The following is a 68,495-nucleotide window of genomic DNA, read 5'->3' on the forward strand; positions in this document are numbered from 1 at the left end:
GAGAACTGCTTGAAGCCAGGAGGCGGAGGCTGCAGTGAGCTGAGATCGAGTGACTGCACTTGAGCCTGGGTGACAGAGCAAGACTCCGTCTCAAAAAATAAATTAGGCCAGGCTCAGTGGCTCATGCCTGTAATCCCAGCACTTTGGGAAGCCGAGGCAGGTGGATCATGAGGTCAGGAGTTCGAGATCAGCCTGGCCAACGTGGTGAAACCCTGTCTCTCCAAAAAAAAAATACAGAAATTACCCAGGCGTGGTAGCGTGCACCTGTAATCCCAGCTACTTGGGAGGTTAAGGCAGGAGAATCACTTGAAACCAGAAGGCAGAAGTTGCTTGCAGTGAGCCGAGATTGCGCCATTGCACTCCAGCCTGGGCGAAAGAGTGAAATTCTGTATCAAAAATAATAATAATTAATTAAATAAAATAAAAGATCCTGAAACCCAGTTAATCATAAGAGCCATCCCCACGGGTCCAGAAAGCCAAAAGTGGCTGGACCTTGGGCTCGGCAGAGGCTGCTGACTCCTGGGAGACTCCACTGACATCTTCCTCCCACAGAGACGGAGGAGTCAGCAACTTGCTGGCAGAATTGCTAAAAAAGAGAACCCAAAGGACAGGTTCCTGACAGGCCAGCAGGAAATAAGAACAGCTTCATAATACATGGAAAAAGTCAGTCAGGGGATGTGGGATGACAGCCCTGATAAGCTGACCCCAGCTGTGTGTGGAAAGACAAGAAAATGACTGACTGATGGGGATGAGATAGCAAGCAATCAGTGTGGGATTGTGAAGAATTAATAATGCTGGGCAAACTTAATTTAGTTCTGACGCTTGGTTCGATGTAGAAGTCAAGAATAAAGACAACTCAATCCAAGCCCACTGGTTATTTGTAACACTCATACAGAAAATACTAGATATGTTGGCTGGGCACGGTGGCTCACACCCACAATCCCAGCACTTTGGGAGGCTGAGGCAGGCAGATCACAAAGTCAGGAGTTTGAGACCAGCCTGGCCAATGTGGTGAAACCCCATCCCTACTAAAGATACAAAAATTAGCCGGGCGTGGTGGCGGGCACCTGTAGTCCCAGCTACTCAGGAGGCAGAGGCAGGAGAATGACTTGAACCCAGGAGGCGGAGGTTGCAGTGAGCCGAGATTGCAGTGTACTCCTGCCTGGGCGACAGAGTGAGACTCTGTCTCAAAAAAAAAAAAAAAATACTAGATTATGTTAACAGCAGTTAAGAGAGGCAAGAACTAAAGTCTGAAAATTTATTTCCTCAGTGCTTAAGAGCATTTCAAGAATTTTGGCCGGGCGCAGTGGCTCACGCCTGTAATCCAAGCACTTGGGGAGGCCAAGGTGGGTGGATCACCTGAGGTCTGGAGTTTGAGACCAGCCTGACCAACATGGTGAAACCCTGTTTTGTATTTTGTCTCTACTAAAATACAAAACTAGCCAGGCGTGGTGGTGGGTGCCTGTAATCCCAGCTACTCGGGAGGCTGAGGCAAGAGAATCGCCTGAACCCGGGAGGTGGAGGTGTAGTGAGCCGAGATCACACTCCAGCCTGAGCAACAAGAGCAAAACTCCATCTCAAAAAACAAAATAACAAAAAGAGCATTCCAAAAATGTAAATGTGAAGCAAAATCTAGCAGTCTAGGCTATTCTTCTACAACGGGAATCACACCCTTGCCCAAGGCCCCTGACTGCCCACTGTACTTAAGCACAGCTGCTGCCTTTCTCACAGCACCCTCCCCTGACCCTATCCCTCTCCCCTGCTCCAGCAGTCAGATCACTACAGTCCACCCTCTGGCCACAACTCATTTACAATCCTCCAAAACCAAGATATGCTCATCCCCTGCCAAGGCCTCCAAGTTTCACCCCACCACAGCATCAACCCAAAGCCCAGAATCTCATCTGAATCCGCTCCCTTGTGGAGGAGGCTCCTGACAGCTCCTGTGTTGAGCCCTTTTCCATGTAAAGACTGTCCCTGGTCCCCACCACACACACACACACACACACACCCCCACCCACCCAATGAACAGTGGGGACAGACCTAGGACACCTGCTGCAGATGCTCCCAGGAGTCCCTGGCCCACAGCAAGTCTGAAATCCCGCTAGGCACACATCACCTGGCAGTCCCCTGACGAGAGGCCTCGGTCCTCCAGGCTCCTGGCTCCACCCACTTCCTTTTCACGAAACGCAGCCTGTTTGCGCAGCTGGAGAGTTTGATCCTCCTACTTCCCACTGGCAGAACTAGAGGGTTCAAGGCCTCTTGTATTGCCTGGCCCTTTCAGTCCAGCCTGGCAGCAGCTTCCGCCCATGTAATTCTGTCACTCTAGAGTTCATTCCATTAGAAGCCACACCCACAGGGCTTTTCAGAATAGCACCATCTTGGGCTCCTGCAGAGGAGCAAGAAGCCTTATTGCGAGAAAGAAAGGTTCTAACAGCTGGGCACAGTGGCTCACACCTGTAAGCCTAGCACCTTGGGAGGCGGAGGAGGGCAGATCACCCGAGGTCAGTTCAAGACCAGCCTGGCCAACGTGGCAAAACCCCGTCTCTACTAAAACTACAATTAGCCAGGTGTGGTGGCTCACGCCTGTAATCCCAGTTACTCAAGAGGCGGAGGCAGAACTGCTTGAGCCGAGGAGGTGGAGGTTGCAGTGAGCTGATACTGCGCCACTGCACTCGTGTGAGAGACAAAGCAAGACTCTGTCTCAAAAAAAAGGAAAGGTTCCACTTTCTAAGGTTTTAACAGAGGATTTCATGCCACACCCTCAGCTTTAGCTTAGATCACCTTTCCGGCTGTCTTCTGGATGTCCTATTTGCTTGGAAGTCACTGAATTTTAGCCGTTAAGAGCACCGAGTGCCGCTCGTCGCTAAGGACCTGCTCACAGCTTAGGGGAAGCAGCTCCTTAGTGACAAATCCGGGAGAGTTTCTCTCCATTGCAGTCATGATGGAGGCCACAGTGCCACTGAACTGTCACAACGAGAACCTTCACCTTTGCCTCCTCTAGGCTGAGGCTTGCAGTCATGCTGGCTCCTCCCACATTTTAGGACTCTCAAAAGTCAATGCCGAGTGCTCCCACTTCGGGGCCTCTGCTTGCTGCCCTCCCCAAATGCCACCTAATCAGGCACCTCCTACCACCCTGAAAAAGCTGGGTCTCCTCACCAGGGCACATGCTACAACCCGTGTCTACCACCCTCCACCTGACACTGCTTGAGGTCTCCATAAACAAGCTAAGTAAACAAGGGCTTCTGCCCTCTTCAACCTCCTAGAACAAAGTTACCTGAGCCCACCCCTGGCTTGAGACCAGCCCAGAATCACTTGGAGGGATCTCTGGGACATGTGGCTGTGGTCATGGGCCAGTGGTCTGCAGGCAGCAGCCAGGGTCCAAGGGTGAAGACAGTGGGGGAGGGGCACCCTCAGACTGATGCTTGTCCTGCCACAGGGTCTGTCCCAGGAGACAGGGAAGGCTGCCATACCAGTGCTGATAAGCATCAGACCAAGTATGACATGACACCTATGAAAGGCAGCCCCCGGACATGCGCGGTGGCTCAAACCTGTAATCCCAGCACTCTGGGAGGCTGACGCAGGCAGATCACCTGAGGTCGGGAGTTCCAGACCAGCCTGACCAACCTAGAGAAATCCTATCTCTACTAAAAATACAAAATCAGCTGGGCGTGGTGGCACATGCCTGTAATCCCAGCTACTTAGGAGGCTGAGGCAGGAGAACTGCTTGAACCCAGAAGGCCGAGGTTGCAGCGGGCCAAGATCGCACCACTGCACTCCAGCATGGGCAACAAGAGCAAAACTCTATCAAAAACTAACATTAAAAAAATAAAGAAGGCCCTTTACCCAGTGCCACTCGCTTCAGACACAACAAGGGCAGACACAACTCTGACCCTCGCTCTCATGGCAGCTGGGCCACCTGGCAACACCCTCAGTCACTTAAAGAAGGTTCTTTTCTTTTTATTTTTGCAATATCCCATACAAAAGCAATAGAAACAAAACAGTCTTAAGAAGTTTACAATTGAATATTTGAACAGAAAATCTGTACACATTATCATTTACAGCAATTTTACATGGTAAATTAACTGATTGTTTTAAAATGTTCTTTCTAAATCGCTCTGCTCTGCTGCCCTAACTCTTGGAGTATTCTAAAGAATCTAACTAGTGCTATTTACAAGTACCAAATTAAGACCATATAACTTACATAAAACCCATTAGTTTAATAGCTCAATTTAACAATGTCTGACTTCAGAGTGCTGTTATGACATACTGGTAAAAGGCCAAAAACTAAGTTTCCATAAAGATATTAAAGGTGTCTGAGAATACTTTGATGCCTATAAAAGTAGCTGACTCTCAATTGGTCCCATGGATTACATGGTTAAATCCAAAACAGTCCATCTGACAAGCAGCAACTGAAGTGCCTGTGGAAAACCAGTTAAGTAGACCTGTCAGCTTACCCTGGAGGACAACAGGGATTATGCAATTAAGCTTGCTGGAAGATTGCTTCAAGTACACTTTCTTGGATTTAGCGCCATTTACAATTTAAAACATGCAAAATACACTCACTATACATAAAATTAATGTTTCTTATTAATGTTTCTTAAGAAAGTAAGGCAAAAATAATTCATCATGAGATAATGGACTACTAACAGAGAAACCACCAGGTATAAGTGCACACACATGCTTGGTGCCTGGCCAGCCTTCCACCTAGTCAGGCAGGAGCTGTTTCTCTTCCTGGCCGCCAGGTGGCAGTTAGCTCATGGCCGAGAAGTCTCTCAAGGGTTCAGTTAAACAAGCTTCCAAATCAAACTCGTCCTCCACTTGACTGTCCATATGTCTAACCTTGGTGGGTGTGCCAGAGTACACATCCTGGAAAACAGAAGCATGGGTCAGCTGACATTCATCTCACCCTGAAAACAGGGACCACTTCCTACACCCCCACAGCTTATGTGGTAAATCATGTGACGTAATGCACAGCAAAGTGTACACTTCACGTGCAACTGAGATTTTAATAGCGACACTGCAAAGAGAAACCACATGTACTATTTACAAGACACTGAAGTTTAGATGTACACACATTTTATTTTTATTTTGTAGAGATGGAGTATATGTTGGCCAGGCTGGTCTCGAACTCCTGGGCTCAAGCAATCCTCCTGCCTTGGTTGGCCTCCCATTGTGCTGGGATTATAGGAAGGAGTCACTAGTTACTGCACCTGGCCATGTACATAGTTTATAAGCACAGAAAGAATTCTAAAAGCCTAGACAACACCACAAATAGTGGCTGTCTCAGGACAGGAGACAGCATTTAAATTGATACATTTTAAAACTTTTTTTTTTTGAGACAGAGTCTCACCTCTGTCACTCAGGCTGGAGGGCAGTGGTGCAATCTCGGCTCATTGCCACCTCTGCCTCCCAGGTTCAAGTGATTCTCCTGCCTCAGCCTCCTGAGTAGCTGGGATTACAGGCCTGCACGACCACACCCGGCTAGTTTTTGTATTTTTAGTAGAGACGGGGTTTCACCATTGTTGGCCAGGTTGGTCTTGAACTCCTGACTTCAGGTGATCTGCTGGCCTCAGCCTCCCAAAGTGCTGGGATCACAGGCGTGAGCCACTGTGCCCAGCAGACGTTTTTCTTTTTTTTTCTTTTGAGTCAGTCTTGCTCTGTTGCCCAGGCTGGAGTGCAGTGGTACGATCTCGGCTCACTGAAACATCCACCTCCTGGGTTTGAGCTACTCTCCCGCCTCAGCCTCCTGAGTAGCAGAGACTACAGGCACCCACCATCATGCCCGGCTAATATTTGTATTTTGAAGAAACAGGGTTTCACCATGTTGGCCAGGTCTTGAATTCCTGACCTCAGAGGATCTGCCCGCCTTGGCCTCCCAAAGTGCTGGGATTACAGGTGTGAGCCACCGTGCCCAGCCCAGACTTCAGTTTGTAAGGCAGCACGTGTTAACAATCCACCTGCGACCCCCAAGCTGAAAGACTCATCCAAAGAAAGTACTTACAAAGTCGTCCTGAGAGCTGGTCTGGGGCTCGGAGCTGCTTTCTGCAGATTCAAGGTCTACAGGGTGTCTGTTAAACGAAATCCAATAGGTGCATCAGGCACTAACTTAACAAACCCAGGAGATGGGGCGCAGCTGAATTCAAGTCTGTTCGCTACAGACAAACCCCACCCATATGGTACAGCCACAACTGTTGTGTGAGCCTATGGGACACGCCACTGACAGTGTCCCCTAGGCTCCCTGAGAGATCAGCTTTCAGTGACTATTTGACAGACTTAACCCTAGCCCAATCAATCCAGCAGAGAGAAAGCTGGTGGCAATGAGAAGCAGCAAAAAGATCTGCTGGGCTCACCACACAAGCATCCTTGGAAACAGAAGCACTCATAAGCCCAATTTTTGAGGGGGAGAAACAAGCACTGTGAACATACTATGCATCATCACTAATTTTTTCCAAGTTTGTACTCAGAGAATGGGACACTAGTGTCACACTGGGGAAAAAAACCCGAATGACATCTGTCAGGATAAACTGGTTAAGTCACTTACAAATCGTTTCAAAGATGCCAGTCTCTAACATAAATTTCCCAGCACAGAGGAGAAACTCAATTGTTTGTTTAAAACATGTGTCTGAGAAAGGGAGAGGCTCAGGACCAGAGGGGAGCTGAGAAGAAACCCCACATAGAAGGAGAGAGGTACAAGATCATTCTCTCTACCTTCCTGGTCAGCAGGTATTCCCATGATGCAGCAAAAGTTCAGGCCTGAGACATTTCAACTAGGCACAAGTTTAAAAGCCAACAGGGCTGGGAGCAGTGGCTCACGCCTGTAATCCCAGCACTTTGGGAGGCTGAGGCGGGCAGATCACAAGGTCAGGAGTTTGAGACCAGCCTGACCAACATGGTGAAACCCTGTCTCTACTAAAAATACAAAAAATAGCCCGGCGTGGTGGTGCGTGCCTATAATCCCAGCTACTCAGGAGGCTGAGACAGGAGAACCACTTGAACCCAGGAGGTGGAGGTTGCAGTGAGCTGAGATCACACCACTGCACTCCAGCCTGGGTGACAGAGCATCTCAAAAAAAAAAAAAAAAAGCCGACAGGGAAAGAAAGCCTTCTTCCTTAATTAAGAACTTTTATTTTCATGGTTGGACAGAAATGACACAAATACTTTTCAGGATATTTATATTTAAAAAACAAATTCCAGAGATTGCTGTACTGTAGGGGAAAAAGAACTCCAACAATAAAAACAGCAAAACAACAAACAAAACCTGTATTCCCAGATTGACTGTGCTTGAAAAAATAAATTCAATCCAGGAAGCAAACTCTTCCTTCCAGCTGCCTCCCACCCAGTACAGAAGAACTCGGCACCAAGCTGCAGCAGCAGCTGCTCTGCTCGCCAACAGCTGCTGGGGAACTTGGCACCAGAACCTCCTGTCTCAGTGATGCACAGCTGCTCCAGTCACTGGACCAATCAGAGAATCACAGAACAAGAATGCAATAAAGACATACATTTCTTGCAAATCACATCCTTCTTCAGCTGGAGGATCCCAAAAATGCAGAGCCACCTTCCAGAGTTTGATTTGCTGGTCCCACGAACGTCGACTATACTTCTTAAATTTATTAGGGGTCTTGGGATGAATGCCAGGTTGTCGAAGGTGTCTACAGGAGAAAGATTATTCTAGCACATGCCCACATGCCACTCACCTTTCCACATTAGCTTGAAGATTAACCAAACTATGAGATTAGTATTATTTTTAAAATTATAGATCACCAGGCGTGGTGGCTTACGCCTGTAATCCTAGCATTTTGGGAGGTCGTGCCAAGATAACTTAAGCTCAGGAATTCAAAAAAGGCCTGGGCAACACAGTGAGACCTCATCTCTATTAAAAAAAAAAAAAAAAGGCCAGGCGCCAGTGGCTCACACCTGTAATCCCAGCACTTTGGGAAGCTGAGGCGGGCGGATCACGAGGTCAAGAGATCGAGACCATCCAGGACAACATTGTGAAACCCCGTCTCTACTAAAAATACAAAAATTAGCTGGCCCTGGTGGTGCGCGCCTGTAGTCCCAGCTACTTGGGAGGCTGAGGCAGGAGAATTGCTTAGAACCCGGGAGATGGAGGTAGCAGTGAGCTGAGATTATGCCACTGCACTCCAGCCTGGGTGACAGTGCGAGACCCCGTCATGAAAAAAAAAAGAAAGAAAACAAAAAACAGCTACGGGCTGGGCGCAGTGGCTCACACCTATAATCCTAGCACTTTGGGAGGCCGAGGCGGGTGGATCACCTGAGGTCAGCAGTTCAAGACCAGCTTGGCCAACGTGGCAACACCCCGTCTCTACTAATACAAAAATCAGCCGCTCGTGGTGCCTATAATCCTAGCTACTGGGGGGCTGAGGTAGGAGGATCACCTGAACCAGTGAGGTGGAGTCTGCAGTGAGCCGAGTTCGTGTTGCTCCAGCCTGGGCAACAGAGCGATACTTCGTCTCAAAAATAAAACACCCTGCTGGACACGGCAAATCACTTGAACTCAGGAGTCTGAGATCAGGCTGGCCAACATGATGAAACCCCATATCTACTAAAAATAACAAAAATTAGCCAGGCATAGTGGCTCATGCCTGGAGTCCCAGCTACTGCAGAGGCTGAGGCAGAAGAATCACTTGAACCTGGGAGGCGATGGTTGCAGTGAGCCTAGATCATGCCACTGCAACTCCAGCCTGGTCAACAGAGCAAGACTCCACCTTTAAAAAAAAAAAAAAAAAAAAAAAAACAGGCCGGGCGCGGTGGCTCAAGCCTGTAATCCCAGCACTTTGGGAGGCCGAGGCGGGTGGATCACGAGGTCAGGAGATTGAGACCATCCTGGCTAACATGGTGAAACCCCGTCTCTACTAAAAATACAAAAAAAACTAGCCGGGCGAGGTGGTGGGCGCCTGTAGTCCCAGCTACTCGGAGGCTGAGGCGGGAGAATGGCGTGAACCCGGGAGGCGGAGCTTGCAGTGAGCAGAGACTCCGTCTCAAAAAAAAAAAAACAGCGAGACTCTATCTCAAAAAAAAACAAAAACAAAAACAAAAAAACAAAAGTCGGGCACAGTGGTCCACGCTGTAATCCCAGCACTTTGGGAGGCTGAGGCAGACAGATCACCTGAGATCAGAAGTTCAAGACCAGCCTGGCCAACATGGTGAAACCCCGTCTCTACTAAAAATACAAAAACTTAGCCAGGCATGGTGGTGCACACCTGTTATCCCAGCTACTCAGGAGGCTGAGGCAGGAGAATCTCTTGAACCCAGAAGGCGGAGGTTGCAGTGAGCTGAGATCGCGCCACTGCACTCCAGCCTGGCGAGAGCGAGACTCCGTCTCAAAATTAAATAAATAAAAAATCAACTGAGATTCTACAAAACAAACAAATATGTAAACAAAAAAAAAACCACTATCTGGGCCGGGCACGGTGGCTCACGCCTGTAACCCCAGCACTTTGGGAGGCGGAAGCAGGTGGATCACCTGAGGTCGGGAGTTCAAGACCAGCTTGACCAACATGGAGAAACCTCATCTGTACTAAAAATACAAAAAAATTAGCCGGGCATAGTGGCGCATGCCTGCAATCCTAGCTACTCTGGAGGCTAAGGCAGGAGAATCACTTGAACCTGGGAGGTGGAGGTTGCGGTGAGCCAAGACTGCACCATTGCACTCCAGCCTGGACAACTAGAACAAAATTTCGTCTCAAAAAAAAAGCACTATCCACCTGGCACAGTGGCTCACGCTTGTAATCCCAGTACTTTGGGAGGACTACTTGAGGCCAGGAGTTCAAGACCAACCTGGGCAACACAGGGAGACTCCCATCTCTACAAAATTTTTACAATTTAGCCAGGTGTGGTGGCATGCACTGCTAGTCCCAGCTACTCAGGAGGTTGAGGTGGGAGGATTGCTTGAGGCCAGGAGTTCAAGACTACAGTGAGCCATGATGGCCAGGCACGCTGGCTCACGTCTGTAATACCAGCACTGTGGGAGGCGGAGACAGACAGATCATGAGGTCAGCAGTGCAAGACCAGCCTGGCCAATATGGTGAAACCCCATCTCTACTGAAAATATAAAAATTAGCCGGGTGTGGTGGCATGCGCCTGTGGTCCAAGCTACTCAGGAGGCTGAGGCAAGATAATCACTTGAACCCAGGAGGCGGAGGTTGCAGTGAGCCGAAACTGCGCCACTGCACTCCAGCCTGGGCAACAGAGCAAGACTCCATCTCAAAAAAATAAAATAAACACATAGTGAGACATGATCATGCCACTGCACTTCAGCCTGGGTAACACAGCAAGACTCAGGAGGAAACAAAAAAGCACCATCACATTGAATCTTACTATTCCTTTGCTATCTATGTTCCAAAAAATTAAAAAAAAAAAAAAATTTTTTTTTTTTGAGATGGAGTCTTGCTCTGTCACCCAGGCTGGAGTGCAGTGGTGCACTCTTGGCTCACTGAAACCTGCTCCTCCCAGGTTCAAGCGATTCTCCTGCCTCAGCCTCCCGAGTAGCTGGGACTACAGGCACCCACCACCACCCCCAGCAAATTGTTTGTAGTTTTAGTAGAGACGGGGTTTCACCGTGTTAGCCAGGACGGTCTCGATCTCCCAACCTCGTGATCCGCCTGCCTCAGCCTCCCAAAGTGCTGGGATTACAGGTGTGAGCCACTGCACTCGGCCAAAAGTAAAAATTTTTTTTTTAGAGACAAAGTCTCACACTCTGCAGCCCAGGCTGGAGTGCAGTGGCATGATCTCAGCTCACTGCAAGCTCTGCCTCCCGGGTTCACACCATTCTCCTGCCTCAGCCTGAGTAGCTGGCACTACAGGCAACCGCCACTACGCCCAGCTAATTTTTTGTATTTTTAGTAGAGACGGGGTTTCACCGTGTTAGCCAGGATGGTCTCAATCTCCTGACCTCGTGATCCACCCGCCTCGGCCTCCCAAAGTGCTGGGATTACAGGCATAAGCCACCACGCCCGGCCCACGCCTGGCTAATTTTAAAATTTTTTGTAGAGATGAGGTCTCCCTGTATTGCCCAGGCTAGTCTCCTGGCCTCAAGTGGTCCTCTTGGCCTCCCAAAGCGCTGGAATTACAAGCATGAACCATTGCACCTGGCCCAGAAAACTAAATTTCAACCCCAATCCTGCCAAAAATTCAGGAAAACACTAAAGCTTTCTTTATATCCTTTTGTGTCTGTGTGTTTGATGGAGCAAGATAGGCAAGAACATGCTGCTTAAAGGAAATAGGGCAATGCCAATTATTTTTCTCCAATTAGAATTTTACAGTATTTAACTTGAACTTCATTTTTTCCCCATCATGTATTTTAATAAGTTTACATCTATATAATTGCTGACTCCTAAGAAATAAAATGTTATCTAACATTCAAAATTCTGAAAATGATTTTTAAAATCTTCACGTCTTTAGTTTTTTAGTTGCCAATCCATTCTTTATTTACGTCATAAGTCCCAGTAAGTCTCTATTAAATAGCTCTTAGTAGGAGTGAACTATCCCCAGCATCATCTGTACTACACAATCTAAGCAACTCTTTAGAAATGCAATGCTACAGGGCTTGTTCAAGACATGCCACTGAGACAAGACTACCTTGGGACTTCTTTAATATAACGATCGTAGGCAATTGTGTTCTTCCCATAGTTGATCTGTTTCTGTCTCCTCATTAGGACACTTTCATCTGTCTCAAAGTCAGCCGGCACAGTGGACACAGACTCCTTTGAATCAGAACTGAAAAAACAACAGATTAACAGAATAAGCCCTGCAATTAAGATCACCATGTAAGGTAAGCCAAGAAAATGTCAAAACACAATAATGGAGGATTCACTCCAGATTCCCAACCATATTAATCCTCAACAGTCCAGAGACAGCATGTATGGGAATTTAGTACACAACAGATATAGTATTTCAAATCAGTGAAGAAAGTATTAATAAAATGCTACTGTGACAATCAGCATTTCTGACAGTCACAATTTTTTTCTTTTTAAAATTACAGGTCTATCAAATTAGAAAATAATCATTTACACAGCCTTTACCTTCCTGATGATGATTTTCTCTCTCTTCCAAAGTCATTGATGAGAAGTTTCCTTTTATATCTGAGGGCAAAATAAATATTGCTGTTTTTAAAAAAAGGTATAAAAATAAAGCAGCCAGGTCTGAGGAAGCTCCACCCTGATACCCTCAGGCACACCATCCTATGAAATCCAGAAGCTCCCTGGGCCAAAAGAAATCCTTGTCAGGTTCAGTTTAAGTAGTGAGATCCACACAACAAAAATGTACATCCCCAAAAACTTAGCAGCCTTAAAAAAAGAAAAAGAAAACACAAATTGAAATATATTTTTATTTTAAAAACACCACACTTACTAATGGGTCCCGTATGCCTACTGGGCACTGCATACCTTCTCCAATCTTGGAGACCAAACATGCCCCCTTGTCTTGTTCCTCATGAACTTCCTGAGGCATCTGCTTTCTATTGCAGTCATTACCAGAACATGGCTTTGCAAAAAAACAGAAATATGACATCTCCAAAAGGAGTCTAGCGCAATCTAACGTTGAAACCACGAACTACCTTGAGCTCCAAGTTCATGTGGGTATCTTTTTTTGAGATGGAGTCTCACTCTGTCACCCAGGCTAGAGTACAGCAGCACGATCATGACAGCTCACCACAGCCTCATACTGCTGGGCTGAAGCAATCATTCCACCTCAGCCTTCCAAGCAGCTAGGACTCCAGGCAAGTGACATCACACCCATCTCCAAAAATTTTTTTTTTTTTGGAGAGATGGAGGTCTATATGGCCCAGGCTGCTCTTGCACTCCTGAGCTCAAGCGATCCTCCCACCTCGGTCTCTCAAAAGTACTGAGATCAGGAGTGAGCCACCACGCCTGGCCTGTCATGCAGGCATCTAAATTATGCCATGTATCACTGTGCCTCCTCTTAAAATCTAAAATCCACCCAAGTTTGCTGAGGTGTTCAGTGCAGCTTGGACGCCAGAAGGTAATGAAGTAATTATCTCCTGTGCTATCTCCTATCTAGAGTAGCACTAGCTATATAACACCATCTTTGTATGATTCAGAGATTAGTCCTGCAAATCATGTGCTACAGGGCCTCATTCTCTCCAGTACCACAGATGACAAAGACTGGTTTCAGGTATGATGAAAATCCATTTTCTTTTTTTTTGAGACGGAGTTCCCTCTTGTTGCCTAGGCTGGAGTGCAATGGTGAGATCCTGGCTCACTGCAACCTCCGCCTCCCAGGTCCAAGTGATTCTCCTGCCTCAGCCTCCCAAGTAGCTGAGATTACAGGCATGAGCCACCACGCCCAGCTAATTTTTTTTTTTTTTTTTTTTTTTGAGACGGAGTCTGGCTCTGTCGCCCAGGCTGGAGTGCAGTGGCCGGATCTCAGCTCACTGCAAGCTCCACCTCCCGGGTTTACGCCATTCTCCTGCCTCAGCCTCCGGAGTAGCTGGGACTACAGGCGCCCGCCACCTCGCCCGGCTAGTTTTTTGTATTTTTTAGTAGAGACGGGGTTTCACCATGTTAGCCAGGATGGTCTCGATCTCCTGACCTCGTGATCCGCCCGTCTCGGCCTCCCAAAGTGCTGGGATTACAAGCTTGAGCCACCGCGCCCGGCCCTAATTTTGTATTTTTAATAGAGATGGGGTTTTTCCGTGTTGGTCAGGCTGGTCTCGAACTCCTGATCTCAGGTGATCCACCAGCCTTGGCCTCCAAAAGTACTGGGATTACAGGCGTGAGCCACCGTGCCATGCCAAAAATCCATTTTCATACTCTTATACTGCTAGTTTGTAGTCTGTTAGTCTCCTTAAAGCACAGTAAGCTGACATTTCGTGCCCCTTACTGCTGGGAAGTAAGCTGGCCTGCCAGTAACGGCTCACTAAAGGGCCAGGAGGTTTTAAATCACACAGGTCGCACTAAAAGCTGCAGCTTTGGCCGGGCACGGTGGATCACGCCTATAATCCCAACATTTTAGGAGGCCAAGGTGAACGAACCACCTGAGGTCAGAAGTTTGAGACAAGCCTGGCCAACATGGTGAAACCCAGCCTCTACTAAAAATACAAAAATTAGCCAGATATGGTGGCACATGGCTATAATCCCAGCTACTCAGGAGGCTGCGGCAGTAAATTGCTTGAACCTGGGAGGCAGAGGTTGCAGTGAGCCGAGATTGCACCACTGCACTCCAGCCTGGGCAACAGAGCAAGACTCCATCTCAAAAAATAACAATAATAAATAAAAGCCATAGCTTTCCTTCACAAAGGGTATAATCAACAGAGTAGTCCAAACAGTGCTGTTTTCCAAAACAAGACAATTTTCAGGCACAGACCCATGAGATATCTGAAGAATAAATAGGGATCCACTCACAGGACAATCTAGACAGGTAGAATATGCCTGAATATGAGCTGCAGATAATCCCTGGCAAGGGGTGACTTGAGGGAGCAACTAGGCTATAGGTATGCAAGAACTGTTCTAAGACTTGTGAATGCAACACAAACTATACGGGTTAAGTCAACATTCTTTTTTTTTTTTTTTTGAGACGGAGTCTCGCTCTGTCGCCCAGGCTGGAGTGCAGTGGCACGATATTGGCTCACCGCAAGCTCCGCCTCCCGGGTTCACGCCATTCTCCTGCCTCACCCTCCTGAGTAGCTGGGACTACAGGCGCCTGCCACAACGCCTGGCTAATTTTTTGTATTTTTAGTAGAGACGGGGTTTCATCGTATTAGCCAGGATGGTCTTGATCTCCTGACCTCGTGATCCACTTGCCTCGGCCTCCCAAAGTGCTGGGATTACAGGCGTGAGCCACTGCACCCGGCTAACATTCTAATTTTATAGTTGAGAAAGTGAAGACCTATATAAATACAGTAATTCACGAAAAACATTGATACTCACATCTGTGAACTCCTACTTCATTTCTTTTACCAAGGCATACTATCCACCCAAACATTTTGATACCAGAAGAAATTACAAATAACTCCCCCAAATGTTCAATAACCAATGCCCACATATTCCTGTCCCTTTTCAAATGAGGCAGCTATAAATACCATCACTGGCTGCCAAAATGAGAACAGGTAGTCTAGGTATGATTCCGTGGCTGACACGCAAGACACTTTTTTCTCAAGACCCTGTTTATCAGCCAGCTGTTGGCTAAAATTATCTTGTAAAATACTTCAACTAATTATAAGCCACATTTTAACTCGGTTTGAATAAACCCAGTCCATGCAACTGGGTTTGAGTTAGGCAACTCACCAAAAGATAAAGGACCAACACACTGATAATCAAGGGAGATTAAACAGTGGTTAAGGATGCATTAGGTAATGAGTCAACGAAGAGGAAGTAGCTTAGTTTGCGGTAACTTGGATACACACACAATCTTGTGTACAACTGCAAGAGGTTCACAGAATCCAAGTTTGAGACCTTTCCTTGTATGTTGGCATTTCTGAGCTGTGTTTGTTGCCCGAGCCGGTGTCAACGTATTCCTTCATCTGGAGAGAGCACTCCATCTAGTGTGCTGGGTTGTGTGAGCACCGCACACAGAAGGTCGGTGGTAACAAATGACTGTAGTAAGTTCCTGACAGTTAGGCCGGGCACACAGGCTCATGCCTGTAATCCCAGCACTTTGGGAGGCCAACGTGGGCGGATCAGGAATTCGAGACCAGCCTGACCAACATGGTGAAACCCCATCTCTACAAAAAATACAAAAATTAGCCAGGCATGGTGGCCTGTGCCCGTAATCCCAGCTACTCAGGAGGCTAAGGCAGGAGACTCTTGAACCCGCGAGGCAGAGCTTGCAGTGAGCCGAGATCTTGCCACTGTACTCCAGCCTGGGCAACAGAGCAAGACTCTATCTCCAAAAAAAAGAGAAAGTTTCTGATAGTCCTCCAGCCTGCAATCAGCAGTAACACCACTGTGCACCTACTTCCACTCTCAGAAGGATTACCACCAGGAACACAGTGGTCTCCAAGCTTGAAAGAGTGGGACTCACCTGCAGGACTTTTCACAGGATGGCCAGGCCCCACCCCATTCGCAGGCCCAGGGAAGGGTCTGAGAATCTGTATTTCCAACAAGTCCCCAGTAAATGTTGATGCCTTTGGTCTGGAGCCCAGACCTTTGAGAACCACTGTTCTAAGACATATACCAAATTTAATGTGTTACCGAAAATGCCACAGATTAACACTTCAAAGTGGTCCAAAATGTGTACCTTGCCATTTCTTTGTTAACTCTGGTCCTCATTTCATCTTCTTCAACTGCACTTGCCCAGTCAGAGCATCTGGAACGGGGTTTAGGGCCTTCAGGAGTGGTAAAGCTGCAATAAAACAAAAATGCTGCTGAACCATGATACGTACTTTGTTTCCTTTCAAACTGTATGTCAAGAAATATTCAAAGGCTGGTGGGGCACAGTGGCTCACGCCTGTAATACCAGCACTTGGGAAACCAAGATAGGAGGATCACCTGAACCTAGGAGTTCAAGACCAGCATGGGCAAGATAGTGAGACTTCATCTCTACCCCCCACCCAAAAAAATACAAGCATTAAATCAGTGAACTATCTGTATCAAGCCATACTAAACTGGAGTTTAGCAGGACAAAAGCAAACATGATGTAGAACAGAACCTATCAGTTGAATCTACCCAGGGCTGTCACTAGGGCAGAAGTCACGGAGCTCCTTGGCAGCGTGCCCACTGTGTTTGGGAGGTCTAATAAAACCAACTAGAATGTAAGACTTCAAACTAAAGTATGATTCCTTTTGGGTGTCCACACTTCAGTAGTCCAGAGCTATCATATGGCTAAAATCAAGTTATTTGGTTCATCTCTGGTATGTGTTTATAAAGCCACCGTATCAGACATTAAGATGGAGATTTGCTTCAAATTTTTGCAGTGTGTGTGGTAGTCAGAAAAACCCATATCTAGTTTTCAGCTTCAGTTCTGGCATTTCTATGGGTTAGCCTCATCTCACTGATCCAACATCCAGCCTAATGCTGGAGCTCATGAAGCTGACTCTGAGAAGTTCAGAGAGTGTAGAGTTTCCCATTTAGTATTTAATTTGTCCCTATGCCATTAGTCCCCAGCTTGCAGTCACTGCCAATGTCAATGTTGACAGGATTGTGACAATATTGCCTTTCATAAAACCGAAGACCAAAGAATTCCATTATTCTAACAAAGCCCAAGTTTCATAGATTGTGGGCACATCTAGACAGATATGTGCATGCTTGATGGTGCAGAGCAACTACTCACTTCCACCAACCTCGTGCCCCCTGGCTGGCCATACAGAGGGATGTGTTGTCAAACTGAGAAGGATCTGCAAGGTAAGTCTCTAACTGAGGCCCTCTCAGGTGGGTGTTTCCACTGTGTAGTCCCAAGCCTGTATCCGTATCATAAATAAGTGCAGGTCGGGCATTCCTCCAGGTTATCTGGCCAGTGTAGACTCCTTCATCTGAATATGAACCTCCAGGATAAGAATTTTTCAGACACGTCTATACTAAACAGTAGGATCCTGCACTTGCCAAATGTCTGCCTCCTTCTGTTCTGCATTGACCCATTTTTTTTTTTTTTGAGATGGAGTCTCGCTCATGTTGCCCAAACTGCAGTGCAATGGCGTGATCTCAGCTCACTGTAACCTCCACCTCCCAAGTTCAAGCGATTCTCCTGCCTCAGCCTCCCGAGTAGCTGAAATTACAAGCATGAGCCACCACGCCCAGCTAATTTTTTATTTTTAGCAGAGGCTGGGTTTCTCCATGTTGGCCAGGCTGGTCTCGAACTCCCAACCTCAGGTGATCCACCCGCCTCAGCCTCCCAAAGTGCTGGGATTACAGCTGTGAGCCACCACACCCGGACTGCATTGACCCATCCTAATTCCTGTTAAGTGTGAGAAGAATTGTCTTCAGTTCTCTCTCCATTTTCATTCATGATGAGATCATTGATCCATTAACCAGCTGAGAAATGACTGATGCTGAAGAAATGGTATTCTATTGGTAAGGCTTATTACCAAACTTCTGATAATGAAGCAGGCTACCAAAAACTTATCCAGCCCACCCCAGGAGTGTTTGGATTTGATCATGGAAGTAGCACACACCAAAATCACCGAGACTTTAGACTACTTGTTTTATTTTGCCAGATTATCATGGGAGAGTCTTTAGTTCTGAATTATCTGTAAGTCTGAGTACTTCATAGAATTAGAAAGCAGGTACAGCTGACACCTTCTCACCATGTTGTAAATATTTACTGAGACTGCGTACAGTACTGAGGGATGATAATCTTCTGATTTATCCAATGCTGACTGTCTAGAGCAAATTGTCCACTCTGTAACCTGTATGAACACATTTCTGGGTACCTTAGAAGTTGTCTTTTTCATGTGTGCTAATATGCAGCATTTATACATTGTGAGAAGTTGATTTTAATAAAAAGGTTGAAACTTCATCTCCAAAATAAATAAACAGCCGAGCACAGTGGGGCGTGCCTGTAGTCCCAGCTACGTAGGAGGCCCAGGCAGGAGGATCACTCTAGCCCAGGAGGTCAAGGCTGGATAAGCCTTGATCCTGGCACTGCACTCCAGTCTGGGCAACAGGGCAAGACACTATCTCAAAAAAATATATATGGTGGCAGGCTGCGGTGGCTCATACTTGTAATCCCAGCACTTTGGGGAGGCCGAGGCATGTGGATGACCCGAGATAAGGAGTTCGACACCAGCCTGGCTAACATGGGGGCGAAACCCCGCCATGTTAAAATAAAATACAAAAATAACATAAAAATACAAAAGGTAGCCAGGTGCAGTGGTGCACACCAGTAGTCTCACCTACTAGGGAGGCTGAGGCAGGAGAACTGCTTAAACCCCAGAGGCGGAGGCTACAGTGAGCCGAAATTGCACCACTGCACTCCAGCCTCAGCAACAGACTCCGTCTCAAAAAATAAATAAATAGTAATGTAGAATAGCTAACACAGCCGTTTACCTCTCAGGTGCATATGATTAATAATTCAGAATGTTACATACACTATGATTACAATGTGTACGGAGGAGTATAAGTCAGAGTCCCTGCTGTATCAGGACTCCATCTACTGGCAAAGTACCCCCTACATTTGAGTCAAACCAAATCCAGGAGCTCAGTTCCATCTCAAGCTCAAGGTAGTCTTCAGTCAATATCGGGAAATTTATGGCCAGGCAGTGGCTCACTCCTGTAATCCTAGCACCTTGGGAGGCCAAGGCCAGCTGCCTGGGCTCAGGAGTTCCACACTAGCCAGGGAACATGGTGAAACCTCATCTCTACTAAAATACAAAAACTTAGCTGGGCGTGGTAGCTCACATCTGTAATCCCAGCTACTCGGGAAGCTGAGGCAGGAGAATCCCTTGGGCCCAGGAGGTGGAAGTTGCAGTGATCCACCAGCGGAGTTGCAGTGAGCCGAAATCACACACTGCACTCCAGCCTGGGAGACAGAGACCCCATCTCAAAAAATAAATGAATAAATAAATAATAGTCCAGGCATGGTGGCTCACGCCTGTAATCCCAGCACTTTGGGAGGTTGAGGCAGGCGGATCACCTGAGGTCAGGAGTTCAAGACCAGACTGGCCAACATGGTGAAGCCCCATCTCTACTAAAAATACAAAAATCAGCTGGGTGTGGTGGCAGGTGCCTGTAATCCCAGCTACTCGGGAGGCTGAGGCAAGAGAATCACTTGAACCTGGGAGGTGGAGGTTGCACTCCAGCCTGGGCAACAGAGCGACAATGCCGCCTCAAAAAAATAATAATTAAAATTAAAAAAAAAAAAAATCAGGAAATTTGAAAGCTTAAGGCTTGATGCCCCAAATTCTGGCAATTCAAATTGATGTATCTTATTTATACATCAAACATAAACTCACATTTTTATTTTTCTACCCCGTTTTTCTGTTGGTCATTACTGATATTAAAACTAGACACTGGGTCGGGTGCATAAGCTCATGCCTGTGATCCCAGCACTTTAGGAGGCCGAGGCAGGCAAATCACAAGGTCAGGAGTTTGAGACCAGCCTGGACAACATGATGAAACCCCGCCTCAACCCAGGCCGGGCGCTGTGGTTCATGCCTGCGATCCCAGCACTTTGGGAGGCCAAGGCGGGCGGATCACAAGGTCAGGAGATCGAGACCACGGTGAAACCCCGTCTCTACTAAAAATACAAAAAATTAGCCAGACGCAGTGGCGGGCGCCTGTAGTCCCAGCTACTCGGGAGGCTGAGGCGGGAGGCTGAGGCAGGAGAATGGCATGAACCTGGGAGGTGGAGCTTGCAGTGAGCAAGCTCTGTCACCAGCATGGGTGACAGAGCGAGACTCCATCTCACACACACACAAAAAAAACCCTGCTTCTACTAAAAATACAAAAATTAGGCTGGGTATGGTGGCTCACGCCTGTAATCCCAGCACTTTGGGAGGCTAAGGCGGGTGGATCGCTATGTCAGGAGTTTGAGACTAGCCTGACAAACATGGTGAAACTTCATTTCTACTAAAAATACAAAAATTAGCCAGGCGTGGTGGTGTGCACCTGTAATCTCAGCTACTCAGGAGGCTGAGGCAGAATTGCTTGAACCCGGGAGGCAGAGGTTGCAGTAAGCTGAGATCGTGCCATTGCACTCCAGCCTGGGCAACAGAGCAAGACTATCTCAAAAAGAAAAAAAAAAAAATAGCCGGGTGTGGTGGCACATGCCTGTAGTCCCAGCTACTCTGAGGCTAAAGCAGGAGAACTGCTTGAACTTGGAAGGCAGAGGTTGCAGTGAGGTGAGATCATGCCACTGCACTCCAGCCGGGATGACAGTGAGACTCCGTCACAAAAAAATAAGCTGGATAACTAACTTTAATTACAACAAATAAGCAACCTATTTTAGCTGTAAACCAAATGCTGTGCTTGGAAAATACAATTGCAATAACTAATGAATAATACTTATGTAATTATCATTTCTTCCCTTACAGTCACACAACTCAAGAGAAACTTAAATTGGATTTCTAAAAGTAAATTTCCAGATTCTAAAAACAGTAGAAAGGCATGAAATCAAATTAGGTAATTAACTGAAAATTAAGTTGACTCAATAGAGGCCTGTCCAGGATTGGATACAAGCATCCTCACTAGTGTATCAAGAGGTTCAAGTCTGGGTCTCCCAGTGTAACAAGTTCCTGAACTACAAGAATAATTTAAAGCCTGTGTATGTGAATGACCATATACTACATACCGTATTTTGGTACCTTTAAGTCCATTTCTTAGATTAAGTAGGTTACATTCACAATCTACCCTATCTTAGGACAACAAAGCCTAATTTTACACACTAAGCTAACAACCTTCCAAAGGGAGTACTTCTAGATCTTATCCATCAAGGAGCTGGCTCTATTTGTCAGATGCCTCCAGGCCTTACCCACAACGTGCAAACACCAAGTGCAAAGGCCCTAGCACAGAAGCATTCCTATAGTTGGAGGAATGAGGATACCAAAAACTTCTGTAACTCCTAAAGCACTGTAAGGATTTAATATTTTTATCTTCAGCTAAATGAGACCACTGGAGAGTTCAGAGTTTGATCTCAATAAGGTTTGATAACCTTCCCTTCATATCTGGACCTAAGGCCTCTTCTGTACCCACCCCTAGACCCAAGTTTTTGTTTTGTTTTGTTTTGTCTTTTTGAGACAAAGTCTCACTCTTGTTGCCCAGACTTGAGTGCAATGGCTCAATCTAGGCTCACTGCAACCTCCCCTTCCTGGGCTCAAGGGATTCTCCTGCCTCAGCCTCCCGAGTATTTTGTATTTAGTAGAGATGGGGGTGTTGGGAAAAAGGCTTTTTGGGTGCCTGTATAAACTGGCCATAAAAATATGGGACAGTAAGTTGTGAAAAGCCACAAGAGGCCTCTGAGGAGGAAAGCCGCCTAAAATTGCCATCATGGTCCCATGCTCAGATCAAGACCTGCTCTCTTATCTTTTAAACACTGTGTTCAAGGAGAAAAACACTCCTTTAAAGCACTGGAATGTGGACAGACATGCAGGGTCCTAGTTAAGCCCGCTCCCACTAGCTACTCATCGGTAAGTTACAGATATGCTGTTTGAGCACAAACGAGATTCATTTAAACCGCTACTGCTATAAATTATGCCTATGATACACTGCTTCTCTTTCACTGTTTCGCCCTGAACGTCTACTTCTTAGATTTAAGTGATTGTACTCAATAAATAGTGTGGAGACCAGAACTCTGGACCTTTTGCAGCCTCCATTTTCCAACTGGGCCCCTGGCTCCCACCTTTATGAACTCCTAACCTGTCTCTTCTCATTCCTTTGTTGCCACCGGACTTCGCGTACCCTACGGGTGGTGTTGAGGCTGGTCCCCAACAATGGGGTTTCTCCATGTAGTCAGGCTGGTCTCGAACTCCTGACCTCAGGTGATCAGCCGGCCTTGGCCTCCCAAAGTGCTGGGATTACAGACAGGAGCCGCTGCACCCAGCCCCCTAGACCCAAGTCTTTAAATATCATCTCTATGCCCTGGTAACTCATTGTGCCTGAAGATGCCTCCCATGTAGACTCCTACACTCCATTACCTTTCTTGACATCTCCTTTGCTTCTCTAAGCAGTTTCTCAAGCCTCACAACTTCCCATAACTAGCTGCTCCAGCCCATCTTCTCTATCTTGGCAAATGGCCCCACAATCAAGTGTTCAGACCTAAAAGGCTTGAGTCATTCTTGATGCCTCTTTCCTCTGTAAACCAAAAAGTGTCTGAGACAGGTCTCAATTACTTTAGGAATTTAGCTAACTTGTTAAGGACATGACTAAAAGAACACGAAATTACAGAAAGAGTCTGTGATTTGTGCCTTTCTCCAAAGATGATTGTGAGGACTTCAATATTTAAAAGAGAAGAGTAGGTTGAAGGAGAAAGGATCCACATGTTCCAAGAGAAAACGAGCAGCTAGGGGAATAGTCAATTATGTATTCCTCGTGCGCTCGGTAAGTCGGCACTTAAGGTGAACAAAGTTCACCCGTGGAGACACTTCATCTTTCATCTGTAGCTATCTGCTTAGAAACAAAAGGAAACGCAAAGGTAGTTTCTTGCATGACTCCGCCTTCAGCTTAATTTCTTCCTTTTGGCATAGTGGTTTTGGGTCCGAGTTTTTATTTTCTTTTCACGCTTCCCATCCCCAACCCATCAGCAAGTCTCACAGGTCCTGCCTTCGGAAGTCTATCCTGAACCACGCATTTCCTCCCGCCTTCACTGCTGCATCTCGGCCAAGTCACCATGCCTTTCAGGAAACTTAGGAGCAACAAGCCCCCAATGCGGGACGGACCACCCCACACAAAGCCCCTCGAGTTTTCTCTAACCATAGCCCCTTAAAGCCCCGCCACTATGACCACTGGCACCCCTGCTTACTTCCTCCAAACCCTCCTCGGCTGTCCCACCCCTATCAAGCCCTCCTTTCGCTCGCATCTCGACCCTCCCCCTGCACACCGCCTAACCTAGAAAATGGCCAAGCAGGTGAACCCGGTAAACTCACTTCTCGTCGGGACTCGGGTGTCCCCTGACTTCCACGTGTTCACGAGAAGCCCGTCGGAGACCCTGACCTCTCCCGGGAGCACCACACAGACTCTAACTGGCCAACTCGGGCTGACACCAGTTCAGCAGACTCCCGCCCCGCGAAGAGGCTTCCGGAGTGTTCCGGCGCCTGCCAGGCCCGGTGCGGGCGCCCCAGTGCAGGGGCCGCGCGGAGACAAAGGTAAAAGGACGCAGGACGCCGACCTGGCCGATCCCGGCACCGAGAGAGCGCGACAAGGTCCCTGGAGCCCGCGGCCCCGTCAAGGGCTCCACCGCGCCCCGACCCCCGGGTCCCGTGCCCACCTCTCGGGTCTGCGCTCGGCGCCGCGGTGCTCGGCCTCCTCGGCGTCTTCGGGCCTCCAGCGCCTGCCGTCGGCTCTGCGCTTCCGTCCCAGGCTCCATCTCGCGGGGGACGGCGGGCTGCGGGGAGGAACGCGGTCGGCGGGGCTCGGGAGGTCGGGGACCGCCGTACGACCCCCGTCCCGCAACATCCGGCCCCGCACGACCCCCGCCCCACGGAGCACGCGCTCCCTCGCCCGCCGCGCAGCCCGGCCTCACCTGGCGTCACCGTCGCAGCGGCTCTGATACCTCGGCGGGCTTCGCGGGCGGCAGGCCATGGCAGCACGCGTCGGGCGCGCAGGGCGGGCCGGGGCCGGGGCCGGGGCCGGGGCTGAGGCGGCGGGGGCGCGGGCCGGGCGCGCAGAGCAGGGCAGGGAAGAACCGGACCTGAGGGAGCGAGCTGCGTCCCCGCGCCGGCGCTCACAGCCTCTGCGCGCCCCGCCCCCAACCGCCTTTATATCGGCGCCGGGCCCCGCCCCTCGGCCTCCCGCGCGCGCCGGGTCGGGCGAAACCATCGGGCCACGCCGTGGGGGTCCACTCGGCTGCGCGCGCCTCGCCAGCCGACTGGGGCTGGGGCGAGACCTCAGAACCGCGGGCAGCCGCGAAGCCCGACTGCCTGGCGCTCGGCCCGGGAGCCGGAACGACGCCGTGGGCTGAGGAGAGGCCTAAGGAAAAGGTTGAGCTCCACCCGCGGGATTGAGACGGCCGGGCCGCCGCGGGCCGCTGCGACGCTGATAGGTCGCGCCTTGGCGGGCGGGGGCAGCTTTGGCGGGAGATTCGGCCGCGCGCGACGCGGCGCAGGTTGTGGGGGAAGGGCAAGCGGCGCGTTTCTCAGCCTGGGTCGTGGCGCATCTCCCATTGGTCCCGGCCTGGGTGGAGCGCGGCTCTGCTTGGTCCCTGCCCAGGTGGGGGCGTGTCTCCTCCCTGGCGGGAACCCGGAACCCGGAACCCGGAACCCGGAAGGCGTGGCTATGGCCAGTACTGACTGCTCCCCACGGTCCCGTGGCCGCTGCAGGCGCGTAGCCGCGGTCTGCTGTTTTGAGCCGCTTAAAGTTTTGGAGTAACCTTTTAGGTAGCGATAGTTGACCACTACGCTGAGTCTTTCCGGTCCCACTGCCCTGGCCGTTAGCCGCACACCGGCCACCCACTGAGCCGCTAGTCTCCGCCGCTAGTCTCGGATGCCGCTGCCTCCCTGCCCGCCCGTGACGTCCTCCGCTGTGTCGCCGGTACCTGACGCTCCCACTCTCTGCCTGGAGTTGACTGGACTTGAAGTATCCTGAAGAATCCCTGGCTCAGCAGGGAGGCCCCACCTGGAGGCGAGGTCCTGTAGATCCGCACCATCCGTCCCGCTTCCCCGCCGCCGTCACAGTTGCAGCTGATGGCCCCGCGGATCCAGCCAAATAGATCCCCAACAGGGGTACACATACACCTGGGAACAGGTTCCCACAGCTTCCTGTTGGAGACAACGTGAGGGATGCAGGGGAGAGTGGAACCAGCCAAAAGAGTGGGCAGTGGGGTCAGGTCCAGGAGGCTGAGCCCCAGGGATGCTTGGGATCCCTCTCAGGCCCTACACCTTTCGGAGGGCCTGGCTTTTGCACCTGCTGTCCTCAGGACTGTGCCTTGGTGCGCCCACCGCCCCCTTTTGAACTTGAAAAGGTCATCCTAAGACTAGGACAGACACATCCTGTCCCTTCCCTCCCCAGGCCCTGGGCATCCCATAACCCTCAATACTGTAAACTAAAAATCCTTGCAGGGTGCGGTGGCTCACGCTGGTAATCCCAACACTTTGGGAGACCGAGGTGGGAGGATCATCTGAGGTCGGGAGTTCGAGACCAGCCTGACCAACATGGAGAAACCCCGTGTCTACTAAAAATACAAAATTAGCCTGGCGTGGTGGCACATGCCTGTAATCCCAGCTACTCGGGAGGCTGAGGCAGGAGAATCGTTTGAACCCGGGAGGTGGTGGGTCAAGATCATGCCACTGCACTCTAACCTGGGCAACAAGAGCGAAACTCTTGTCTCAAAAAAAATTAAAATCCTAAGCCCCAACAACTGAATGGACCCCCTTGTGGTCAGTGGGACACCAGTGGCAATAAGATACCAAATTATGAATAAGACCTAAGGTCATGCCAGGCAAGGGTTAAGTCACACACCCTACATTTAAACTATATTCTTACTGTCACACTGCTTTTCTTTTCCTCTTAGTAGCCCAACAAGCACTGGCCTTGAGATAAGCAGTATTGAAACAGTGCAGTGGCTGAGATGATGGCTCATGCCTGTGATCCCAACTCTTTGGGAGGCTGAAGCCAGAGGATTGCTTCAGGTCCAGAGTTTAAGACCAGCCTGGGCAACAGCGAGACCCTGTCTTACAAAAAACTTAAACAAAAAGGCTAGGCACTGTGGCTCACACCTGTAATCCCAGCACTTTGGGAAGCTAAGGTGAGAGGATCGCTTGAGCTCAGGAATTCAAGACCAGCCTGGGCAACATAGCAAGACTTCTTTACTAAAAACCAAAAAAAAGTAGCCGGCTGTGGTGGTGTGTGCCTGTGATCCCAGCTACTAGGAGGCTGAAGTAGGATTGCTTGAACCTGGGAGGTCAAGGCTGCAGTGAGCCCAGATGGTGCCACTGCACTCCAGCCTGGGCAACAGAGTGAGACCCTGTCTCAAAACAATAAAAACCAATTTGCAGTTCCACCAGATGCCAACTGATCCCCCAGCCCCCATTCCACTAGCCATAACTACAGGTTTCATTGGAACTACAGGTTTCATTGAGCAAGCGACTGATTTCAGTAACTTGGTCCAGATAAGAGCCCACAGTGATGGACCACTTCTGGCCTGTGTAGAACCTCATTATAATACATTGAAATGTTAAGTCTCCACCCCAAAGTGAATGTGGATTATGTTTGCTCAGGATGCAAGCGTCAGGACTGCCTTCATGAATATTCATAGATCCTGTCACCTGCTGAATATGCATGTTTAGCCAACCCATTCAGCATAAAGCTCCTGCCCCAACCCCTCCTCCTCCTCTGAAGTGCCCGTCTCTGGTCTTGGCCGGAGGCTGTGCTTTCCAGTCTGAGGGATGGCCACCTTGCAGGCTGTACCTTTTTTATTTTTTTGAGACAGTCTCACTCTGTCGCCCAGGCTGGAGTGGAGTGGAGTCTCGGCTCACTGCAACCTCTGCTATCCGGGTTCAAGCGATTCTCATCATCAGGCTGTAACTTTTCAGAAGAAATAAAGTCTCCTCTAAGTTAACAGCACAGAGCCAAAGTCCAAGTGCCTGGGAGCCCTAGGGCCTGGCACACAGTCAGGGTCTGTAACAGCCCCTCAGTAGATGCTCACTAGTCTCTGTCATTGGTTAAAGCAGTGCCTGGTTGTGTATGCAAAAGAATGCTAGTGAAAGCACCACACTGGAAAGAATCTGAAGACACTCGGAGCGCAGGAAACTAGAGCCCACTGTCATATCTTTCAACAGGATTACGTGTACCATTTCCCCAAGAACCGTCCTGTGAGTCGAGAAGCAGAATGGGGAAAACGGCAGCAAGCACTCACTGTCCAGTTGCTGGGGTGATCACCTGAGGTCCCAGTGCTGTGGGGAACCCCGGGTGCCACCTTGTCTGCCCTAGGTGCTCAGCTGGCAATTGCTGGGCCACCCTGACCCACAGTGAGGTCAGTAGAGACAGCCTCGTGTCCTCACAGGAGGCAGCTCCAAACATAAGTGAACCGGAAAGGCTGCTCGCTCCTTGGCTACTCACGTGTCCACACATCAGTTCCTGAATCTGGAAGGAGCCACAGTGGTGACCACACAGTGACTTCCCCCAGGATGTGTCTCTGCCCCTCCTGCCCTGCTCCTGCAGATGGCCCTGGGTTGGGGGTTGTCAAGACCCCAGAGTCCTCAAACTAGAAATCAGCGAAGGTTCCTACTGTACCCGCCTCCCAACCAAAGGGTTTTTTCCTCCTTATTCTGAGCAAAGCACGCCATGCGCACAATTCCACCTCTAAGGTGGCTCCTCCAATACCCCCAGGCCATTCTCCAACTATGACCAAAGTTTGGTTTTAATATCAGGCCACACAAAACACAGTACATCACTTCAGAGTACATTTTATTAAATATGGTGTCATTTGGCTACAATAGGTTTGTCTTTATAAAACTAAGTTACTTCTTTTGTAGTAAAAACAACCCCAACCCACTGCCCCTCTTTGGCAGCCCTTAAAACTCAGGATCGGCCGGGCACGGTGGTTCACACCTGTAATCCCAGCACTTTGGGAGGCCGAGGCGGGCAGATCACGAGGTCAGGAGATCGAGACCATCCTGGCTAACACGGTGAAACCCCGTCTCTACTAAAAATGCAAAAAATTAGCCGGGCGCAGTGGCAGGCACCTGTAGTCCCAGCTACTCAGGAGGCTGAGGCAGAATGGGGTGAACCTGGGAGGCGGAGCTTGCAGTGAGCTGAGATGGCGCCACTGCACTCCAGCCTGGGCAACAGAGCGAGACTCCATCTTAAAAAAAAAAAACAAATAAACAAAAAACTCAGGATCAAGGCTAGGTCTGGCTCCCAGCCACGGCCCTTGCTGCCTTCACCTGCTGAGTGTTCCAGGAAGCCTCCCAAATCCCAAGGGTCAGGCCACCTGAGTCCATCACCTCTGCGTGAAACAGCCAAGCCCAGGGGCTTTGGGGCCGCAGGTGTCAGGCCCCTCCAGTAGCCACGGCTGTGTCAGGGCTGTGCCTGGGGCCTGGCCAACGTCTCCCCTCCCCTTGAACCAACAGAAATTGGGCAAGACACTCACCCGAGCCTTGACCACATGGGGCGTGCACCCCCTTCTGAGCCTGGGAGACCCTGGGGGAGTGGGCAGCCTGTGCTGGACCCTGGTGGGCTTGTGTTCTGGATGTCACTATGGCACTTTGGTCCTCAACCCCCACCCCTACCCAGGAGTCTGAGGCCTCGGCCTTCCCTGGACTTGTTGGGCAGCAGAAGGCACCAAGGACAGGATGAGAACCCCTGAGGGGCAGCCCCACAAATGAGGGCACTCTGACCTGTCCTTCCATTGCCACCCCACCCAGGAATGGCCCTCAACTGGCCACAGCCACCAGGAAGCCCCAGGACTGCTCCCACACCACAGCGGTGCCCTCTTCTCTATCCCACCCTTGGGACCTACCCAGGGTTCTCCAGGCAGCCAGGGGCCAGCTCCAGGACAGGGCAGGAGAATGCAGATCTGGGTCTGGCATGTAACTGAGGGGGGTGTGCTCCAGGGAAGTAAGGCAAATGGCCCAGGTGACGACCACCTGGGGTAGACCCAGGGTCTCCAGGGAATGGCTCGGGGGCAAACGCTGTGTTCTGTGTGTGCAGGATCTGCCCCCAGCAGCAGGAAGGGGGCAGAAGGGAGGCGAAGAGGAGGTACCCAGGACTTGTACCCTGGCTGCCAAGCAGGGTGGGGTGTTTTCATGAGGATTGTTTTTTTTTTTTTTTTTTTTTTTTTGAGACGGAGTCTCGCTCTGTCGCCCAGGCTGGAGTGCAGTGGCCGGATCTCAGCTCACTGCAAGCTCCGCCTCCTGGGTTCACGCCATTCTCCCGCCTCAGCCTCCCAAGTAGCTGGGACCACAGGCGCCCGCCACGTCGCCCGGCTAATTTTTTGTATTTTTTAGTAGAGACGGGGTTTCACCGTGTTAGCCATCATGGTCTCGATCTCCTGACCTCGTGATCCGCCCGTCTCGGCCTCCCAAAGTGCTGGGATTACAGGCTTGAGCCACCGCGCCCGGCCGAGGATTGCTTTTAACCAAAAGTCCTCAGCCTTCTGCAGACCCAGGGCAGAGGTGAGTTGCTCCAGATCATGTGCTTTAAGTAGAGCCCTTTACCAGCCAGGAGACCCAGCCACCCCCTTCCCCGCCCCGTGGCTGGGGGGACACAGAGTCACCTCAAGGCCCCAGCCCACTCAGCGCACAGTGCACACATCCAGGATGCAGAAGCGTGCGCGGCAGGTGGGGCAGGGCACGCGGCTGGCCAGCCAGGTGTCAGGGCGCAGGGGGTCCTGGCGGCTGGCGAACCACTTGCCCATGCAGGTTAGGCACCACATGGGGCGGCAGTAACACTGCTGGCACTCGCCTGCGGCTGCCTCCTGACAGGTCTTCACCAGCTTCACGCTGGCACGCGTCTGCATGCAGCCTATGCAGGCCTCCAGCTCCTGCGGGCAGGTGGAGCGTCACCAGGAGCCCAGGCAGACACCTGTGGGCACCCACCCATCCACCTGGCCCAGGCCCCCACCTGGCTGCTGGGCACTGAGTAGGCCGGGTTGACCTCTACCAGGGAGGCAAATGTCTCCAGGAACAGGTCGCCCAGGCTCTGGTGGATGACCACGTGGGCTGCCCTGCGGATGGGTGCCCGGAGTTTCTCGCAGAGCTCCCCGTACTCAGTGGAGTTCAGCCTGCAGGGAGGAGAGCTGCTGGGGCCCTCTGCAGGGCAAAGGGAGGGGGAGATGGAGGCCATACCCCAAGGAGTGACAGGGCAGCTGTCGCACCAGGACCAACCAGGAGAGATGGCCCTAAGGCCAGAGCCCAGGGACCCAGTGCCAGACGGCCCAACCTGGGCATGGGGCAGACCTAGGAGCAAGGCAGCTGTCCAGCCTGAGGGCTGCACTGTCCTGAGTGCTCCCCAAGAATCTGGGGGAGACGGCTCCAGGGAGAGTGGAAGGGGAGGCCAAGAGTGCAGGGGGGCCCGAAGGAGGGCTATGCGGGAGGGCTCAGTGACGGGTGTCTCGTGGATACCTTGCCTGGTGTCACACAAGTCCATGAGTGCTGGAGTCCACACCTGCTACGCCTAGCACCTCCCAGGGGTCATGGCGCCAGAGCCTGGCTCTGGCCTGCCGCGTGCCCTCTGCACCCCCGCAGGCACCACACTCTTACCGGATGTCAAAGGCCTGCACGGCAGGGTTGGCGCTGGCCACACGGATGGTGAGGAGCTGCACGGGCAGGTTCGAGTCTGGCGAGAGCTCGTGCTGCCGAGACTCCGTCACAGTCAGGTGCACGTCCTGCTGCTGGGCCACATGCACTCGGTAGGTGGTCACCTTCATCACCCACACGTCTGTCACAATCACACGGGCACCTGGTGCGCCGGTGGCAAACTTGTCAATCCGCCGGAACTCAGTGTTGATGGAGGAGGCAACAGCCTGCCAGCCCGACTGTGGGAGGGCATAGAGTGCCAGGGTGCGTGCCAGTGGGTGGCGGGCCCACCGGTCACGGGACCAGTAGTAGATCAGGATGCAGGCGACGGCGGGGAGGGTCACGGCCAGCAGCAGGAAGAGCCACCAGGTGGGGGAGTGGAACCGCTTTTCTGAAGCCGCAAGGCACATGCCCACATAGTAGCCTGCAAAGGACAGGGTGAGCCTCAGGAGAAAGTGGGTGCCAGGCCGCTGTCCACCCCCACACAACCCTGGGCCCGGCCCTCTGCCCGGGTTCCAGGGTCAGCTCCCAGGGTAAGTGGGTTTTACCCACTCTGCACTTCCCTAGCCAGCCCACTCTGTCCCTGCCTGTGGCAATGGCAGGATATATTAGGGGAAAAGGTTTTTAATTTGCTGCTTTAGTTTCATACAATATGTAAATATTGAAAAAACTACAAAAGCCTAGAAAGAGAAAAATAAACACAATGAAGTGTCCCCTCAGGCAGAGCTGACCCCTGGCCTGCCCAGGGCAGCTGCCTGGACAGGATCTCAGTCTCTCAATCTCACCAGCTCTGAGAAGGCTGGTCAAACGTGGCCCATCCCAGAGCTGAGAAGTTGTGTGTGAGAAAGGAAGCAAGTGTCAAAGAATGATGGGACACGTCCAGAGGACACAGGCCAGCTTCAGGGCCCTGCTGGCCAGATCGGGGACAATTTGAAGGTCCAAATAAGCAATGGAGACGGTGAGGAGTTGCACTAGCAGCTTCCAGTTGGCAAAAAGTAATAGTCCACATTTGGAGTTGGCCCAGTCACTGCATTTCAAGGTAATGTGACATATAACAATAGGTTACTGGGGCTGGGTGGCTCACGCCTGTAATCCCAGCACTTTGGGAGGCCCAGGCGGGCGGATCACAAGGTCAGGAGATTGACACCATCCTGGCTAACACGGTGAAACCCCGTCTCTACTAAAAAATACAAAAAAATTAGCCGGGCCTGGTGGCGGCGCCTGTAGTCCCAGCTACTCGGGAGGCTGAGGCAGGAGAATGGTGTGAACCCAGGAGAGGAAGTTGCAGTGAGCCAAGATCGTGCCACTGCACTCCAGCCTGGGCGACAGAGTAAGACTCCGTCTCAAAAAAATAAATAAATAGGCCGGACGCTGTGGCTCAAGCCTGTAATCCCAGCACTTTGGGAGGCCGAGACGGGAGGATCACAAGGTCAGGAGATCGAGACCATCCTGACTAACACAGTGAAACCCCGTCTCTACTAAAAAATACAAAAAACTAGCCGGGCGCGGGGGCGTGGGCCTGTAGTCCCAGCTACTCGGGAGGCTGAGGCAGGAGAATGGCGTAAACCCGGGAGGCGGAGCTTGCAGTGAGCTGAGATCTGGTCACTGCACTCCAGCCCGGGCGACAGAGCGAGACTCCGTCTCAAAAAAAAATAAATAAACAAAATAAATAAATAAATAGGTAACTAATACCTAATAAAGCTTGAAAACTTTCAAACTAAGTTAAAAATAAAAAGAGCTTGACATCCAGCTGTGAGGTCAGCTGTGCTGTCTGCTCCAGGTGTGGCCGCCATGATTCACTTGTGGTCCCTCACAGGCGTCTGGGGAGGGTGCAGTTGGAAGGGATACAGAAACCCACCCAGTAGCCCTCGAAAGCGGCCTGGTCAGGGCCCTAGCCCCACTCACCCCCATCCATCTCCCAAGTGGGCCCCCAGCCCATCCTCTCCATGAGGCAGGCCTGGGCGTCTCCACCCCACACCTGCCTCCAGCTCCCCCGGGCCCGGGCAGCTGCATGCTCACACCGGGATGTGGAGGGTCACCCCTCTTGTTTCCCCAGAGCGGCAGACCTGGTCAGCCACTGGCCATTTGTCCTCCCAGAGCTGCGTCTGCCCCTGTGTCCTCCAAAGGTCCCCCCTTGAAATCCCTTTCCAGCCACTGCACCCCCCATCTCCCACCTGTCTGTCATCCAACTGGCTGAGACGGGGACCTTCCAGAGCCCCAGTTACCACCTGGGGCCCAGCCCAACACCCCCCGGACAACTCTGAGGGTCCCACCTGCACAGAGGCCCTCCTCAGCCTCTGCCCCTGTGGCGCCCCCAAACTGGAACTGCCTCCAAATCCGCCTGTTCTCCCCACACCCACCTTCCAAGGCCTAGAGCAATGCCACCCTCCACACAGTCCCTCCGACCCCTTCTGTTGGACTCAATCAACAGTTGCCTTCTCCTGGCCACTGCCCGCAACCACGACAAGCAAAGGCTGCTTGGCCTTGGAACCCCCAGGCATGTGACGGTTCAGGACTTGGTGAGCCGGGGCATCCCCTGCCCAAGGTTCTGTACTTGGGTTCCCGTCACCTGCAAGCCAGCGCCGGCGGCTCCCCTAAGCGCGCTCAGCCCACGCCGCGGTCCCTCTGGATGAGGACCGGCGCCTCTCCCCAGTTGCGCCCAGGCGCTTTCGGGGCCTCGGCGAGCTGGCGGAGGCCTCCTCCTGACCTCCCAGCAAGCCCTGCGCAGGAGAGGACGCGGCTGGCCGGCCGGAGCAGCCTCACCGAGCGGCAGCAGCGAGTGGCACAACAGCGTGGCGGCCGTGCGGCGCAAGTGGAAGGGCACGAAGGCGGCGTCCTCGCTGCCCAGCCAGCCCGACAGCAGGTTCTGCACCGTCAGCCCCGCCGCGTGGAACTCGTTAGGCGTGAACACAAAGCACACGGCGAACACCAGATAGGCGAGAGTGAAGGTCACCTCGGGGCTGTCCATCGCGCCGCCTCCGGGAAGCTGTCCGGCGAGGACCCCGCCCCCGGCGCGGGGAAGAGGCCGCAGCGCCCAGACCCCGACCTGTCGGTTGCGGCAGCCGCCACCCGGCCGCCCGCGGGGCACTCTAGGAGATGGAGTCCCGCCGCCCGGCCGCCCGCGGGGCGCTCTGGGAGATGCAGTACCCGTGAGGGTGCGGCCTCTCTTCAGGGCCCGCCCTGGAGGCGGCACTGCACCTGGTCTCAATGCACAGCTGGGGAAACTTAGGCCTGAGCCAGCGGCTCTCAGTCCCTGGCCACGAAGCCCCGCCCAGTAGCGTCAGCTGCAGAACCCGAAATTCGTGCGGCGACGGCGAGCCAGCGGTCTCAGCTTCAGACACCCCCGGCAGGCCCTCCACTCCGGAAACGGAACCGTCGGCGCACGGGGGCGGGGCCGGCGAGACACAGCTTCCCATTGGACCCCCGCCCTCCTGCGGTCCCGCCCCCGGCCGCGTGCTGATTGGCCGCGCGAAGGCAACCGTCGGCGTTTGAAACTCGGGCGCGCCGGCGGCCATCAAGGGCTGGAAGCGCGGCAGCGGCAGCAACTAGGCTTGCCCCCGGCGCGGAGCAGACGCATATCCAGACCCCTCCTTCCTGGCGGCGGCGGCGCGGGCTCAGAGCCCGGCAACGGGCGGGCAGGCAGGTAGACGAGCGTCTACACGGCACGGGGAGGCTGGGGTCCCGGGGGCGCGAGGCCGTCCCGCCCCGCCCTCGGCCCTCGCCCTCCCGCTCTGGCCGCAGCTTTCCCCGGGAAGCGTCCCCCACAGCTCCTCCCCGGGCCGCCGGGGCCCGTCCCGCGCCCTGTCATGGGACCCGGCCCTAGACCGACCACCAGGCTGGGTCCCCTGGACGGTGGCCGGGGGCGGCTAGGGCTGGGCCGAGCCCGACGGCGGAGCGGGCGCCCTGAAGTGCTTTGTTCTCTTCGACCCTCTCCTGCCTCTCGGCCGCCCACCCTGGTTCTTTGTTGGCTCCCAGCTCGCAGACCCTCTTGTGGTTCTTTGGTCCCTTCCGGCCTCCGTCCTGGGGCCAACTCCATCTGGGCCACCTGCGGCGGACACCTGGGTCCCGACCGCTTCCCCGCACCTGCTGCGCCGCTCCATCTTCCCCCGCGCCGCATCCCACTTGTACACCAGAGTAGCATCAAAGCACCGGCCTGGGGCCGGTCCCTTCTCTGCCCAGAGCCCCTCCCGGGGCTCCATAGTCGGTAAAGGCCCCTCCTGACCAAGGCTGGGTCTGCTGCTCTCCCGCACTCCTCCAGGCCGCCGGAAGGCTTCCTCCGAGTCACTTTCTCCCTGAGTTCCAGGCTTGCGTGTCCCCCAGCGATCCAGCTGCCCTTCCCCTGCCCTGTACCCAGTTATTCAGGCCAAAAACCTAAGCGTCGTCTGTAAGTCCCATATATGCCAGTGGCCAGGCCCGGGTCTGGTCTGGCCTCTAGTCCTCGGGCTGCAGAAGCGTGTTTTCCCTCCTGCCCTTACTTCCCTACCCACACACAGCACCACAGTGGGCTTCTCAAGCTGCAGCACCGACCTGCCCGGGCTGCCCCTCTCTCTTCTCCAGGACCCTCCCCAACTTTGCTCTTCTTCAAATCAAAGCCTTCCCAGGTCCCCCACCACCAACAGGTGCCCGTGGGGTTCCTGCCCAGGTCGACACTCGGTTCTCTCTGGCAGCCTTTCTGCCTACGTCATTCCCTAGACTGGGAACGCTGTAGACAGAAAGGGTGGCAAGTGTGTGGGTGACTGGTGTGAGGACCTGGGCGGCCCTGGAACCTGGGACTGACTGGAGGCCCTGATATGGAAGCTCCTTGGCACCTGCTGCTCAGCTCTGGACGTCCCTTGTTCGCATACTGTCTCCCAGCTCCTCTTCTGGGCCTTCACCCCAGCCTGGTCTTGTCCCGCTGCCTAGCCCGGTGGGAGAAAGCAGACCAGAGCCGCTGTCCTGCTTTTCTGCCCTCTGCTGCCCGGTCCTGCCTCACGCCACACGCGGAGGCCGGTGGGGAGACCGCGGCTTCCTCTGGCTCTTCTGGGTTTCTTATAGGCCAGGGCTTTCCTCTCTCCTGACTTCTGCTTGACGTGGTAATACAACAGTAGAGATTATGCGGTCTTGGTTTTTCTTTCTCACCATCTTAGCCTGAAGGTCCTTTAGCTCTTGGTCCCAGGAGGCAGCAGTGCTGCCCATGGCTCCCGGTGCCAGGCTGGAGAGTGAGTCTCTGAAGCAGGATGGGGACTCAATCGGAGGCTTTCTCTGCCCCTTGGCAGAGGACATGTGTGGGAGGTGTGAGCTCCAGAGCGATGAGCACACCTGTGCCGGAAGGGGTCGTGCTCCCTGCGGCAGCTGTCATGTCTGTGTCTGGACAACGTGGTTGTGTTGCCCTCACACTGACACAAACATGTTCTGCTTTTCCAGAATGAGTCTGCAGGTCTTAAACGACAAAAATGTCAGCAGTGAAAAAAATACAGAAAATTGCGACTTCCTGTTTTCCTCACCAGAAGTTACCGGAAGATCGTCTGTTCTTCGTGTGTCACATAAAGAAAATGTGCCACCCAAGAACGTGGCCAAAGCTATGAAGGTAAGTGTGACCTCTACAGTGTGTGGCTAGCCAGGTTGCCCTAGGACCTGCTTTCCTGGTGACCTCTGAGCTGCAGGACACTGCTGGTGTGGCTGTAACAGCTTGAACTAATGAATGGGTGCTCTCCTCCTCACTCCACAACAGGTGACTTTTCAGACACCTCTGCGGGATCCACAGACGCACAGGATTCTAAGTCCTAGCATGGCCAGCAAACTTGAGGCTCCTTTGGCTCAGGGTGATACCCTTGGACTGGAAAACTGTCACCCGGTGTGGACGCAGAAAGAGAAGTAAGTGTTCATGCTACTGGACATGCTGGAGCTTCACCCTCTCTGTCCGATGGCTCTTGCAGAAACGTGCTGTCCTGTTCTGTCAGGCCTTGGCTGAAATTTTTTTTTTTTTTTTTTTTTTTTGAGATGGAGTCTTGCTCTGTTGCCCAGGCTGGAGTGCAGTGGCACTATGTCCACTTACTGTAACCTCTACCCACCCCAGGTTCATGCCATTCTCCTGCCTCAGGCTCCCCGAGTAGCTGGGACTACAGGCGCCCGCCACCATGCCCGGCTAATTTTTTTGTATTTTTTAGTAGAGACGGGGTTTCACCGTGTTAGCGAGGATGGTCTCGATCGCCTGACCTTGTGATCCACCCGCCTCGGCCTCATAAAGTGCTGGGATTACAAGTGTGAGCCACCGTGCCTGGCCGGCCTTGGCTGGATTTCTCCTGAAATCTGCACTGAGTGTATGCAGCATGTGGCCAGTTCACTAACAGAAAAGTCGATCATCAGATACTTGGATAACTTCATACTTCACTCCCACCCACCCCGAGATGGAGTTTTGCTCTTGTTGCCCAGGCTGGAGTGCAGTGACACGATCTCTGCTCACTGCAACCTCCGCCTCCCATGTCCAAGCGATTCTCCCACCCCAACCTCCCCAGTAGCTGGGATTACAGGTGCCCACCAACACCTGGCTAATTTTTGTATTTTTAGCAGAGATGAGGTTTCTTCATGTTGGCCAGGCTGGTCTCGAACTCCTGATCTCAGGTGGTCCACCTGCCTCAGCCTCCCAAAGTGCTGGGATTACAGGCATAAGCCATCGCGCCCAGCCCATACTTCGCATTTTTGCTGTGCTTTTGCCAACCAATTGGCTTCGATCTTTGCTCCTTTAATTTGATGAAATGTCTTGGCCCCATCTCCAGGAAGGCAATCCATAGTTTCATTTATCTTGAATTCCGCCCACCCTATTAGGACTTGGAAAGAGCAGATAGACTTGTAGGCAAAGAAACCATGTTGTGTGATCCACCCCTCAGAGTGTGCATGGTTGGAGGGCTCTGCCAGGCGCTGGGTGTTGGGTTAGGCTTGGCATTGGCAGTCTGCTGGCTGACCTGATGCTTAACTGCAAGCCGATGGCAAGGCGGTGTCTGTCTTTGCCTGGAAAGGGAGGACCCTGGAAGCAGCTCTTTACTCTGTGGCTGAACTAATCTGTCTGGGCACCTGGGAACACCTCATCTGCATCCAGGGTGGGAAGGGACCCCAGAGGCATGATTTTCTGCTGGTTTTTGCTGATGTAACTGTTGTTGCTGTTTTGAGACAGGGTCTCGCTTTGTCACCCGGGGTGGAGTGCCATGGTGCCATCACAGCTCACCGCAACTTTCACCTCCTGGGCTCAAGCAGTCCTCCCACCTTGGCCTCCTTAGAAGCTGGGACTACAGTTGTGAGCCACCATGCCTGGCCAATTTTTTTTTTTTTTTTTTTTTTAAGACGGAGTTTTTCTTGTTGCCCAGGCTGGAGTGCAATGGCGCGATCTCAGCTCACCACAACCTCCACCTCCCGGGTTCAAACGATTCTCCTGCCTCAGCCTCCCGAGTAACTGGGATTGCAGGCATGCACCACCACGCCCAGCTAATTTTTTGTATTTTTAGTAGAGACAGGGTTTCTGCATGTTGGTCAGGCTGGTCTCAAACTCCCGACCTCAAGTGATCTGCCCGCCTCGGCCTTCTAAAGTGCTGGGATTACAGGCATGAGCCACCACGCCCGACTGGCCCAAAACTTTTAAACGGATTTTAGGTGTGCGAAGAAGAGCGTAAGGAACACAATACCACTAATGCTTCTCACTCCCTGAGATAAAATGTCACCAGTAAGTGCAGGCAGCATTTCCTATGTCCTTCTTTGGGCCCTGGGCCTGTCTCCCCTCCACCCCTCCAGCCTGAATTTGCAGTTCTTGCTATATCTGCTTGCTACTTTTCAAGTTGGTTTTTTGCCCCTTTTGAAATTTGGTCAAACAAAGTGAGAATGAATCAGACATTGGTTCACAACGACCCCAAGCAGGAAGGGAGGACCAGCAGCAGAGAAGTCGTCTCCCAGCTGCCATGGGTGTGATCTGTCCCAGAGCCACAGATGCCCTTGCCTCTGCCCTATGCCTCCAGGGCCACCCAGCAGCCTCCACAGGGCAGAGGGTGTAAAGGAGCTAGGAGGGGCTTGGGAGGGTGGCCCTGTGGGGCTCCAGCCAGAGTGACTCTGAGCTCGTGGCTTGGGCTCTTGGCTGTCATCTCCCTTCTGGAATTCTGCTTTGGCCCAGGTGGTGGTTGCTGTGGTGCTCCCATGTCAGTGGGATGAGACCAAGAGCAGCCGCTGTGTGCAACTGCCCACGTATCATTCCAAGGACAGCTGAGTAGCCGCCTGGGAGGGCAACGCCACCCTGAGGTGGCAGCTGGACAGCAGAGGAGTTGTGAACAGTCCGACAGGTCCCTAACCCTCAGTTTCTCAGTTTTGACATCTTCAAACTTAGAGAAGAGTTGGAAGAGAAGGGCAGGTAACAGGGGCCCCTTATCTGAGGCACTGGCACATGACCCTGCATCTTCTGAGGGACCTGAAGGCGGGGGAACAAGTGATGCAGCGTTTGTGCCCTCTGTGTTGTAGTTGAGCCCCAGCCATCCCAACAGCCGCCTCTTCTGTCAGGGCCCTGTGCCCTGCAGTCCCACATTGTGAGCAGGAAGTGCCCCGGGAATGGTGGGTCTCTGGGAAGGTGTTCTCTGCACCCATGGCGCTCCACTGTGGCAGGCGGGTGCTGCGCCAGTGTGGCCACAATCCAGGGAGGTGTTGCAGAGGCCACTCAGGCCCTTCTGTGCCTGAAGGTGGCATCGTGCACCTCAACCTTGTCCTTCAGTGAAGGCTGTGACTGGCCCTGGCCCTGGCCACAGCACTGCCAGTTCCCTGCCTGAAGGGGAAAGCAGATCCGTGCAGAAAACCTTTGTTTACCACGCCCCCTGCTGGCTGTCCGGGGCCTGCACGTCCCCAGGGCTGATCTGTGGGCATGTCCTCGGGGGAGGTTTAAGCCAGAGGACAGTGTTGACTGAGCTTTCTTGTTTTGCTTATAGCTGATGTTTTCACACAGACTAAAGTGTCATCAGAATGCTGTCAGGTCCCTTAATGTTAGAATTCAGGGTCATTAAGATGGTGCACACCCTTCGGTGATTAGGAGAAACACAGGTGGAAATAGTGATCTTTTAACTTACAGGCCCACAGCAGGCTGGAGGCCACACGGAGGACTGGGGCAGGCCCTGGAGCACAGGCAGGGGACAGCTGAGAGGGTGGCAGCCAGCCTCGTCTATCAGGGAGTAGGGTGGGGTCACTGTATGCTGGTGGGCAGGCGCTTGAATGGATTTTTTACAGGAAGTGGTGGATGTCGGTCACCGTGGCTCCTGCCTGTAATCCTAGCACTTTGGGATGCTGAGGTGGGTGGATCACCTAAGGTCAGGAGTTCTAGACCAGCCTGGTCAACATGGTGAAAACTCGTCTTTACTAAAAATACAAAGCAAAATTAGCCGGGCATGGTGGCGGGCACCTGTAGTCCCAGCTACTTGGGAGGCTGAGGCAGGAGAATCGCTTGAACCCCAGAGGCAGAGGTTGCAGTGAGCCGAGATCATGCCATTGCACTCCAGCCTTGGCAACAGAGCAAAAATTCATCTCAAAAAATAAATAAATAAATAAAAATAAAGGAAGCGGTGGGAAATTGAGGAGCCCAGTCTACCAGGTGGGAGAGGTGCCTCTAAGCTTCTTTCTCTGGCATCAGCTTGAGGCATTTGGGTGTGGTGTCCCACATCTGACCCCCCAGGCAGCAGCCTGTGCTGCGTCCTTGCTGTGGTGCCTGGGTGCAGACTTTGTGCATGATGACGAGTGCTGTTTGGGTGGCAGAGGCTGCTGGAGGACTCTGGGTCCAGCACTTGCCAAAGTGCATGATGAGCACAATTAAACAGGCAAGCAGCCCACAGGCACCCCTGCAAGTTGGAACCCCATGCATAGCCAACCCCAAGAAATGGGGCGGAGGCGGGGGTCAGCGAGGACGTCACGTGGCTGTGTCCATCTGTTCCACAGGGAGCTGGTCCCTGGGAGGACAGGAAGGAACCACATCGAGGAACTAGGGTGGGGGGTGGAGAATGGGAAGCTGTGCCAAGGGTGACTCAGCCCTGCTTCTGGTGTGAGAGAGTTAAACCTGTGTTGAGAATGGATGCCGAGGCCACCTAACCTCACAAGTACTCACTGCTTCACGTTGACTAAGTCTGTTTTAAAAGCCAACAGCTCATCAAGGAAGTGGATGCCAAAACTACTCATGGAATTCTACAGAAACCAGTGGAGGCTGACGCCGACCTCCTGGGGGATGCAAGCCCAGCCTTTGGGAGTGGCAGCTCCAGCGAGCCTGTCCGGGGTGCCCTGGCTGACCTGGACTGCTCAAGTTCTTCCCAGAGCCCAGGAAGTTCTGAGAACCAAATGGTATCTCCAGAAAAAGTGTCTGGCAGCCCTGAACAAGCCTTGGAGGAAAATATTAGTTCCTATTCCTTAGACAGAAAAATGACACCCACCTTTGAGACCCTAGAAGACCCTTCCAGGACAGAGTCCCAGCACAAAGCAGAGACTCCACACAGAGCCAAGGAAGAATGCCAGCATGGTGGGGTCTCTGCTCCCACAGCAGTGGCCACTTCGCCTCCTAGTGCGATCCCTGAGGAAGCCTGTGGAGGAGCACCCCTGGGGGGTCTGCCTGGTGAGGCCCTGGCCTGCCCTGTGGGTATGGGCACCCCTGTGCCAGCAGATGACACTCAGGCCCTTCCCTGTGCACACACTTCTTGTCCTGAGAGCACAGCCCCGACCAGCCACCTGGTGACTGGCACGGCCATGACCCTGAGTCCTCAGGAAGAAGCAGCTGTGGACCAAATGGCCAGCTCCTCGAGGAGCGGACCCATAAAACTAGAATTTGATTTATCTGATGGTGCCACCAGCAAAAGGGCAGCCCCACCAAGGAGACTGGGAGAGAGATCTGGCCTCAAGCCTCCCTTGAGGAGAGCAGCAGCGAGGCAGCAAAAGGCCCTGCGGGAGGTGGAGGAGGACCCCCCCATGCCGGCTTCTCGGGGCTCTTACCACCTCGACTGGGACAAACTGGATGACCCAAACTTCAACCCGTTCAGAGGTGACACCCTGTCTGGTCACAGAGAGGCCCAGCCCCCAGAAAGCCCTGAAACCAGGCTGGGCCAGCCAGCGTCTGAACAGCTGAGTGCTGGGCCTGCCACGGAGGAGCCAGGCACGTGTCTGAGCCAGTAAGTGTGGGGATGGGGTGGGGAGTGTGGTGTGGGGCAGCTGCCCCGCAGTGTGTGTGGTCAAGGACCCAGAGGTGTCATCAGATACTCCTTTGAGGCCGGGTGGGCTCCCCTTGAGAAGGGGCCTCTGGGCAAAAACAGGGCTCAGGTGGATCCCAGCTGAGGGTTCTTGGCCTTGCCTTGGCGCCATGCATCTCTTTAGTGCTCCCAGCCTAAGGAGGGATCCAATAAGGGTGGGCTTAGGCCAGAAACCAAATGCGGCCAACCTTGGGCAGGACCCTGTCCCCCAGTCATGTCCCTCCTCAGGTGAACTTGACTTGGGCATGTAACTCCAAAAGCCAGGCAAAGCCTGTTACTGCCTGGCGTGGCGTCCACTGCTTGCTGGAGTCTTGGCCGTGGGTCTGCTGCCTCCTGGCTGAATGGTCTTAGGCTGCATCCCCTAGAGTTGCTCAGTGGGAGATTGTCCTGCCTGTAGGGTCCAACCCTACTGGGTCTGTGGGTTTTTTCTCCTCATGTGCGGAGACGAGAGATCATAGAAATAAAGACACAAGGAAAAGAGATAGAAGAAAAGACAGCTGGGCCCGGGGGATCACTACCACCAAGGCATGGAGACTGTAATGGCCCCGAATGCCTGGCTGAGCTGTTATTTATTGGATACAAGGCAAGGGGACAGGGTAAGGAATGTGAGCCATCTCCAGTGATAGGTAACGTCGCGTGAGTCACATGTCCACCAGGCCTTTCCCTGTTTGGCAGCCGAGTTGGGGAGAGAGAGAGGACAGCTTAACGCCATTATTTCTTCTATGCATTTCAAAGACTTTAGTACTTTCACTAATTCTGCTACTGTTCTTTTTTTTTTTTTTTTTTTTTTGAGACGGAGTCTCTCTGTGTCACCCAGGCTGGAGTGCAGTGGCCGGATCTCAGCTCACTGCAAGCTCCGCCTCCCGGGTTTTACGCCATTCTCCTGCCTCAGCCTCCGAGTAGCTGGGACTACAGGCGCCCGCCACCACGCCCGGCTAGTTTTTTGTATTTTTAGTAGAGACGGGGTTTCACCATGTTAGCCAGGATGGTCTCGATCTCCTGACCTCGTGATCCACCCGCCTCGGCCTCCCAAAGTGCTGGGATTACAGGTTTGAGCCACCGCGCCCGGCCCCTCTGCTACTGTTCTCTAGAAGCTCTAGAAGGCGTACAGAGCAGAACGTGAAAGTGAAACAGGAGCATGACTGCTGAAGCACAGCATCACAGGGAGGACGAGGCCTCCGGATGGCTGTGGACAGGCTTGACTCATGTCAGGCCTTTCATAATAGGTGGTGGAGCAGAGTCTTCTCTAACACCCCCAGGGAAAGGGAGACGCCCTTTCCTGGTCTGCTAAGTAACAGGTGCCTTCCCAGGCACTGGCGTTACCGCTAGACCAAGGAGCCCTCTAGTGGCCCTGTCCGGGCGTGACAGAGGCTCACACTTGTCTTCTGGTCACTTCTCACCGTGTCCCTTCAGCTCCTATCTCTGTATGGCCTGGTTTTTCCTAGGTTATAATTGTAGAACAGAGATTATTATAACATTGGAATAAAGAGTAATGCTACAAACTAATGGTTAATGATATTCATATATAATCATATCTATAATCTATTTCTAGCATAACTTCTTATTTTATATATTTATTATACTGGAACAGCTTGTGCCCTCAGTCTCTTGCCTTGGCACCTCGGGTGGCTTGCTGCCCACACCTGCCCCAGCCTCCACACCTGAAGCCTTTTGTCAGTTTCACAGTGAAAGGGATGTGCTCATCCTTGTGGTTCCCTTGGGCTGCGTTGTGCTGACTTTAGAGCTCGCAGCCTGCTTCTCCCAGAGCTGGCAGGCAGGGTGTGTGTTTTCCTGCTGGGTGAGGTTGGTGAGGCTGCTCTTTGGCCAGGTCGCTTGGGGCAGCCGCATGCCTGGTGCACTCTAGCTGAGTGTTCATGTAGCCGGCACAGCAGTACAGGGAAAGGCAGTGGCAGCTCGGTGCTGGAGCAGGGGACGCCGGGGTTATGGGGTGTGGGGCATGGACCTTCTGCTGACTCTGTCTCCCCAGGCAGCTGCATTCAGCCTCAGCGGAGGACACACCTGTGGTGCAGTTGACAGCTGAGACCCCAAGAGCAGAGAGCAAGGTAAGGGGTGCCTGTGTGGGTGCCTGTGCTCCTGGCCTGGTTGTGTAGAAGAGTAGCAGGCAGTGGAAGCCCCCAGCGATCTTGGGTGATGGGGTGGGATGTCCCGCTCCCTCTCCCCCAAGTCTACTTCGACAAGGTGGTGGGGAGGCAAAGCTACCCCAAGTACCTTGACTGCACTGCACAGGGTGACTCTGCCCGTTCCTCCAGGAGGGAGCCTTGAACTCTGCCAGCATCTCGCTTCCCACAAGCTGTCCGGGCAGTGAGCCAGTGCCCACCCATCAGCAGGGGCAGCCTGCCTTGGAGCTGAAAGAGGAGAACTTCAGAGACCCCGCTGAGGGTACGTTGCCTGGCACAGACGTCACACGCAGTCTGCCTGGAGGGGGCCCCGTGAGCACTTGGGCAGCTTGATGCACCTGCGTCATCAGCAGATGTTCATTCTGCAGGCTGTTCGGTCTTTCAACTTTGAATGACTCATGCACAAATTTCTGGTTTGTCAAAACTTAGACACTGTTAGGAGAACAGGGCTTCTACCTTTAACATAAAAGACTTCTAGAAATGGAAATTGTAGACTCAGGAAAATGAGCAAAAGAGGTGAACAAGGCAGGGCACGGATGACATACAAATGTAGAGTCAACAACTGGGCAGTCGATCATCAGAAATACTGCTTGAAACAACCTTTTTTTTTTTTCTGAGAGTCTTGCTCTGTTATCCAGGCTGGAATGCAGTGGCGCAATCTCGGTTCAATGCAACCTCCATTTCCCAGGTTCAAGAGATTCTCCTGCTCAGCCTCCCAAGTAGCTGGGATTACAAGCATGTGCCAACATGTCCAGCTAATTTTTGTACTTTTAGTAGAGACGGGGTTTCACCATGTTGGCCAGGCTGGTCTCAAACTCCTGACCTCAAGTGATCCACCTGCCTCGGCCTCCCAAAGTGCTGGGATTGCAGGCATGAGCCACCACACCTGGCCCAAAACCCTGTGATAATGAAATGTGAAGCCTAAACCTTAGACACCAGGCTGCAGTTAAATATGGTTTGTCTGTAAGATTGGAGGTGGAACAGTTCTTAAATTAAAGTGCATTTGGTAGGAATTGATGGCTGAGTTATTCTAAAGGACACAGCCACCTGGGTAAGATCTTAGTTTGGAGAACTGAAAGCCCAGGCACACAGCAGACGAGTGGCATGTAGGGTTTATCGCTGACAGGATGGTTGTGGGCCTCCACCACGTGGGGATATCGGCTCAGCTGGGGTGGGCCTGTCACACTCATGTGGGATCCGTGGAATCACACAGCGTGGCCTTCTGTGTCCGGCATCTCCCTCGGGGAGGTGTGTTTTCGAGTCCCGGCCGTGCTGGAGCAGGTGTGGGTGCTCCTGTCCTTGCCGTGGCGGCTTGGCTTCATGTTGTCTTGATCCATTTGTTCGTGGATTTGCTGGTTTCTGCTTTTTTTTTTTTTTTTTTTTTTGAGACGGAGTCTCGCTCTGCCGCCCAGGCTGGAGTGCAGTGGCCGGATCTCAGCTCACTGCAAGCTCCGCCTCCCGGGTTCACGCCATTCTCCTGCCTCAGCCTCCCGAGTAGCTGGGACTACAGGCGCCGCCACCTCGCCCGGCTAGTTTTTTGTATTTTTTAGTAGAGACGGGGTTTCACCGTATTAGCCAGGATGGTCTCGATCTCCTGACCTCGTGATCCGCCCGTCTCGGCCTCCCAAAGTGCTGGGATTACAGGCTTGAGCCACCGCGCCCGGCCAGTTTCTGCTTTTTACCTGTCAGGAGTAGTACTGCCACGAATGTTCAGGTGTAAGTTCTATGTGGACGTATACTTCCATTTCTCCTGGATAGATACCTAGGAGTGGAGTCATTGGTCACAGTAACTCTGCTCACTTTTTAGCTGCCAGGTGGCCTTCCAGAGTGGCTGGAGCATTTCCCATTCCCACCAGCGGTTAGAGGAGAGCTCCGGTTTCTCCACATCCTCACCAGCACTGCCTGTCTGGCTTGTTGATCCTGGACTTCCAGTGGTGGGAAGTGGATCTGGCTGTGGTTTTGATTTGCAGTTCCTGGGTGGCTCTTGAACAAGTGTCTTTTGTTTTTTTTTTTGAGACGGGGTCTCGCTCTGTCACCCAGTCTGGAGTGCAGTGGTGCAGTCTCGGCTCACTGCAAGCTCCGCCTCCCAGGTTCACACCATTCTCCTGCCTCAGCCTCCCGAGTAGCTGGGACTACAGGCACCCGCCACCTCGCCCAGCTAGTTTTTTGTATTTTTTTAGTGGAGACCAAGGAGGGGGGGTGGGTTTCACCATGTTAGCCAAGATGGTCTCTATCTCCCGACCTCATGATCCGCCTGCCTCAGCCTCCCAAAGTGCTGGGATTATAGGTGTGAGCCACCGCGCCCGGCCAACGAGCGTCTTTTTGTGCCCGTTGGATATCTTCTTTGGGAAAGTGTCTGTTGAGATCCTTTGCCCGTTGAGCCACTTATGTTTTTATTACTGAGTTTTAAGAGTTAAATCCCTTTCATTCAAGAAGTGAAGAAAAGGAAAAAATAAAAAGTCCCTTATCAGATGATGTTTCAAAGTACTGGCTTTTGGCCAGGCACAGGGGCCCATACTTGTAATCTCAGCATTTTGCAAGGCCGAGGCAGGAGGATTGTTTGAGCCCTGTAGTTTGAGACTAACCTGGGCAACATGGCAAGACCTCATCTCTACGAAAAAAGATTTTTTTTTAATTACCTGGGCATGGTGGCATACACCTATAGTCCCAGCTGCTGGGGAAGCTGAGGTGGGAGGCTCGCTTGAGCCAGGAGGTCAAGGCTGCAGTGAGCCATGATTGCACTACTGCACTCCAGTCTGGGCGACAGACAGCAAGACCCCTATCTGAAGGAAAGAAAAAAAAAGGCAGAAATGAAAATTGACAACAAAGCCGGGCACAGTGGCTCACGCTTGTAATCCCAGCACTTTGGGAGGCTGAGGCGGGCGAATCACTGGAGATCAAGAGTTCGAGACTAGCCTGGCCAATGTGGTGAAACCTCGTCTCTACTAAAAATACAAAAATTAGCTGGGTGTGTTGGCACATGCCTGTAATCCCAGCTACTCAGGAGGCTGAGGCAGAAGAATCACTTGAACCCAGGAAGCTGAGGTTGCAGTGAGCCAAGATTGCGCCATTGCGCTCCAGCCTGGGCAACAGAGTGAGACTCTGTCTCAAAAAAAAAAAAAAGAAAACTGAAAGGCCATAGCAGAGAAGGACCTACAAGTCTTTGCTAGACTAAATAATTGGCAACAGTTTTTTAGTTTAATTGAGAAAAGGAGAAAATGAGCAAATACTACTAGGCATGAAGAGAGGGACAAAGCTAGAGATGCCCTGGCCTGGATCTCAGCCGGACCGAGGCCCTGTCTTAAAGTGCTGGTTTGGTTTGTTTTTTTTCCGAGACTGAGTCTTGCTCTGTCACCTGGGCTGGAGTGCAGTGGCACAATCTCAGCTCATTGCAACCTCTGCCTCCCGGGTTCAAGCGATTCTCCTGCCTCAGCTTCCCGAGTAGTTGGGATTACAGGCTTATGCCACTAGGCCCAGCTAATTTTTATATTTTTAGTAGAGACAGGGTTTCCCCATGTTGGCCAGGCTGGTCTCAAACTTCTGACCTCAGGTGATCCACCTGCCTTGGCCTCCCACAGTGCTGGAATTACAGACGTGAGCTACTGTGCTCAGCCACAGTTTAAGAGTTTTATAGTTTTAAAGGCCGAGACCAGAGGAGCACTTGAAGTCAGGAGTTCAAGACCAGCCCTGGCAGCATAGCAAGACGACTCCTCTACCAAAAAAAAAAAAAAATGATAGTTTTAACTCTCACAGTTAGGGTTTTGATCCATTTTGAGTTAATCTTTGTATATGGTATGAGGCACCTTTCCTTTTTTCTTTTTTTTTGAAACAGAGTTTTCCCTCCGTTGCCTAGGTTGGAGTGCAGTGGCATAATCTCAGCTCACTGCAGCCTCCACCTCCCAGGCGCAAGCAGTTCTCCTGCCTCAGCCTCCCTGTAATAGCCGTGCACCACTGTACCTAGCTAATTTTTGTATTTTTTTGTAGAGACAAGATTTTGCCCTGTTGGACTCCTGAGCTCAAGTAATCTACTTGCCTCAGCCTCCACCCTTAGTTTTAACCATAAGTTATGTTATCAAAAATTAAAAGACTTGTCTAGCATAATTTTAAAGACTAATAGTTCTCAACCAGAGCAGTTTTGCCCCGCCTTCCTCCAGATGTTTGTGGTTGTCTCACCTGGGGGTGCTGCTGGCAGGGAGTGGGTGGAGGCCAGGGATGCTGCTCAGCACCCTGCGGTGCCCAGGAGACTCCTGCCACAGAGAGCAGTCAGGCCTCGGGCATCAACACCTGCAAGGTAGGAAATCCTGCTGTGCCACAGAGGGCCTCGGCCCCAGGTCTCCATGAGACACTGCTGGCTGGAATGATCCCGCCCTACTGAGTGCTGAGGGAAACACCAGCCCGCGGCTTTTAGGGCCCTGGTGAGGGGCGGTGGCGGCGGCATGACTCAGTCCCTCTCAGTTCTAGGCACGGGCGCAGAGGTGGATTACCTGGAGCAGTTTGGAACTTCCTCGGTAGGTACCAGGCACTTACGCGAAGCCTCACCCGCACAGTGTCCGCAAGCAGCCGTAGCAGGTCTTTACCCCAGGGCGTCCCTTGGTGCCCACGTCCCCCCAGCTGCACACAGGCCCAGGCATCATGGCGGGTTCTGAATCCAGGCCCCCTCTGCAGCACCTCTTCTAAGTGGCGTCCTGTGGCAGGGCTCTAGGGCTCTCTACCTGGCGCTTAGTCCAGAATGAAACCCCGACATGCTGTGCTGCTGGGAATGGCGGTGCCTCAGGCAGGGTTGCGGGTGACCAGAGGTGGGAGTGTGTGTGTGACCTCCCTGGCCCTCAGCCCCCCTGTGTGTGTTTGGACGGCAGTCACACCTGATCACTTGCCCTCTTGTCCCCAGTTTAAGGAGTCGGCCTTGAGGAAGCAGTCCTTATACCTCAAGTTCGACCCCCTGCTGAGGGACAGTCCTCGTAGACCAGTGCCCGTGGCCATGGAGACCAGCAGGTATGCGTGCCAGCCCTCCCCCACGCGTGAAGCCTTGAGTGTGGGAAGATGAGGCTGTTCCTAGGTGTGTGTCTGCACAGAGGCTTCTAGACCAGGGGGAGATGATCTGAACTAGAAAGGAGTTGTTGGGAGGGTGGGCAGGGCAGCAAGCCCAGAGCAGTCTTGTGTGGCTGGCAGGAGCAACGGCAGCCTACCCCCCAGTCACAGGGCTGCTGCCTTGCTGGTTACAGCCACCATTCTAGGTGGATTAAAGATCTAAACTTAAATCTTTTAAAAGTAGTTCCTCTAAAATAGGTTAGCAGGCCAGACGCGGTGGCTCACGCCTGTAATCCCAGCACTTTGGGAGGCTGAGGTGGATTGCCTCAGCTCAGGAGTTTGCCACCAGCCTGGGCAACATGTTGAAACCCCGTCTCTACTAAAATACAAAAATTAGCCGGGCATGGCAGCATGCACCTGTAGTCTCTGCTACTTGGGAGGCTGAGGCAGGATAATTGCTTGAACCCAGGAGGCGGAGGTTGCAGTGAGCCAAGATTGCGCCACTGCACTCCAACCTGGGTGACAGAGAAAGACTCCATCTCCAAAAAAAAAAAAACCCCGGCCGGGCGCGGTGGCTCAAGCCTGTAATCCCAGCACTTTGGGAGGCCGAGACTGGCGGATCACGAGGTCAGAAGATTGAGACCATCCTGGCTAACACGGTGAAACCCCGTCTCTACTAAAAAATACAAAAAATTAGCCAGGCGAGGTGGTGGGCACCTGTAGTCCCAGCTACTCGGGAGGCTGAGGCAGGAGAATGGCGTAAACCTGGGAGGTGGAGCTTGCGGTGAGCCGAGATCCGGCCACTGCACTCCAGCCTGGGCGACAGAGCGAGACTCCGTCTCAAAAAAAAAAAGCAAGAAACAGAGGTCAGCAAACTGTCACCTGTGGGCCAGACTTGGCCACTGCCTGTTTGTGTAAATAAAGTTTTATCATCACAGAGCCATGCCCGTTCCTTTGCAAATTGTGGCAACTTTCACACTATAAGGGCAGAACTGAGTAGTGTGACAGAGGCTGTGTAGCTTTCAAATCCCAACACATGGCCGGGCACAGTGGCTCACGCCTGTAATCGCGCCCTTTGGGAGGCCCTGGCGGGCGGATCACTGGAGGTCAGGAGTTCGAGACCAGCCTGGCTAACGTAGTGAAACCCCATCTCTACTGAAAATACAAAAATTAGCCAGGCGAGGTGGTGGGCACCTGTAATCCCAGCTACTTGAGAAGCTGAGGCAGGAGAATCCCTTGAGCCTGGGAGGCAGAGGCTGTGGTGAGCCGAGATCATGCCACTGCACTCCAATCTGGCGGACAGAGTGAGACCCTGTCTCAAAAGAAGGAAAAAAAAAAGTGAGCCTCTGAGCTGCGAGCAGCCCCCGATGAGGCAGCACCGGCTCCACTCAGCCTGCAGTGGGTAACGAAGTGTCGCCGTGCTCTCCGGAAGGATAAGCAGCCACGTGGGACAGGCAGGTGAGGGAAGGGGGCATGGGGCAGCAGAGAGGCCAGGCCTGCTGGATGCAGGTCTGTGTTTTCTACCGCTACCCTGACTTGAGTGGTTTTAAACTAAAAAGCAAAGAGCCTGGTTAGCTTATCCACATGGTCCTCTGTGTCCTACTCAATACTGGGAGGACTTGAGTGACTGAGGCTGCCTCTGCTTGGTGGCAGCATGCACGGTGCAAATGAGCCTCCCTCAGGAAGTCCGCGGGAAGCCAAGCTTGTGGAGTTCGATTTCTTGGAAGCACTGGACATTCCTGTAAGTCCTTCAGTCCTTCTTGAACTGTCTTGTCTGTGGTCTGAGGGAAGGAGTTGTTTTAAGGGCCTATGTTTTCTATTCCTGGGGATCTGAAGCCTTTGGCTCCATCGGGGGCATGGAGCCACGGTGCTGTCTCAGGTCCCTCGCCACGCTGTCTGAGCCTCTTGGCCTGCGTGGGCCTTTCCTCCCCCACCACGCCAGGTCACAGGCAAGAGGCAAGGGTGAAATGGGTTCCTGGTTCATCCCCATCTCCTGCAGGTGCCAGGCCCACCTCCAGGTGTCCCCGCACCTGGGGGCCCACCCCTGTCCACCGGGCCTATAGTGGACCTGCTCCAGTACAGCCAGAAGGACCTGGATGCAGCGGTAAGGACGAAGGGAGTGGCTATTCCACAGAACCTGCAGGCCACTCTGGGGCTTGGCCAACAGTGGGCACGGGTGGGGTCCAAACAGCCTGACCAGCCATCCCTGCCATCCCTGCCCCTGCTGGTCAGGGTGGAATTGCAGAGAGCTGCCGGCCCCTGGCCTGTCACTGCTGCCCAGGTTGCTGAGGGTCCAGGCTTCCACCCAGTGTCCCCGCAGTCAGCTGCCCACCAGCAGCTTCCCCAGGACTCTGGCCTGGGTGCAGTGCTCACCTCTGGTGGCCTCGCAGCAGTGTGTGGTACTCGCTGATGTAAACCCAAGTGTTGTCCCTTTCCTGCTGCCCTCCCACAAGTCCAGACGCATCTCCTGGCAGGTTAGGAAGCTCCATCTTCACCCGCCCCACACCTGAGGTCCCCTGCCTTGTCTCCCTCCATCCTCACTGCACATGCCAGGCTTCAGCCTGTTCTAACTCCAGGCCTAAATTGTCCATAAGAGAGCTGTAGGCATGCAAAGGGGCTGGGTGTCTGCAGGCACCGCTGTGAGCTACTGCCACCAGACAGTCCCCAGGGAGGTGGGGACAGGGTGGCTCCGGAGGCCGGCTGGCAGGGCTGGGTTCAAGCCCCAACATCCATACCAGTGTTGCTCGCAGTGGCCCCAACTGCGATGTGATGCGGCCCTGATTCAGTTCCCCAACAACGCCCTCCCTGTGTCAGAGCCCATGCGAGGAACCCGATAGCAGGGCTGGGGACCACAGCGTGGCCGGCCCCCTCCTCTGCAGGCCTGGACTCTGGGGGCAGGTGGCCTCTGCATGTAACTTATGTTAGAAATGCAAAATGCTTGTTCCCTGGTGCCACAAATAGCACTCGAATATAACTTTAATTTTCTCAGTAAGGCAGTTTTTATTTTCTGCAGAAAGCGTGCCCCTCGCAGATGGAACAGTGGCAAGAGCACACTTGAACAAGGGAGGGGAAGGGGTTCTTATTCCTGATGTAGGTAGCCCCTTCTGCTATAGTGAGCAGAGATCGCGCCACTGCACTCCAACCTGGGCGACAGAGCAAGACTCTGTCTCAAAAAAAAAAAAAAGATCTGAACATACTAACATACTGATTCTTTGAAGAGAAACTTGGGGTTCACTATATTTAACACTTAGGACAGCCGGGCGCGGTGGCTCAAGCCTGTAATCCCAGCACTTTGGGAGGCTGAGACGGGCGGATCACGAGGTCAGGAGATCGAGACCATCCTGGCTAACACGGTGAAACCCCGTCTCTACTTAAAATACAAAAAAATTGGCCGGGCGAGGTGGCAGCGCCTGTAGTCCCAGCTACTCGGGAGGCTGAGGCAGGAGAATGGCGTGAACCCGGGAGGCGGAGCTTGCAGTGAGCGGAGATCGCGCCACTGTACTCCAGCCTGGGTGACAGAGCGAGACTCCGTCTCAAAAAAAAAAAAAAAAAACTTAGGACCTCTGGTGTCCGCCACTGGGCTGCGGGGGTGGGTGCAGGACACACACCTGTTGGGTGCCTGCTGGTTCCACCCAGGATCACAGCCCGCAGCCCCAGGCCTCCTGCCCCTGGCAGTCGAGTGCATGTGGAGCAGGCAGCCTTGGCCTCAACGGGTTTCCCAGGGTCCCACTAGAAGCCCTACATGGAACTGTGGCTCTGGGACATAGCTCCAGGGACCTCGGGTGTCGGCTGGCCCCATCCTGTGGGGAGGTCTTGGGAGGGTCAGTCTGGCCCACCTGCCTGCTGACTTGGGTGTGGCCCGAGCAGGTAAAGGCTACACAGGAGGAGAACCGGGAGCTGAGGAGCAGGTGTGAGGAGCTCCACGGGAAGAACCTAGAGCTGGGGTAAGGAGGCTACGCCCCCTGTCCTCCCCATCCCTGTTCCCGTGCGCATCCCCACCTGGCCTGGAACCGCTGGCCACCCGAGGCCATGGCTGTGTGCTCTCCTCCCACAGGAAAATCATGGACAGGTTTGAAGAGGTCGTGTACCAGGCCATGGGTGAGTTCCCGGGCCGCTGAGGGCACCCACCTCCAGGAGGAGCTGCCTATGCCCCACCCTGGCCCTGCCCCGTACCCTGCCTAGGGCCCCACCCTCCTGAGGCCCCTCTTCCTAACACACAAATCCCCTCAACATGGGCCCAGCCGTGGAACCACTGAGGCAAGTTGTGGGGAGATTGGTGGTAGTGAGGCTGGTGGCTCCCACAGAACCAGCACTTGTCAGGCCCCAAAGTTGTGCAGATGCTGAGCTAGCAGTGGGGCTGTGGTGGGAGCAGAGCCTGTCCCGCCATGGCCTGCTCCACTCCACCCTGCCCTCACCGTGCGGCTGTGTCTAGCAGCAGCTTCGGTAGGTGTCTGGCAGGACAGGAACACCGGGCCCCAGCCGGCCTCCCAAAAGCTTGGGCTCCTGGAGGTGCTACTGTGGGGATCTGTCTTAGGCTGAGTGTCAGCTGGGGTGAGGTGACTGCCTGGCCCTTGCAGTCCCTCCAGGACCACCACGACAGCACGACCCACAGCCTGGAGTTCGCTGTGCCGGCTCCCAGGCCTCACCCTGGACTCGAGGATGTTGGGCGCCGCCTCTCTTTGGGGACCTCTGTTGCTGGGCCCTGGCCCAGGCTCCAGTTCCCTATGGATCTGATGTGGCGGAAACAGCTGTTTTCTGGGCCTTGCTTCCGGCCTAGGAAGACCCCAGGTGGAGGGGCTTATTGCCCTGCTGAGGCTCACACCCACTACCCACCTCTCCTCCTGGCACTCAAGCACCTCGCCTCACTCCTTGGGCCGTCTCTGGCACCTAGCGTCTCGGTTGCCTCCTCATCCTGAACGTTTGTTTTTCTTTTCTCAAGAGGAAGTTCAGAAACAGAAGGAACTTGCCAAAGCTGAAATCCAGAAAGTTCTAAAAGAAAAAGACCAACTTACTACAGACCTGAATTCCATGGAGAAGTCCTTCTCCGACCTCTTCAAGCGTTTTGAGAAACAGAAGGAGGTGATCGAGGGCTACCGCAAGGTATGTTCCCGCTGCCCCGATGTCCTCACCTCGGAGGTTGATGGACTCATGGTCCAAGCCAGCGGGGCTACAAGCTGCTGTTTGCACCTTGGTCCTTGGCCAAGCCTCCCCTTGCCATGGGGGCGTGGGATGACCTGTGAATGAGACAGGGTGCAGGAGTCACAGCTGGTTTGCGAGGCAGCTGAGGGTGGTGGGAGGCAGAGTGAGCTCTGCTGTTATGTGAAAGACGACTTGGCTATGATCAAACACCTGTGAGATTTGAGACAGTGCTGGTGCACCGGGGCCTGGAGCACTTCAGAAAGGGCGCCAAACCTGGGCTGTCTAAGCGCTTGGGTCCCAAGGGTTGGGGACCCAGGGCATGCAGTATCCAAGGCAGGAGGCCCATAGAAAGGTGGTCACGGCTATGCAAGGTCACCCTGGCGTCCTCCTGGCCATAGGACTCTGAGCGCCCTCTACCTTCTGTGCTGGGCAAGGCCCATGTGCTGCTGGAAGGAGGGATGTCTGGGCCATCCATCTGCCGGAGCAGGCCTGGAAGGTACCTGCGAGGCCGCCAGAGGGTTCTGCCCACAGCAGTAGTGTTGGAGCGGAGGTGCTCAGTGTCTCCTGTAGAGGAGCTGGACCTGCGGGTGCAGCTGGAAGAGGGGCTGTCACCATTGGTGCAAGGGGCTGGGGACACCAGATGGGTCCTCTGGGAGTCAGACTAAACTAGAACAGTGGCCCTTGCAGGGCCTGGCTCAGCCACACCTCATCTGAGTCCTGAAGTCAGGTGGGTGTCAGTGGCTGGGGCCCAGCTGCCTAAGAGAAGCAAGTCTGAATGCTCTCTGGAAGAAGGTGTCTTCATGCTTTAAATTGCTGCTGCAGAGTTTTAAATTAGTGTCTGGCACAGAATAACCAAGTGTGAAAGGAACAGGAAACATGAGTGAAAATCAGACCTGTTATTAGAGTGAGGCATGGTGATACACGCCTGTGGTCCTAGCTACTTGGGAGGCTGAGGTGGGAGGATCGTTTGAGTTCGGGAGGTGGAGGCTGCAGTGAGCCACAATTGTATCACTGCACTCCAGCCTGGGCAATAGACCAAGACCCCCATCTCTAAAATTTTTTTAAAAAAAAAGAAGAAGAAAACTGTTGATGGACCCACGGGAGCCCCAGATGTTTTAGGTGGCACCAGCAGGTAATGCCCCAGATCTGCAGGGAGCAGATGGGAAGGGCCTCGCGGCAGCAGAGTGCAGTAATCTGGCCCAGTACAGACGCTTGGAGAGGCTGCTGACTTGAGGACACAGTGGCTTTGCTGACCTTCCCTCAGGTTGGGCTGTGGTGTGAGTAGCTGCCTTGGCCTTGCCTCTCCTCGGGGTAGGCCTGTGCCTCAGCTCCCACTGGCCACCTCCCCACTTTCTCATGGAGGCTTCTTTGCACATCTAATCCCATCTCGGAGGACCCAGTGCAGAGTTTAAAGTAATTGCCTTCTGTGTTCAAAAGAGTATTGCTTCAGTAGAGACCTCGAAACTAGAGAAGAATCCCCTTTGGGAGGCCAAGACAGGCAGATCACTTGAGGTCAGGAGTTCGAGACTAGCCTGGCCAACATGGTGAAACCCCGTCTCCTAAAAACACAAAAATTGGGCTGGGCAAGGTGGTTCATGCCTGTATTCCCAGCACTTTGGGAGGCCAAGGCAGGTGGATCACCTGTCAGGAGTTCAAGACCAGCCTGACCAATATGGTGAAACCTCATCTATACTAAAAATACAAAAATTAGCTAGGTAGGCATGGTGGCATTCGCCTGTAGTCTAAGCTACTCGGGAGGCTGAGGCAGGAGAATCGTTTGAACCTGGGAGGCAGAGATTGCAGTGAGCCGATAGCGCACCATTGCACTCCAGCCTGGGCAACAGAGCAAGACTCCATCTCAAAAAAAAAAAAATTAGCGGGGCATGGTGGTGCAGGCCTGTAGTCCCAGCTCCTCAGGAGGTTGAGGCATGATCATCACTTACACCTGGTAGGCGGAGGTTGCAGTGACCCAAGATTGTGCCGCTGCACTCCAGCCTGGGCCACAGAACGAGACTGTCTCTAAGAAACAAAAAATACGGAAAAACTAGGCCAGTTTATGCCTGTAATCCCAGCACTTTGGGAGGCCGAGGCAGGAGGACCACGAGGTCAGGAGTTCAAGACCATCCTGGCCAACATGGTGAAACCCTGTCTGTACTGAAAATACAAAAATTAGCTGGGCGTGGTGGCGGGCGCCTGTAGCCCCAGCTACTCAGGAGACTGAGGCAGGAGAATTGGGAGGTGGAGGTTGCAGTGAGCCGAGATCGTGCCATTGCACTCCAGGCTGGCGACAGAGCGAGACTCAGTCTCAAAAAAAAAAAAAACTAGAAAAGAACCAAATGGAAATTTCTAACAGGTACACAGTTAACAAAGTTAGCAGTTCAGAGGGTACAGGTCAGATGAGGGAAGCAGAGGGTGAGCTGGGAGCCAATGTGTGGACGGCAGTCCCCAGAGCCAGAGGGAGAGACGCCGCTGTGGCGGGAGGCTTGACCTGTGTCGACGTGAGAGCTTTCGGCTGCCACCTCCCAGGCAGACGCTGTTGGGAATTTTCCACAGCAGAGAAACACAGGGCTGTGGGTTTATGGGAGGTGTGACCCCCGCAGGACATCGTGGGCTGCATGCTGGGTGGGTGCTCCTGGGATACAGGGCTGCAACAGAGGAGTGGAGATGGCTGGGCTTGAGGCTGCTGGGGGCACTGCAGGAAGAGGGCAGGTGGGCTGAGCCTTCCCCAAGCAGAGGCCACTCGGGGGCCCAGGAGCCCCTCAGTTGGGGCTTCTCAGTCACTGAGCGGAAGGTGCCCCCAGAGCTGTGGGGAGCAGGCAGGTCTGGGTAACCATGTGGCTCTTGCTGGCCTCCCCTGCCTGTCCCCAAAGCACAGGGTCCACCTCCAGAGGGGGAGGGGCTGGGCTGTCAGTGGTCCCAGGTGCATCCCACTTTCCAGCAGCACTTGGTGCCAGCAGAAGCTACAGGTGTGGCAGGAGGGGGCGCAGCCGTGAGGGCACCAGGTTCAGGCCTGGCGTCTCTGAGGGTGGAGAGCCAGGGCTGTCCTGAACCTCCAGAGGGGGTGAGCTGGGAACTTGTGTGGAGGGGCTTTTTCCACAAGGAAAACAGGAGGTACTGCCTCATGACTGATGCCCCAGACAGCCTTGAGGGTCTGCAGGTCCCCAGACACCAAGCCTGGGTACTCTCCAGCAGATGGCATGGTACCCACAGCTAATGCCTGCCCCTTCCTAGAACGAAGAGTCACTGAAGAAGTGTGTGGAGGATTACCTGGCGAAGATCACCCAGGAAGGCCAGAGGTACCAAGCCCTGAAGGCGCATGCGGAGGAGAAGCTGCAGCTGTGAGTGCTGGGCGAGGCCCCCACCCTGGAGGGAGAGTCTGAGCACCTGGGCCCCAGCTCAGCCTCTGCCCTGCCCTTACCCGTCCAGGGCAAACGAGGAGATCGCCCAAGTCCGGAGCAAGGCCCAGGCGGAAGTGTTGGCCCTCCAGGCCAGCTTGAGGAAGGAGCAGATGCGGATCCAGTCGCTGGAGAAGACAGTGGAGCAGAAGGTGGGTGCGGGAAGCCCAGCTCACGGGGCCGGCTGGCAGCACCTTCTAGAAGGCCCTTGGGCCTGCCGCTCCCTCCAGGCAGGGAGAAGCCCCCGCAACTCATCTTCCTTCTCCAGACTAAAGAGAACGAGGAGCTGACCAGGATCTGCGACGACCTCATCTCCAAGATGGAGAAGATCTGACCTCCCGGGAGCCGCTGTCCCGCCCCTGCTCCCGTCCGTCGTCTCGTCTGATTCTCTTAGGTGTCGTGTTCTTTTTTCTGTCTTGTCTTCAACTTTTTTTTTTTTTTTAACTAGATTGCTTTGAAAAGATGAGTAAATAAAAGTTTCCTTTCAGTTTAAACCCTGAAACCGCTCTGGTCTTGATGAAGCAAAGGCTTCCCAGCTCTGGCCTGAGGCTGAGCCCATCTGCAGGCTCCTCCCTTTCCCTCAGAGCTGGCCACTTGGTCCCTGCCTGCCCCAGGCTCAGGCTGCCCTGCTGAGGGCAGGGACAGCCAGTGGCTGGAGGAGGCTCAGGTCTGCCCAGTCTGCCCCAGCCACCTCAGGTTGGCTACATGGTTGTGGCCTCAGGTACACACATCGAAGTCCAAATTGACTCAAGTTGTTGTTGTTTGAGATGGAGTCTCGCTCTGTAGCCGAGGCTGGAGCGACTGGCACGATTTCAGTTCACTGCAAGCTCCACCTCCCGGGTTCACGCCATTCTTCAGCCTCCCGAGTAGCTGGGACTACATGCACCCGCCACCACGCCTGGCTGATTTTTTGTATTTTTAGTAGAGATGGGGAAGTTTTCATATAAAACAAAAACCATGAACAGCCAGGCGTGCGTGCTGGTGGCTCTGATTCCGGTGCCGACCTGGCGAGCCTGCAGCCTCAGCTAATTGAGCGCTCACCTAGGTGTGGGTGTGGAGGGAGGCCCCTGCAGGTGCAGCTGCTCAGCCCCCGTCATCCTCAGGGGCATGGAGGCTTCAGAGCAAAACAGGTTTCCCTGAGGAAGTTCTGTCTCCACATGGCAGGGCTTCCTTCCCAACCCTAACCCCACAGTCCCGTCCTGCGGATCTCAAACTTGGACAGGCGCACTGGAACCCAGGGCAGTTCCAGGAGCCCTTTTGGACAGGCAGAGGCTCAGCCCAGCTGGGGCATCCCAGGAGCCGTGGGCACCAAGTTGAGAGATGCTGGTCGCTGGGTTCAACCATGGTACCTAGGACCCCAGCACCAGCCAGAGGGCCAGGGTCTCCTGAGGGGCTGGGCAGGACCAAGGGTTGATGCTGTAACCTGTTCCCGGGGGTCACTGCTGCTGTGCGCAGATCACGCCGTCCAGAAGAGCCGTTTTCTTCCATCAGTGGAGAGTGGGGCTCCCCACATAGGGAGGGACCCAGATGACTGAGATCTGGCCGCAGTCATCTGGCCCCAGTAGTGTCTGAGCCTGGGGGTTGCAGTCCCAGGACCTGCTTCCAAGGCTCTGCAAGTCTGCGCCTTACCCTGGTGAGCAGCACCCCAGTACTGGCCCTCAGGTGGGTGCAACACCACCGCCAGCTGCCGCCAGGGGTCACTGCCGCTGTGGGCCACACAGGGACCGGACCAGGTGGGTGACACCCTGAAGGGGCGGGGCTGGGGTGCCAAGAAGCTGCATGAACCGCCAGGGAGACTGAGGAGCCGGTGGGGACTTCAGCCTGGGGTGGCCACTGGGGTGTCCCCAAGGGCAGGAGGGCGCATTTGTTCTTAGTACATTTGGAGAAGGGAGCCTGTCACAGGGATGGACGGCCACAGCGGGCTGTGACCAGTCATGGCTGGGGCAGGGACTGGGCCAGCCTCGACGGGGTGGGGGGGGCTGGGGGCCACTCTCCTTGCCCTCCTCAGCCCACCTGTGCTCCTGCAGCACCTCCCGACTGGCCTCCCAGGACCATCTCACCCCTCCCTCCCCTGGGCAGCAACCCCCATCTCAGCCCTGAGCCTGGGTAATAATAGGGTACAGTCCCTGGCTGAGGGGCCTCAGCCTGCCATGACCCACTTCACAGACAAGAAACTGAGGCCCACAGACCAGTGGTCATTGGCTGGGGGAGGCGGGCCAAGCACAGGGTGTGGGGCCCCCTCTCCTGCTTGGGGTTGAGAATATGGGGGAGCAGAAGGGCCCTGGAGCCTCCAGAGCTCACCAGCTGCCCCATGGGCAGCACGGCCCGCCTCGGCCTCCCCGCTGCCCACAGGCATGTCCGGCCGCAGGACTCCCACCTCTCTCTGCAGGGTCAGCTCTGCTCTCACGAGATCTCAGGACACAAGGTGGCTGCCAGGTCCTCCTCCTCACTCAGCCCTGCCAGTCTGGCCTGGCTCCTCCAACAGCTGCCCAGGGCCCTGTCCCCCGCTGGGGCCTCTCTGAGCCAAGCCGGGAGCCTGCCCGGAGAAGGCCATGCAGGGCGGCTGGACGTGTCAGGGCACCCGGCCGGGCCTGGGGCCGCGCCGAGGACACCGGCCACCAGGCAGCATCCTGGGCTGGGAGCCTCTCTCCCAGGACAAAGGGGCCTTGTGTGGCTGAATGGGTGTTTATCCTGGAGCCTGAGTTAACTCAGGGCTGCGAGGCCGGGCGGGGGCCCTGGCACTGGCCTGCCTGGTAAACATGACCTGAGCTGGGCACGCAGCCGTGGCCCGGACTTCCGCAGCCCCGGACCCCCTGCACATCCACTCAGTCGCCTTGTGGGCCTCCCGCCAGGACGGGGGCTCAAGGAAACAGGAGCTGTCCTAGGGGCCACCTCCGTGGGAGTCCTCATGCACAGTCATGGAGGCAGCACTGGGCTCTGCCCTTCCCACAGCTCAGGGCAGGGCTCAGAAACACCCCCCAATGTGCCCCATTGGAGGGAGGGGTGAGGGTTAGACGAAGCCGTGAGGGTGAGGCCCTGGTCTGCTGGGATTAGTGTCCTTGTGGAAAGGCAGCAGGCTGGGAGAACACTTTGGAGAAACTGACCCGTCAGCACCCTGATTGCGGACTTGGCGCCTCCAGAACCCGGAGAAACACGTGTCTGTGGTGCAAGCCATCTGGTCCCAGGCAGGATGAGACCCACCATCCGAGGAGCTGTCCAGCCTGATGCCCACCCACTGCCCGGCTCCCCCTGCAGCCAATATCCGAATCCCGAGGGGAGTGCAGGGCTCAGCCCCACATGGAGAAGCCAGGTCTGTGGGGCACCCCCACTCCTCTAAGGCCACTCAGGAGTGGAACCTGCAGCTGCCTCCCTGGGCTGGTCAAGACCTTTTCAACAGGGTCGGTGGGGCTGCCCCTCCAAGCTCACTCCCATGCCCCCATGCTCTCTCCAGGGACCACCAGCCATAGGGCCGGATGGAAGAGGAGGTGGGGGGGAAGGGAGACAGGCCAGGACGAGCTGACCACAGCCCGGGCGTTCCCTGCCAGGCAACCCCTCTGCAGCCCCCACCCTGCCCTAGCCAACCTGAGCCCTGGGAGAGAGTTCACCCGGCCCACAGGCAGACCAGGGTCACCCTCCCATGGACTCAGGGCCTGTCCCCAGCCCAGGCTGAACCCCAGACCCCTTTTGGTCCCCCAAGGTCCACGCCAGTGAGGGTCCCTGCAAGTCCATGTGGGTGCCGGAGGTCCCTCCTCCAGCCCATCACTCCACCTTCCGGGAAGGACCCCCCGAGGCCTGGGGACTAAGCCCCGGCGCCGGACTGCCCTGGTGGGCCGAGCACACATCTCTTGTCTCTCTCAGGGAGCTCTGTGAGGGGCAGGATCCGGCCAGCAGCCGCCCAGGAAGCTGGAGCACGTTGGGGAAAAGCCCTGTCCCCACAGGGCTGGGGCTGGGCGAGGTCCAAGGAGGGGCTTCTGCCCGAGCCCAGGCCTTCCTTGGGGTGTGCTCAGGTGGCAGGTGCGCGTGCCGCCTGTGTCATGGGTTGGAGGGGTGGAACGTGTACGTCCTGGCTGCCCCGGAGCTGTGGGGACCCCGAACTCCCGGGGCTTCTGCCTGAGCCTTTGGACCCCAGTAGCCTGCAGGGGGCGCCATTGGGCCACCGGAGCCCCTTCTGCAGACCCGGCCTGACCGCACTCCTGACAGGCCATTCCTACCGCCTGGCCACAGGCCTCCGGGAGGGGCCCCCACCCTGGTGCGATGAGGAGCCACCTGGGCCCGCACCAGGCCTCCCCACAGGGCCTCCCCACCTGCCCCTCCCCACAGCGCCCCCTCCCCATAGCGCCCCCTCCCAACCCAACATGCCCCCTCCCCAACAGGCCCCCTCCTTACCTGCTCCCTCCCCACCTGCCCTCTCCCCACCACGCCCCCTCCCCACTGCACCCCCTTCCCACCATGTCCCCTCCCCAACAGGCCCCCTCCCCACTGCACCCCCTCCCCACCGCACCCCCTCCCCACCCAACATGCCCCCTCCCTACCACACCCCCTCCCTACCTGCCCTCTCCCCACCTGCCCCCTCCCTACCTGTCCCCTCCCCACCTGCCTCCTCCTCAGCGTGGCCCCTCCCCATCTTCCCCTTCCCCACTGCGCCCCCTCCTCACTAGCCCCCTCCCCACCAGTCCCCCACTGCAACTTTGCCTCCCCTCTGTTTCCTGGACCCTGCATACTCATCAGACCCCTGGAGGTTTGTGGAGGGCAGGGCTGGGGACTGGGAGGTTTCAGGCCATGCAGGGCTGGAGGCAGCACACCAGGCACCCTTGCTAGCTGAGGGTCTGGCCTAGCCTGATAGGGGGACTGCAGGACAGGGGGGCCTTGGCAAGGCCCAACCCCTCCCTCCCCACCCAACCCTGCCCAGCTGGGTTCTGGGAACACACCTGGTGACTGGGTGGCTGGGGATACGGCACCTCTACAGCCTGAACCACCAGCGGTACTCACTGGGCCCGACTCCGCAATTCTGCAGGCATGGACCAGACTCCAATAAACAGCCCCTCCAACGCCCCTGCCCCAGCCAGGTTCCAAATACCAGGCTGAGGCTGCGTGGTTTGCAGGTGTGTCAAATGAATGAAGGAACAACTGTCCAGGCTCCAGGAGCCTCTGCCCCACGGTCCCTGCCCCACGGTCCCCGCCCCCTTCCACTCAGGCCCCTCCCTCCAGGCCAGCAGGGATGAGGTGAGGGCTTAGAGCCCCTGCAGGCATCGGGGGTGGTGGGGCCCCTGCCCTGTGTCCCCTGTGTCCCTCGATGTCTATTCGCCCCCATCTCCCCAAACCCCACTGACACGGACAGCCCCACCTGGCTGAGCTCACAGGAGCTCTGGAGCCCACCCTGCAGAGAGAGAGGAGGGGGCGGGGGGATGCACTCATGTTTGCTTCCGAGGGACAGTGGGCAGAGCAGGGCTGTTTGTGAGTGAGACACTCAGTCCCCGGGCCTCTGGACCCTCAAAGAAAGGGTTCCTGTGTGGGCCAGGGGCTGCCTCTGCTGATAAGTGGTGGCCTGGCCACTTGATGTCCAAAGGCCCCATGTCTGTCCACACTTAGGGACTGGGGATGTGGAAGGCTGCTCTGGCAGAGCCACCGTGTGGGCACCATCCCAAGGGCGCATCTGCAGCTGTGCAGGGGTATGGGCAGAGCCGGGGCTGCTGTGAGCCCTAGAGGTTCCCAGAGGGAGTTCCTTCCCAGCCTGACGGAGTGGGTCCAGGGCAGTGCTGGGGAGGCCAAGCTGCCAGCGTCCCACAGGACCCAGCGGCAAAGGGGAGTGTGAAGGCCCAGGGCTTCTGCCCAGGGCACGTGGTGACCCACCCTTGCCCCCTGCATGCCCAGTGGCTGAGGCCGCACCCCTCCTAGAGCATCCTGATAGCAGAAGCCCCGCTTGGTGCCAGGCAGTCCTGGCTGGAGTGGGGCAGGGGCCATACAGTTGGCCCTGGGTAGACCCTTACCCCAACGCCCCTGTGCCCACCCTGAAGCCCAGTGTCTCCATCGGTCAAGGTGGAAGTAGAACCACCTTGAGATTCGAAGGTTTCTCCATAAACACTCATTCGTTCACATGTCAAATGTGTACTGAGCACCGTCTCTGTTCCCTGGACTGTTCCAGGCCCTGGGCATGGCAGGGACAGAACAGCCGCAAGAGGCCTGTGGTGAGAATCTTCTGGCTGGGGAGAGGGTGGGGAGCAGCAGTATGAAGCAATCAGTAAACACACAGGTGCAGGCACACACACCCATCCCGTGAAACATGCTGGCTGGTGACAAGGCCATAGGGGGCTGGAGGGTGAGGAGGAGAGGGAGTGAGCATCTTGGGTGGGTTCCAGATGCCCCTCAGAGGGGTCCTGCTGCTCCCATCAGGGTCCCCTGCCCCCACCCCATGATGGGGGCTCACCCACCTCTGTCTCCGCCAGGGCCCCTGACAAGCTCAAAGCCAGAGCAGCAGGAGCCCTCGGCGGAGTGGAGCTGGCCTGCACGGTCCTACCTTCCCATAGGTGTGGGGGCTGCATCAGAACTGGCCCAGCTCACGGGGAGCAGATGGGAGCTGTGTCCACTCTTGGAGGCCAGTGGTTGGGCTTGGCCTGGCTCTGTGCCCCCTCTAGGACCACGGGCAGCCCCATGCCCTCTCTGTACCAGGCCCAGCAACCCTGGGGCTCTTCTGGACCAGGAAGGTGGTCTCTTTACCCCCAGGGTCCACCCACAACCCCCACCCCAGATGGACAGAGGCCGCCTGGTGGGTGGTCCTGCACCAGGCCAGGCAGCCCGGGACACAGTGGGCCCAGGGTGGGGATGCCTCGCACACACGCCGCACTGGGGAGGCCTCGAGGAATCAGAAACACATGGCCAAGCAGCCCAGTGCCACGCCGCCAGCCCACAGGCGCTCACCCACAGTCACCAGAGAGCAGATCCAGACAGCAGGGACCTGCCGGGTGCTCCTCCCTCCACCCGCACCATCCCTGCTGGGGACACCCATCTGTGTCCCCACCACCCTGCCAGGCTCACTGGCTACCCAGGCCTAGAGGCTCCTGCCTGCACCAGCCAAGCAGGGAGCTGCTCCCAGGCGAGCGTCCCCTCCCCACCCTGAACCTGTGACCTGGAGGAGCTGGGACTCCTTGAGGTCCACACCTGCAGAGCTCAGGGGCCTTTGTCACCCCCAATGCTGGCAATGAGGTGCGGGCCCCGGGACAAGGCCATGCTGCTCACCCACATCTGTGTGGTCAGCACTCTGGACAGCCCAGCGTGGGTGGGGACAGAGGCGGGCCCTCAGCATCGAGGGGCTTCCTGGAGGTGGGGGCTCCTGAGCTGGGCCCCAGCGTGAGAGGGAGCATGGCCAGGCTGGGCCCTCTCCTAGAGGAGGCTGGGAATCCTGGTCAGTGCCCTACCTGCCCCACCTCTCAGCTGTCGAGAGGGTCCACAGCGTTCCCCTGGGAGGCCACACCTGGCCGGAGGGCAGCTCAAGCTGGGCGGATTCAGGCTGGATCTCCCCCGCCCCAGCGTGCCCACGGCACAGCTCATTTCCCTCTGCGCCAGGTGCTGGCTGCTCTGCCAGGAACATGAGCTCATTTCACCCTCTTGGGCAGGGTAGGGCAAGGCAGACCCCAACCCCCAGGTGACATACCTCTCCGCCCTGCCCCAGGTAATCCACTCAGCAGGGGAATGTGACCCCCCTCTACCCAGAGGGGCTCTGATTCGGGAGCCCAGAACAGCGGGCAGGGTCCTGCCGGGCAGCCGGATGGGCACGGTGCAGGCACAGGCTCAGGGGCAACACAGGACGCCTGCCGTGCCCACCAGCCAGGGGTCCGGCCTCTAGAGATCCCGGGGAGGGCGCCCTCCTCCACACAGGCCTGGGAAGAGGAGGGAGGGCGGTGATGGTTTTTGTCGTTGTTGACTGGCTTCTCCCACTTCTCTGAGCTCAGGCTGCAGAGGCCTGCCCCTAGCCAAGCAGGAAGCACCAGGGGCTCTCCCCTTGGGCTGCCAGCCAGGCCTCCTCGGCATTTCTGGGAACCCCCTCCCCACACGCCCAGAAAGCAGGAAGGCACCTCTGCCCCGAGCCCAGGCTTGTCTGGCCCCAGGTGCCCCTCCTCTGGCTGGGGGCCGCTGGGTGTGGCTGAGCTGCAGTGGTGGGAGAAGGGCTTCCTGGAGGAAGTGCCCGGGGCCTCACAGGGCACCAGCCTGTGGGGACTTGGGGTGCTGGTGGTGAGGCCTCTTGGCAAAGGGGAGGAGGCAGAGGAGATGAGAACCAGGTGGGGGGCTCTGGAGCCCCAGCTGGGGGCGGCACCCCCTTCTCTCCTGCTGTCCCCTCGTCCATGGCCAGGTCCTGGCCTGTCTTGCCACTGAAGTCCCCAAGCCCCAAACCTGAAACCCAGGCCCCTGACTCCACCTGCCAGAGGAGACACTCTCCAGGCCAGCCACCACCCGATGGTGACAGCCACAGACCCGTGACCTGGGGGTGCAGGAGGCCCTAGCCCTATCTCCAGCAAAGGCACAGGACCTGCACCCACTCCTGTGGAGACCTCACAGGGAAGCATGGCAGGGTCCCTACCTGCTGGGGGCTGGGGGTGAGGGGGTCTCAGAGGACCTCAGATCCCAGGAGCCTCTCCCTGGAAAAACCCATGAGGCAGTGCTGGCCCTACCTGGGAGCCCCTTCGAGCACTTCCTGCTCCCGGGCCCACGTGGAGGAGGGTGCCCTCCCGGGGATCTCTGGAAGCCTTAGACAGGCACCCTCCCCACTTTCCAGTTGGGACCTGAAACTCCAGGGTCAGGGGCTCAGCATGTGGGTGGCAGCCCTTGGGCACTGGGACCCAGGTGGGTGCCCTGCTCTGGGACCCGAGTCAGAAGCAGCGAGTCTCCAGCCCGGGAGGGGCCCAGGTGTGGGGCGAGGGGCACCCGGGGGTGGCCTTGGACAGTGGCCTTTGCGGCCTGTGCTGTGGATCATGCCAGGGGGCTGGGGACCCCGGCCCGGGGTGTGGGCACCAGACTGGCTTGGGGAAGGCATAGTGGAAGCCGCCACCACCAGAGCCCCGGGAAGTGGCCACTGGTCTCTGAACCTCCACAGATAAGACTGGGCTGAGCCCAGCCGTGGCCACACCAAGCCGTCACCGGGGCCACTGCCAGGTCAGGCATGCTGCCCCCAGCCTGACACCACGGGGAGTTACGTGTCCTAGCAGCCAGGCTGCTCCTCCCAGGCAGACGACGGCCCGGCCCCGTGCTCCTCCCCGGAGGCAGCCTGGCACCTGGAGTCCTCTGGACGTCAGGCACTGCTGCCGGCAGGTGGGAGGGGACAGCCAGTGAGGATCTGTCACCAGTCCTGAAGTGGGACAGGCAGCTGGGGAGAGGAAAGCTGCCCATCCTGGGGCATGTGCTGAAGGTCCCCGAGCCAGAGCCAGGTTCCTGGGGAGGAGGGCTGGGGGAGCCCTGAGCCTAGCACAGCCCTGAGCCTAGAACCCGGCACCCAGCCAGGCTCACAGCAGAAGCTGCCATCTCCTCGGGTCATGGAGCTGGGCCGCGTGTCTTCACTGGGGCTGCTTGAGGTCCTGAGACCTGAAGGGAGACAGGGGCTGTGATGGGGAAACCTTAGGCTCAAGCACAAGGGAGCTGCTCTGAGCAAGGCTCTCCTGGGCTCCATGCCCCAGAACAGGGCGAGGCCTACAGACAGCCCTGTGCTGCGGCGGGGAAGGTGGCTGCTGCCTGAGGCCAGGGAGCGGGACATGACTTGGAACCTGAGCTTTTAGGACAGGATGAGGGATGGACACTGAAGGCTAAGGCAGGGGTGGAGGGCTCCCTGGAGGAGGTGTTCAGCCTGAGAGGCCTCAGAGCAGGTGTGGGCAGCCTCCAGGCAGCAGACGGCCAGGCGGGGCACAGATGGGAGAGATAGCTGCCGCTGGCTGTTCCACGTATGGCCCGGCCCTGTCCCGGACCCAGCACCTGCCCCACACCTGTCAGAGGGCTGCCCGGAGAGCAGCCGCCAGTTCCCAAGGCTGAGGTGTGGTTTTCTTCAGCCACTGAAGCCTGAGGCTCAGCAGAGGCACTTAGGCTGGGGCAGGGGCCAGGCAGGAGCCAGCCAGGGTGTGAGGTAGCCCTCCAGGGTCCCCTTGAACTCCAAACCCGCCCTGGGCCCTCACACTCCCTGGGGCCAGGGTGACTGTCAGATGGTTCTCAGATGGGCCATATGGGGGGCGACCACCAAGGAGGCTTCCTGGGGGAGGCAAGGCCTGCAGGACGGAGAAGTAGAGGCCACGTTGGCACAGAGCAGGGCGGTCCACACGAGTCAGGCATGTCCTAGGAACCAGGCAAGGGCAGGCATGGGAACAGGCCTCCTCCTGGGCCGCTCTGGGTCCAATCCTTGCCCCCCACCACGTAGCAACACCCCTGGAGGACACGGGGCAGTGGGCACAGCAAAGCCCCCGGGCACTCGTCCCCACCGCCGCCTCTGTGCCACCAGCTTTCAGGGAAGCCACGAAGGCAGCCTTGGGGGGGTCGGACGCCCTCCAAGTCCGCGGCCCCCATGCCCAATCAGCACAGTCCGATTTCATAACCAGCCTGGATTCTGCCCCAGCTGAGGAAGGAGCATAAAACCCAATATATTTTAATTATATATTTGAGGGCCATGAGCACAATCGTTTCCAGATGGGGGCCCCGCTGAGGGCCTCGTTGCCCGCAGGGCCTGGACTGGGGGAGGAAGGGAGCACAGGCCACAGCCCACGAGTCACAGTGGCCCCGGACGCGGCTCCCGCCCAGCACTCAC

The 68,495-nt window shown here is 54.9% G+C and overlaps 3 protein-coding genes across 8 annotated transcripts; 1 reads left to right on the top strand and 2 right to left on the bottom strand.

Moving 5' to 3' along the window:
• Positions 1–3,941: 3,941 nt before the first annotated feature.
• Positions 3,942–24,722, bottom strand: SLBP (stem-loop binding protein). Of its 5 annotated transcripts, none has more exons than XM_025386094.1 (8): positions 24,088–24,717; positions 23,833–23,949; positions 16,216–16,320; positions 12,042–12,101; positions 11,599–11,736; positions 7,500–7,649; positions 6,002–6,068; positions 3,942–4,866 (listed from the first exon to the last, which is right to left on the bottom strand). In XM_025386094.1, the coding sequence occupies exons 1-8, from the start codon at positions 24,381–24,383 to the stop codon at positions 4,750–4,752; spliced, it is 1,050 nt and encodes a 349-aa protein (XP_025241879.1). In that variant the 5' UTR covers positions 24,384–24,717; the 3' UTR covers positions 3,942–4,749. The 5 variants fall into 5 exon arrangements, with proteins under 5 accessions (XP_025241879.1, XP_025241878.1, XP_025241882.1 ...); XM_025386093.1 differs by having other exon boundaries at positions 12,042–12,122; XM_025386097.1 differs by lacking the exon at positions 23,833–23,949 and having other exon boundaries at positions 24,088–24,722.
• Positions 24,723–29,597: 4,875 nt separating this feature from the next.
• Positions 29,598–34,142, bottom strand: TMEM129 (transmembrane protein 129). 2 transcript variants are annotated; one of them, XM_025386814.1, is made up of 4 exons: positions 33,563–34,142; positions 30,764–31,223; positions 30,126–30,285; positions 29,598–30,045 (listed from the first exon to the last, which is right to left on the bottom strand). In XM_025386814.1, the coding sequence occupies exons 1-4, from the start codon at positions 33,765–33,767 to the stop codon at positions 29,797–29,799; spliced, it is 1,074 nt and encodes a 357-aa protein (XP_025242599.1). In that variant the 5' UTR covers positions 33,768–34,142; the 3' UTR covers positions 29,598–29,796. The 2 variants fall into 2 exon arrangements, with proteins under 2 accessions (XP_025242599.1, XP_025242600.1); XM_025386815.1 differs by lacking the exon at positions 30,126–30,285.
• Positions 34,143–34,288: 146 nt separating this feature from the next.
• On the top strand, positions 34,289–58,210 carry TACC3 (transforming acidic coiled-coil containing protein 3). Its single transcript, XM_025386686.1, has 16 exons — positions 34,289–34,442; positions 36,203–36,365; positions 36,510–36,652; positions 40,927–41,943; positions 44,009–44,084; positions 44,292–44,421; positions 48,615–48,667; positions 49,048–49,151; positions 50,841–50,928; positions 51,187–51,291; positions 53,055–53,131; positions 53,242–53,285; positions 54,127–54,287; positions 57,558–57,664; positions 57,753–57,873; positions 57,990–58,210. The coding sequence occupies exons 2-16, from the start codon at positions 36,204–36,206 to the stop codon at positions 58,053–58,055; spliced, it is 2,454 nt and encodes an 817-aa protein (XP_025242471.1). The 5' UTR covers positions 34,289–34,442; position 36,203; the 3' UTR covers positions 58,056–58,210.
• The last annotated feature ends 10,285 nt before the right edge of the window (positions 58,211–68,495 follow it).

This window comes from Theropithecus gelada, chromosome 5 (assembly GCF_003255815.1).
Source record: "Theropithecus gelada isolate Dixy chromosome 5, Tgel_1.0, whole genome shotgun sequence".
NCBI lineage: Eukaryota > Metazoa > Chordata > Mammalia > Primates > Cercopithecidae > Theropithecus > Theropithecus gelada.

Excerpts from the sequence above, each read along its gene's own strand:
- TACC3 (XM_025386686.1), top strand. The coding sequence starts at position 36,204 with ATGAGTCTGCAGGTCTTAAACGACAAAAATGTCAGCAGTGAAAAAAAT. Across the intron at positions 53,132-53,241 it reads GGGAAGAACCTAGAGCTGGG|GAAAATCATGGACAGGTTTG; the intron begins GTAAGGAGGCTA and ends CTCCTCCCACAG. Across the intron at positions 54,288-57,557 it reads TGATCGAGGGCTACCGCAAG|AACGAAGAGTCACTGAAGAA; the intron begins GTATGTTCCCGC and ends GCCCCTTCCTAG.
- SLBP (XM_025386093.1), bottom strand. The coding sequence starts at position 24,383 with ATGGTTTCGCCCGACCCGGCGCGCGCGGGAGGCCGAGGGGCGGGGCCC. Across the intron at positions 16,321-23,832 it reads GCCGAGCGCAGACCCGAGAG|CTTTACCACTCCTGAAGGCC; the intron begins GTGGGCACGGGA and ends GTTTTATTGCAG. Across the intron at positions 11,737-12,041 it reads AGAAAATCATCATCAGGAAG|TTCTGATTCAAAGGAGTCTG; the intron begins GTAAAGGCTGTG and ends TTGTTTTTTCAG.
- TMEM129 (XM_025386814.1), bottom strand. The coding sequence starts at position 33,767 with ATGGACAGCCCCGAGGTGACCTTCACTCTCGCCTATCTGGTGTTCGCC. Across the intron at positions 31,224-33,562 it reads CCACTCGCTGCTGCCGCTCG|GCTACTATGTGGGCATGTGC; the intron begins GTGAGGCTGCTC and ends TGTCCTTTGCAG. Across the intron at positions 30,046-30,125 it reads ACTCAGTGCCCAGCAGCCAG|GAGCTGGAGGCCTGCATAGG; the intron begins GTGGGGGCCTGG and ends ACCTGCCCGCAG.